General features: G+C 40.8%; 2 protein-coding genes across 7 annotated transcripts in view; both read left to right on the plus strand.

Annotated features, from left to right (window-relative positions):
* Positions 1 to 557: 557 nt before the first annotated feature.
* zgc:163022 (putative ferric-chelate reductase 1) lies at positions 558 to 29,429 on the plus strand. The gene is made up of 15 exons (XM_044177246.1): positions 558 to 848; positions 1,651 to 1,787; positions 2,625 to 2,722; positions 2,872 to 3,046; positions 7,710 to 7,907; positions 8,681 to 8,782; positions 9,754 to 9,898; positions 12,725 to 12,832; positions 14,785 to 14,900; positions 15,654 to 15,740; positions 24,581 to 24,672; positions 27,705 to 27,763; positions 27,920 to 28,063; positions 29,060 to 29,079; positions 29,154 to 29,429. The coding sequence occupies exons 1-15, from the start codon at positions 608 to 610 to the stop codon at positions 29,241 to 29,243; spliced, it is 1,812 nt and encodes a 603-aa protein (XP_044033181.1). The 5' UTR covers positions 558 to 607; the 3' UTR covers positions 29,244 to 29,429.
* Positions 29,430 to 38,820: 9,391 nt separating this feature from the next.
* The window catches only part of abcd3a (ATP-binding cassette, sub-family D (ALD), member 3a), a 50,211-nt gene continuing 34,935 nt past the window's right edge, over positions 38,821 to 54,096 (plus strand). The window contains exons 1-6 of one of the 6 annotated variants that reach the window (XM_044176456.1): positions 38,821 to 39,023; positions 41,768 to 41,804; positions 41,921 to 42,019; positions 44,310 to 44,398; positions 52,234 to 52,303; positions 53,313 to 53,410. In XM_044176456.1, coding sequence (XP_044032391.1) covers positions 38,914 to 39,023; positions 41,768 to 41,804; positions 41,921 to 42,019; positions 44,310 to 44,398; positions 52,234 to 52,303; positions 53,313 to 53,410 — 503 coding nt within the window. In that variant the 5' untranslated portion in view covers positions 38,821 to 38,913. Of the gene's footprint in view, positions 39,024 to 41,767; positions 41,805 to 41,920; positions 42,020 to 44,309; positions 44,399 to 50,958; positions 51,029 to 52,233; positions 52,304 to 53,312; positions 53,411 to 54,096 lie in introns of those variants that run through there. The other 5 variants (XR_006375758.1, XM_044176452.1, XM_044176451.1 and 2 more) reach the window with 5 other exon arrangements.

A 54,096-nucleotide genomic window follows, 5' to 3' on the forward strand; every position in this document is an offset into this window, starting at 1 on the left:
CTAAGCTAGCAGCTAACTTACAGGCTGACAAAATAATATGTATTTTTTAACCCATTACATTATAAACAGGTCATTAAACAAAACCAATCTACATGCACCAGTTCAAACATAACTTTCTTGCTATTACTAAGACAGAAGTTATGTGTAAACATAACAAAAAAAAAACATAACATACATAACATAACAAAAAAAAAATAAAATAAAATAAAATAAAAAATAGGGCAAGGGGTAGCTGTAACACAGCAAGGCATTACAAATCTGCTCTTTAAATGTGAATTTGTGTTGCCATTGTCTTTGTCCTCCTGGGAATAAACTTTACTATTCTAACAAGCAGGAAAAGCCATTGCCTAGTTTCACCAGACAAACATACAGTACACAGCTCTCTCTCACGCAGGAACACACACTCACACACACACACACACACACACACACTCTATTATTATGTCCACGGAACTAGTTGCAATAAACAGAGCAGGTGCACTGTATACCTGCAGCCTCCTCCCAGTGCTCCATATATCCCTCCTCCCTACCTCCCTCCTCTCAGTCATTGTTTCCACACAGACTCCACCTGAACTCCTCACAGCTGAATAGCAGTATTGTATTGCTCATGGTCTCTGTTTCACTGGCTGTATTTATGAGTAGAGTGGATCATTTCATTGCAATGGACCATGTTATGTTGTTGCTGGTGTGTGTTGCTCCTGTGGTTCGGTGCTACAGCTCAGGTCAAGTTATGGACAGCTGTGAAGACATGCGACCCCACCACTCTGGGCTGAGCCCGCAGACGGAACCTGCAGCCTTCATCGTCACTACGGACCACAGCAGCTACAGACTTGGAGAGGAGGTGAAAGGTATGCATCAGGCTTATCTAAACCTGGAATTAGTATAATACAGCTATATTAATTTTTAAGTATATTAATCCTGAAAGGGATAACATTCACAATTTAAAGCACTAGGTGACAAATGTTTGTTAAAAAAACAAATGCGTTCTCTTAAAGGGTCACTCCACCCAAATGACTAAAAAACATATTTTCTCTCTTTCCTCTAGCAGTATCTCTCCATGCAGATAGTTTTACATTTATCTATCCAGGTTCTGAGATATCTTTCTCTGAGATTTTTGCCTCCACCATGATAATCGAGGTAAATTAAATGTATTTCGTGGTGCTCACAACATTAAAAATGGCCCAATCCACAGAACACATTGTTGACAGTTTTCATCGGAACTACATATTTTTAGGAAATAGTCCCAATGAAAACTGGAAACTACAAAGCCAAGCACTTTGTGGTTCCATCGTCTCTGATTCCATCCTGCTGTTTTTCTCTGTTTTATACCATTGTAAATTTAATAACTTTGGTTTCTGCACTGTTGGTAAGACAAAACAAGATTTTTAGATGTCACCTTGGGTACTGCACATTTACTGCATGTTTTGACAATTTGTAGACAAAACATTTTTATTTAAATAAACAATATTATATTTAATTGATTATGAAAACCATTAGAAGCAGCCTTAATCTAAAGGTTTATAGTGTACTGAAAATGAATGAGCATGTGATTTGCTAAATGGTATCCTAACATATGTGTCCTGTAATATCAGTATTGTCAGTAGGGCTTTCCTGGCTGTGAACACTGAGCTGGAATGTTTTTTTTCTCAGTTCAGCTCCAGGCTCCAGCTTCCACACCATTCATTGGTTTCCTGTTAGAGGCTAGAGAAGTGGGGGGGCAGTCTCCTGTGGGCAGCTTCGTCCTGACAACAGGGGCCGCTCAGCTCCTCACCTGCAGCTGGAGACCTGTGAGTTTACTCTCACATGGCAGACTTTAACGTGAACAACATGCAGCTTTACAGCAGGCAACGCAATATAACAAGAGAAAACTCTCGCTTACTACTGGAATATTTAGTAATTTACAACAATTTGGTCTGTTGGGCCTTCTTCAGGTACCTGATGAACGACATCATAAATTATTAAATATTCCAGCGGTAAGTGAGACAGTATGCAGGAAACCAAGTTGTGGTTTCCTCTGATGATGCAGAGACTTTTAAAAAATTTTAATACTATGTCATATCATACTACACCATACACCTGTGCTATTCAATATGAAACTGAAATACTGAGATATTTCAACTGTCAGTGTTTCCCTATCAATGTGTTCTGTATTTTGTCTTTCATAACTGAATGATTTAATTTTATTTAATTTTCATTCTGACATGAACATTCCATGCAACATTAAAATCAAATCACAACACAAAGAAAACAAAGTGAAGAGGTGTATTGCATTTCAGTGTTGTCCTGAGAGCAGCATTGACCTGCCAATACTAAATGCAAAACACTAATTTTTTTATGAGGAGGTGCATTTGAACATTTTCTTTTTTGAGATGGAAATGTGATGATCATGCCAAAATGAAAAACAATCAGGAGCCCAATACACAATCAATGTAGTTACATGTGTAAAAACAGAAGAAAATAGACTTGTAGCGTAAAAATGTCAACAATATGTTGGAAAACCTTCAGATAGAACATATGATGACCTCCTTTTCTCTCTCTTTCTCTCTCTCTCTCTCTCTCTCTCTCTCTCTCTCTCTCTCTCTCTCTCTCTCTCTCTCTCTCTCTGTGTGTATGTGTGCATCCAGAACTCAGCTGTATCCCACAGATCAGAGTCTGTTAAAACCTCCATTCAGGTGACATGGAGATCAGAAGCGACAGCAGACGCGAAACCCATTCAGTTCCAGTAAGATTGAATTAAACTATTTTGTCCTATTCCATTCCATTCTTTTCTATTGCCATGCTCAAGTGGGTCAGAAAAGTGAGCCATTACTTTACATAATCTTTATGTGTTTCTACCGTGATTCATGAAAAGTGGTTCTGGTGTATCTGCAGTGCATCCTTCGTGCAGAATTACAGGACATTCTGGGTTGATGTTACAAGTCCTGCCCTGACCTTCACTAATGACAGTACTGGTGGAACTACAAGTCCCGCCACTACACCAACAACAACCAGTTCCACCACTACACCAACAACGACAATTACAATACATCAACCTGCACCACCTGTTGTAAGTAATAATGATGATTAAGAACAGGGTATGAAACACCTAACTACCAAACCAAGTAGGCTGACTGACCTACCAGCCAGTACAGCTTAAATAATTACACACTACAATCTTCACAGGGTAGAAAACAATTAGATGGAATGTAGTGAAAGTTGAGAAGTTAAGACCTCTCAACTTGGGTTGGATGTGGGAGCAGTGTCCGTTGGATCCCCTGTCCAGTCCCACAGCAATAGCAACCCTTTAAAAGGGTTTAGGCATGGGTGTCTTGTCACATCCAGACCCTTTGGAGGGGTAATATTCATTGTGGGTTGTAATGCATGTATTACATGTATTATGTTAAGATTTGTTTAAATATTTACTTTTTTATCCACCCCTTGGCTCTAGGACCATGAGCCCATCCCCCCAATACTGTAGAAGTCAGACTGGAGGGTGAGGGACCACCCCATCCAGATATAGCAGCCATAATGGGAGTTGGAAGAACTTTGTGTCAAAAAATCCTCTTTTTTTCCATGTAATTTGATACCCTCATTGGGAATCAATCCATCTTGGAATATACTATTAGTTTAATTAACTTCCATAGAAATCTCCAAATATCTCCTGAGCTTTTGCATACTACAAAACTTTATTAGGTCCTGAGGCTAATGAAGGTCTACCATTCCCATCAACACCCTGCAGCTCATCCCATGCTGGTGGCTGAACATCCACTGTGACGCTCTAATGTCTTACTGGGGAGGTATCTGGCAGCTGTCCCAACTCTCTATCCCTTTCATAATCTGCCTGTGCCTTTTCTATCAGGTCTTTTAGCTCTTGCTTTCAAACTGCTGTATTTACTAATCATGACTTTAAAAAATGTATATTGATCTTTAAAGACTGCTATCCTGGATTGTTCTAACAGATTTTCTTTGGAGAGCTGTTAACAATTCCGAATGCCACTGATGCCCTCTTTCTTGCTTCTTGCTAGCCAGGGCTAGGGTAGTGAATCTTAATACTTTTTTGGTGTCCCTAGATATAGCATCGAATATCAAAAACTGTCAAGTGCTTAAAGTTTCTGATTTAAACCAAAGTTTTTCCAGTTTTAGACAATTAAATGTTTTGTTCTCTTTTTGCATATCTATCTAGCTATCTATCTGTATCTATATGTTAAAATATATATATATATATATATATATATATATATATATATATATATATATATATAAAAACTTTGTCCTTCACCCTCCATGGGTGGTCTCATCCTTCGAGCTCAGGTCCTCTACCAGAGGCCTGGGAGCTTGAGGGTTCTGCGCAGTATCTTTGCTGTTCCCAGTACTGCACTCTTCTGGACCGAGATGTCTGGTGTTCTTCCAGGGATCTGCTGTAGCCACTCCTCCAGTTTGGGGTCACTGCCCCGAGTGCTCCGATGACCACGGGCACCACTGTTGCCTTCACCTTCCAGGCCTTCTCCAGCTCTTCTCTGAGCCCTTGGTACTTCTCTAGTTTCTCATGTTCCTTTTTCCTGATGTTGCCATCGCTTGGTATCGCCACGTCAACCACAACGGCTTTCCTCTGCTGTTTGTCAACCACCACGATGTCAGGCTGGTTCGCCATTACCATTCTGTCAGTCTGGATCTGGAGGTCCCACAGAATCTTGGCTCGGTCATTCTCTACCACCTTTGGAGGTGTTTCCCACTTTGACCTCGGGGTTTCCAGTCCATACTCAGTGCAGATGTTCCTGTACACTATGCCAGCTACTTGGTTATGGCGCTCCATGTACGCTTTTCCTGCCAGCATCTTACACCCTGCAGTTATGTGCTGGATTGTCTCAGGGGCCTCTTTGCACAGCCTACACCTTGGGTCTTGTCTGGTGTGGTAGATCTGGGCCTCTATTGCTCTGGTGCTCAGGGCCTGCTCCTGTGCAGCCATGATGAGTGCCTCTGTGCTGTCCTTCCATTCAGCCCGCTCTAGCCATTGGTAGGACTTCTTGATATCAGCCACTTCAGTTATGTTCCGGTGGTACATCCCGTGTAGGGGTTTGTCTTCCCATGATGGTCCTTCCTCCAGCACGTCTTCCTCTGTTCCCCATTGCCTGAGACATTCCCTGAGCACGTCATCTGTTGGGGCCTTATCTTGGATGTACTTGTGGATCTTGGATGTTTCATCCTGGATAGTGGCTCTCACACTCACTAGTCCACGGCCGCCTTCCTTACGGCTAGCGTACAGTCTCAGGGTGCTGGATTTGGGATGGAACCCTCCATGCATGGTGAGGAGCTTTCGTGTCTTAATGTCTGTGGTCTGTATCTCTTCCTTTGGCCACCTTATTATTCCCGCAGGGTATCTGATCACTGGCAGGGCGTAGCTGTTTATTGCCTGGGCCTTGTTCTTGCCATTGAGCTGACTTCTTAGGACTTGCCTTACTCGTTGGAGGTATTTGGCCGTTGCCGTCTTCCTTGTTGCCTCTTCGAGGTTGCCATTTGCCTGTGGTATTCCAAGGTACTTGTAACCATCCTCAATGTCTGCTATTGTTCCTTCTGGGAGTGAGACCCCTTCTGTGTGGACTACCTTCCCTCTCTTTGTCACCATTCGACTGCACTTCTCAATCCCAATGTCAGAGCTGTAGATCCTGGTGGTGTGGATCAGTGAGTCGATGTCCCGCTCGCTCTTAGCGTATAGCTTGATGTCATCCATGTAGAGGAGGTGACTGATGGTGGCCCCGTTCCTGAGAGGGTATCCATAGCCAGTCTTGTTGATTATTTGGCTGAGGGGGTTCAGACCTATACAGAACAGTGTGTGGACAGAGCATCTCCTTGGTATATGCCACATTTGATGGATACTTGTGCAAGTGGCTTGCCATTGGCCTCCAGGGTGGTTTTCCACAGCCTCATCGAGTTTGCAATGAAGTGTCTTAGAGTCCTGTTGATGTTGTACATCTCTAAGCATTCAGTGATCCATGTGTGCGGCATTGAGTCATATGCTTTCTTGTAATCAATCCAGGCAGTGCACAGGTTGGTGTGTCGGGCTCTGCAGTCTTGGGTGACTGTTCTGTCAACCAGGAGTTGGTGTTTGGCTCCCCTGGTTCCTCTGCCAATGCCCTTCTGTGCTTTGCTCATGTATTGATTCATGTGTCGCGATGATGCTTGACATGAGCTTCCATGTTGTGGAGAGACAGGTTATTGGCCGATAGTTGGATGGGACTGTACCCTTTGCGGGATCCTTCAGGATCAGGATTGTGCGCCCTTCGGTAAGCCATTCAGGGTGCGTCCCATCTCTTAGCAGCTGGTTCATGGAGTGCAGTGAGCTTCTTTAGCCAGTAGGTGTGGATCCTGTCAGGGATGCTGTCCAGTTCTTCATACCTGAGACTCTTTCTTGGATGTCTGCCGCTGTGATGGTGACTGGATTCTGTTCAGGGAGGTTGCTGTGGTCCTTTCTCAGGGCGGCCAGCCACTGTGCATCGCTGTTGTACGATGCCTCCCTTTCCCATATACTTTTCCAGTACTGTTCCGTTCCGTGGGTCTGCTCTGCTGTTATTACCCTGCCATTGAGCGTGCACTTTCGCAGGTTGAGTTGCGAACAGCCGGTTTATTGTTCTGGCTTCATTATCTCTCGTGTATCTCTTGGAGCCTTTGATCTTATCTTTCAGGTCAGTCGCTGCCTCGTTCAGCATGATTTCTCTTGGGGCTTCGTACCCAATCTCTGGTTGGGGAGCTGCTGGTTGCTCCCCTCTGACCTGTAGTCCTGGCTCCCCCTTGCCGTAGCATTTGTGTTGTACCTCGTCAATCTCAAGTTGTGATAGCAGTTGCCGCTTGTGGATGTTGGAACACTGAGCTACAGGTTGCTTCACCGTAAGCCTTGATTGTGGGTTTCGAAGTAACTATTCATCCCACATCCTGTGCATGTAACCCCTCTGACTAGGGTTACTGGAGTAGTAGCATTCCAACAGAGCCTTATTATCGCATCTCGCCCATCTCCGTCTTGTTCCAGTAGCCCATTTGTCGTCTCGATGCCCTGGTTCCCCAACACCTGACGCAGACCTTGTTTGGCCGGGCGACGTCTGAGCCGTCATGTCATATATTTCATTGTCACTCATCATCATCATGAGGTAGGCAGCAGCGTGAAGGGTCTTGCCTAAGGACCCACACTGGATGATGGGTCATTGCTCATTGCGCTCCGAGGGGGATTCAAACCCTTGTTCCCCCGTGAATGTCCCGTGACTTACCAATTGAGCTATCCATATATATATATATATATATATATATATATATATATATATCAAGCCCTACTTCCTTTATTGCTTTCTAAACTGCCTCCAGCTTTTCCTTTTTCTTAATACCAAACAAAATGATTACAACCTTATCACCAAAACAGATATGATATGGAATGATTCTGCAAACCACCGTATTACATTCAATGACATTTTTAAATGTCCAATACCAACATTTTTTAGTTATTTCTTTCTACAATATATGTGCATGGAAACTCCAGCATGGTTAAGGTTAGGGAAGACCGTAGTTATGGTTGAAAAAGAAAAAGCATTGATTGCAGGTCTTTGAAAATCAGTTCTGCGAACATTGAGAGTTTTCCAGGGTGCAAGGTGAATGCCTATTGTACTGTCAATCATGAGGACCAGGATTGAATTGTGTTCCTCTGGTTATATTAATATGATTGTACAGCTTTAGTCTTTTTCCTGCAGATAAGTATCTCCAGTGCAGAGTGTGGTGTCACCAAGGTGTGTTTCAGTCAGCCTTCAAACTGTGACCCGATAGTCAGTGCTGACTGTTATTTCATGTCAGCCATGATGTTGTCGCCCAGTGATGCAGCCGTCCGCTATGAGATGACAGGCCCTTCTGATGGTTACATCTCTTTTGGATTCTCAGATGATCAGATGATGGTAATGTGAAAACATAATGCTTATTTCTATGAAATGTTTCATGTCTTGTAACAATTCTAACAATAAGCCTCTTGAAATACTTGGAACCTTAGACTTTGCACAATGAAACCATAATTATACATTGCAACTCTCAGATTATTATACTGTTTTAAACTTTCAGCCATTGTTGATGAATGTTCAGAGTGTGCTGCTGACCACACAAATCCTGACATACTGCCCCCACAGTACTTAATTCCATCTTGTGGATGTGTACTTTCTGAGGACACACAAAACCTCTGAAGGAACACATGATACAAAGGGGTAGCCATCATGCACACGCAAACACATTAAAAGCAAGTATATCATGAGCGTAGCATGGTCAATGAGCTCTGTAAGACTGCAAATGGCTCATTTAGTTATGCCAAGATCCATATTTTTCAACAATGCCCCATTGAAGATCAAGAGTCAGCAGAGTTTACAAACAGCAGGGGTGAAGAATGGTGATGTTGGTTGGTTTGTCAGTGTTTCAGTCTTTCCATCCATAGCCTTTCACACTTTCATCCAAACCAAGATATCTCAAAAGCCAATGTCTAGATTTCAGTTTCTTTGGATTTTCATATCAGTGAGTCATTATTTGTGATTATCTTTACTAATTGACTTTTCTTTTAGTCCCAAATTGTTATTTCAACCAAACACTGCAGGCATGAAAAGAAGGGACTGGTTACTTGACAATGGAAAAAAAGTAACTTCTGGTGGAAGTATATGTTTTTATTCTTACCTCTGTCTTTCCTCAGGGACAGGATGACATTTACATTTGTGGCATAGGCAGCAACGGCCTGATGCAGTTGCAGCATGCCTTTTCAACAGGACAAACAGCTCCACTAGCTCTTCCTCTGGTACTGAAGTTCTTTTGATACCACTGATTTATATCTGGTCATGGTGTGAGGCCAGAATTTTGCTTGTCAGACCATGAAATATTTAAAGCTGGGGTATGTAGTTCTAGAGAAATTCCAATAATTTAGAGTGAATAGTAGAATAGTAATTGTAATTAATGAATTATGTTAATATTAATAAATTAGTAATAATAGGAATGACAGCTATAGGAAAAAATAATGTCAGCATCTGTAACAAAGCCAATTACAACAATTGTAGTAGCAGTTGTCAAGCAGGAACACGGGGGCAGCAGGTGGGCCACAACCACAGATCCAGTCTCTGCAGCTCCGGAGGCAGAAATACCTGCTGAAAGTGACAGAAGGAGAGAGGAGAGAAACGAGAATGCACAAAACTACGGGAGAGAGAAGATGTTGAGTTAGTAACATGCAGTAATGGGATAAAAATGCATACAGAGGGAGAGAAGGAAAGAGGAAAGAGACGCATCATGCAACCTACAGTTGCTGATGTGTAGCTAACAGCCAGAGGTTTCCCAGAGCCAGCAAACCAGCTCCAGGCAGGGATGCTCACAACTCTCCTGCTACTAAAGCAAACATCATAACAACAGCATATCTTGGCAAACTAGAAAGTAAGCTGAATGTCTGTGGGCAAGTCATTTAACGTTACCTGACACACAAATCATGGCTGGAATGGCTGGAATAGTGTTGTGTGGCGCAGTCCGAGCCACTTTGTTTGTTTAGCATTTACAGAGCCAGGGCTGTGTACAAACACCATATCGTTTTCAGCGTGCATACGCACACAGAAAAGATAGCTAGCAGACTGTGAGCAGACATTCGCTTAATTTGACAAAAAGACGTGTATTGGATTAGAATCATATACCCCACCTTTAATGCTCTGTCACTGCTCTTACAATGAGTGAACTGCACATGTAACTTTGTGGATTCAACTTGATGTTGAAATGATTTCTTTCCACCAGGGAAATGTTTCTGATGTAAGAGCATCAAGGCAGGACAGGGTGATCAGCTGTTCCTTCACCTCAATGAACACTTTTTCTACTCAGCGGACCACTGACTTCAACAAAACCTACTTTCTCATGTTTGCCCATGGACCCAGCAGCAATGGTAATGAAGACATTGTGTAATGGTGGAGGAGGAAGCTATTTATCTGTGATCAGGGATGAAGATGTTACTAACTAATAGAACAACGGTGTCCAAACATTACATGCATGGGGCCACATGGAAAAATTTATATAGTCCTGGGCCATGAGTCTTTTAATTTAAGAGATTATCTTAAAAGTAAGACGGTGTAGTCCCTCATTCGTCCAGGAGTGTTCTATTGTAGAAAAGGTTTCAGTCGTAGTCATCTGGACACTGTTTTCAGAATCAAGACGTTTCGGCTCCCATGCCGAAGTCATTCTCAATTGTGAAAAAATTGAGAATGACGTGATGATGATGTGACCAAGGTGTCTATCAGAGTGTATTATCACCTTGGTCACGCCAATCACATGCTAATCAGTTACTTAACAGTGATGAAGCTGATGCAGCCAGAAAACAATAGGCCTGATTACTGATTAATGGGCCATCTTGGAACCATTAGGTAAGTTTCAGGTGAAACTAGCTATTAACAGATACTCAGGCAGATTCCTTCCTGAGGGCAGGACTTATGTAATACAGAGTAGCTTAAATTTCCAGTTCCCGTCCAATTTTTTCACAATTGAGAATGACTTCCTGATGGGAGCCGAAACGTCTTGATTCTGAAAACAGTGTCCAGATGACTATGACTGAAACCTTTTCTACGATTATCTTAAAAGGGCAATATGTAAGATTTGGCCAGAATTTTATTTAAAATATTCAAAAAATGAACTAAGCTTATCAACAGAATGTGAAGAAGTAACAGTTCTGTCGTCATGTCAATGACATCAATGTATTGTGTTGCAGAGATATCTACTGAAATTAGCATGATAACTTGCTAATCTCCTGTGTTATAATACCAGTTGTGCCTCGAGAGGTGATAATCCGATAGTATAACTCAAGTAGTTCCAGCTGGGTGATGTGTGCGAGTGGCGAGTTCTCTATGTTGCACAAGCTCTCTTAGCTTTGTTAGTCTAATAAATAAACTAAATAAACCCACAAAATGCCACGAAAGGAAATAGTCTTACACCTATTTTCCTTATCAAATAGAAAAATACAACCGTGTACCTTCTGAATTCATGTTTCTCTCTTTCACCGAACTAAGACCAGCTTAATTGCCTTGTTAACTCATCGTAAATCACACTTATTCAAACTCGACAGAAACCAAATAAAACTCACCAAAACCATCTCGGTTAGTCTTCCCACTGTTCCAACAATCACCAACTGTGGCTTGATCGAAATAAATCCTGTTCACCGAGTTAGATGTGTCGCAGCCATATCCAGTTCCAGCTGGGGTGCAGTCATGTTCTGCCTCTGTTGGACCACAGCCATGTCCCGCCTCTTCTGGGCCGCAGCCACGTCCTATCCCGGTTGGGCTGCAGCCATGTACTGTTCTGGTTGGGTCGCAGCCATGTCCTGTCCCAGTTGGACTGGAGCCATGTCTTGTCCTGGTTGGGCCGCAGCCACCTCCTGTCCCAGTTGGGCCACAGCCATGTCTTGTCTTGGTTGTGCCGCAACCATGTCCTGCCTCTACTGGATCTCAGCAGCCATGTCCTGTCGCAGCTGGGCCCTTTAATGAGCAAGTTTTAAGCACTTTGTGCTGTACACTTGAATCTGTAGTAAGATGATTTTATCACTATTAAATTTCACTCACCAGTAAATATCACTCCTAATGGGAACAGTGATGCTGGGCCTTGGAATGAAGAATTGCTGTCCGGTCAGTCTTGTAGTTGAGATTCAGTCAGTCATCATGGACCTCGGTTTGCTCTTGTTTAGAGTCATAAGAGAAAATATTTCACATATTTCCTTATTTTCACAGAAATGATGGCTTTGGGAAAGTGGAGATGATTTCCTGCAGAGTTGACAAGTGTGCATTATTACCATTACTGATTTGCCTCTGAAAAAGGCAAAGCTTCACAACAAATGATTTCATGTGTGCATATATTTGCAACACAAGTCCATCTTTTCCTTGCAGGCTATTGCTCATTGTTTTCAGATGGCCAGTGAGAGCAACTAAAAAAGATTTGCCAACCACTCAGGGTTGCTCAGTTCAACAAAAAAAAAGTTAATTTCAGATCTCAGGGAATAGAACTGCTCCAGAAACTAAACCAGTGCACATATGAGTGGTAGATTATTTCAATTTGTGACAGGAAAACCTGAAACTCCTGGTGATTAAGAGCTCTCGATCATATGAGAATAGTTTTCACCATGGTACTCAACACATCACCAAGCTTGGCATCCCTGGCACAGAGTGCTTCCTGATGTATAATACAATCCAATTTCACGGTTTCTCCTCCACTATTATCAGACTTATCTTTTATTGTTAGAGAACAATTGTGATTATGGTTATTAAAAAGTAAACATTAATTGCAGGACTGTGACAGGACGCAAACTCAGGTTTCCTACATGAAAGTCTGAGGCACTACATGCCCATGCACCACCCTGACCTCCACACCCTTTCTTTCCACCTCGCTACATGAAGGATACACTACTTAATGCAGTTGCACAACTTAGTTGTTACTTAAATAGTCACACTTAACTAGCTGGAGCATTTTCTGCAATGGCTGATTTGATCGTCACCGTCTTTGCTGTAGTGTGTATATCATTCCAATTACTGCTTGCTGCTGCAAAGGGTAACAATGTGCATAAAATAAAATGTTTCAGCTCTAACAAGATGAGCAGCAGTTATTAGAACGCTGAGCTAATGATAAGAGGAAAACTTCCACCCATTGTAGTCTCCTAAGTAAACTACTAGCATCATTCCAAAGTTCAACAAGGAACTGGATCATTCAGCTCTGTCTGTTTTATGCTCTACAGGACAAATCCAGTTCCATACTGGTACCTTCATCAGCACTGACAAGGTAGACATTTCCAGACCTCAGCTTGTCAGAAAAGCTGGATGGCCTCATATCATCAAAGCACATGGTGAGATCCTGCCCATAGGGATGTCTACAGTAGCACTAACTGAAACCATAGTGTTCGTTTCAGGTGATGAAGCGAAGTGATGTTTGTGAGTTGGTTTGTCCAACACATTGACAACTGGACTGTGATAACATTTGCTGTGAATAGTCAGGGTCTTTAGAGGATGAGTCTTAATGATTTTGGTGACCCCTGACCTTTCCTTTAGCACTTCCATCCATGGGGACATTGCCAAGACATTTGCCAAGTTAATGGGGACTGACTCGCTTTTGGAACTAGCCTCAAGTGGCCATTCAAGGAACTGCAGTTTTTTTACACTTCTGCGTTGGGTTAATTTTTCAGTTTGCAGCTTGGTCAGTCAGTCAGCCATTTGGTCCACCATTTTGGTCCAGACTGAAATATCAACTACTACTACTACAACTACTGGATGGATTGCCATGAAATTTGTATTCATGTTCCGAACAGGATGAATAATTTTGGTGATTCCCTGACTTTTCCTTTAGCACCTTCATCAGGTCAAAATGTCAAATTGTCCAAAATTTTTCCCATCAGCTTTTATGTGTACTTTGTGTTTGCTTTGCATTGTTAACATTTCCTGATAAACCTCAGCATGTTAACTTGTCATTGTGAGCATATAAGCATGCTAACATTAACATTGAATTCAAGGCACCGTAGTGAGGGAGGGTTTGTTTGATCTGTCTATTGGTTGAGCTTTACAGAGCAGCAGCTTTACAGAGCCTACAGTGAGACTGTAGACTCTTGTAGGCTGTCTGAAGTCAATCCCTAAATACTGTAACAGACACGTAGTTAGTAAGGGAGTGATTTTGGACACAGCTTTACTGTGCTTTAGGTTAGTTTCATAGGCCATGTCTGCACTACTGCAAATAAATTTGAAAATGTATTCAAGTGTTAGACAAGGTTTTGACCACATAGGCATGTTCAGTTTGTTATCCATGCTGAGGCCAAAATAGCAGAAAAACTATTAAATGGCTGGGATACTCTGCACTCTGGATTACTACATGGAGTGCGCAATGGTTCAGGGGCACCCAAAGCTAAAGACTCAGTTTCAAGTGACTGTTGTGAGCATTTTTCATTGGAAAGTCACAGGGCACAGTCCAATGTAGGGATGTTTTGAGCACCTTATTTTGGTCCTGATCCTTTAATGTTCAGTATCTACCGATACTGCTTCTGATTTAATATTTATTATTATTTTTATTATATTTTAGTTATTTTTTCCCAGACACAGTGCATACTTCTACACTCCAGTAAACATATAATAAAATGAGTAAAGCAATATAAATGTTTCACATCAGAATATCTCAAGTTTCCTTTGATCATTTCCCATAATAGTTTGTATAGTGTACTAGTATTATGGGATATTGTAGTAGTTTCACAAATCAGATGTCATAGTATTTTGCATAATATCTGTATAGAAGTGTTTTAGTGTGGATCTGCTGAGGCAGGAAGCTTTAAGAAATATTTATACAGCCTCTCTTCATCTCCAACATGAAAAAACTTCTGAAGCTCAGTACTATATCTGTTTTCATCTAACAGTAGGTATCCTGCAAAATACCCTTGAAAAATGTACAAAATAACCCAGAGCAACAGGGTTGATGTGTTGGGTGCTTTGGTAGGTACAGGTGGGGGTAGAGGGGTTGTCTCATACTCCATCCACGAGTAACATTACATTCTGTATTGGTATTTATTTTTTTCAGTACAGTTAACCTCGTGGGCGAGCATAGCCACAGTGTACAGGTATTGTCACTGTCATATTGTTCTGGTTCTGTTTTGGGATTTGATCGCCGTACTCAGATGCAGCCAATTTATCAGTACTTTTTCTCAAAATGGAATAAAACAACTATACTATTAGTGCTTGAGATTATGAGGTTGGCCCACCAATTGTACACTGAACGTACAAAGAAACCTTGGCAGCATTCCAACAATCAATTGTGTTTCAGGAGCACTGATGCTGATAGCCTGGATGACCACAGGATCACTGGGAATGATGGTTGCCCGATATCTGAAAGGAGTGGCCAAAGGACAGAACATGTGGGGAAAAGATGTCTGGTTTCTGGTGAGACAATTCAAATACAAATACAACAATGTACCACAGAATTACTTTTTTATGTATCCCACATTTGGCAAAGTAACCATGAAAATATTAAATTTAAGTCAGCATCATATGAAGATATACATTCTAAAAGCAAACACACACACTTGAAAAATGTTAAATTTCATATCTTTGTAACTGTGGGGTAGAAGAAAGTCACATTAAAGTGCGCTGCAGTCTAATCTGTTCTCTGTATATCCTGAATTATACTATACCAACACACAAAACCGTCCAAGAATGTTCCACATAGGGAGTTTAAAGGATAATTCAGATGTTAATTTTTGTTATCCATATCATAATTTACCAAAGCTGAAATTATGTCTTTAGATTGATTACTGATGATATTGATTAGAGAAATATTTCAGATACATTATAGATGTGTCCAAATTAGTATCTCAGTAGGAAGCACTGTGCATCACACCCAGCTTTCACCATGGCTGCACACTACCAAAAAAGGAAATAAATACGAAATATTGTCACATTTAAAGGAAATTCACTGAAGCTCAATATCAGAGGTCCAGGATGGGTTTTGTATAGATGACTTTTTATGTCTGAGAATATTGGACTGTTCTGTTAAATGTGTTAGTGTAATACCACAAAGCTTGGTCCAAGCCTGCCTTCGCTTAGGTGCAGTTGATCTTGCACATGTCTCCTGAGCACTGTACAGTATGTGTTTGACTTCTACAGTGTCATGTTGTACTGTTTCTGTTCCTCCAGGTCCATGTTGCAGTGATGAATGTGACGGTAGCTGCCACAATCATCGCATTCATCCTCTCCTTCTCATACGTCAAGGCCTGGTCTGGGGTCAGTACACCAGCACTGCTTGAACTAACTATTCATTTTGCAGCCTCCTGCGGTTTATTGCTGAGGCTTTATTAGGGGTTCAAGCCCCGCAGGGGCTGAAACATTTTATGTTTGTGCCGGTTTTTTATTATTACTATTATTGTTATTTGTTGTCTGCCGCTTCGGCTCAAATTCCTGTGAGTTGGAATGAGCTAGAAACAGGAACCTTGCCTAACAACTGGAAATGATGTGCATGTGCTTCCACAGAAATATGAGGTGCTGTAATTAAGGCCCAAAAATGCAACTTTGAACAGGCCACACTCCTCACACCGTAAGTTCGAATGGCTTGAAATTTTCTCACAAGTCCAGCTCAGTGTCTTTTACAAAAAAGCCTCTTGGACCACTATAGTCCACCTAAATAGATTTTCTGCCATTTAGATTTTTTTTGAAAAACACATTTTTGACATCTCCTCTTAAACCGTTGATCCGATTGCTACCAAACTTTTGGTGGATCATCATTGGATGAAGCGTATGAAATGTTGGATGGTGTAATCCCTCATTCGTCCAGGAGTGTTCCATTGTAGAAAAGGTTTCAGTCGTAGACATCTGGACACTGTTTTCTGAATCAACACGTTTCGGCTCCCATCCGGAAGTCATTCTCTGAGTTCTCAGACCATTTTCACAATTGAGAATGACTTCCGGATAGGAGGCGAAACGTCTTGATTCGGAAAACAGTGTCCAGATGACTACGACTGAAACCTTTTCTACGACTAAAAATTTGTATAAAGCTTGTTGATATTAAGTTTTCAAGAAACTGACCAATGAACTTCAAAAGGGGCACAGCTCAGCACATAAATAGACCAAAGTCCACAACCATTGGGCCAATCATCTATAAATCAGCCATTGTTTGTCAAATCATTGCAAAACTTCCAGGATACGTCCACATAAGAACCATGAAACATACAATATAACATTTACAATAGAAAAGACTTTGAGGATAAAGACTAATTAGTTGGTTTGGTAAAAATGCCCCACTTTTGTTTAAGAGCAGCGCACAGCCACTTCCTTGAGCATTTATATGGAACATTATGGGTCCCATTTGGAACGGGGCTAGGTTGTAATCCAACTCTTGGCCTGTAAAATACCTATGGCGCTGGGTCTGCTAAACCTTAATATAAGGAGCCTCCTGCCGTAATAACAGAATCTGCACCAGATGGTCCTCACTGGCTCTTCAGGCTCACAAACAGTTTGAAATACAGACATAGCGATTGCCACTGATGGATATAGTGCTTTCAGGTGTGAAAGGAAAGATGGTGGAGTAGTCATTTCAATTCAATTAAAATAAAATTTGTCTCAATGTCTCTGAAGTTGTGTCTTCCTCTGTAAGCAATAGTCATGAATACCTTATATTTCACCTCCCCAACCCCCCCGATGGACCTTTTTGCCCTCCCTTTTCTCTATCTTGATGACAAATGGGTAAAAAAAGCCAAATAAAAGCTAAACTAAAATACGGGGTGGGCTTCCACCTTAATACTAGCAACTTTTTGCTGGCCTTAGCCTGCTAATAAGTCTTCTCTGAGATTTGGTAAGACTGATTGATGAGTCATCATTTAAAAGTAAAACATTTGGTGTAGTCGGAATATGAGTTCTAGTAACATCAGATAATACATGTGCAACTCTAGATCAAAAAGATTTCACATCTGGACAATCTCACAACGGCACGATTCACAGGTGATGACTTTTATTAACACGAGTGCACACATACGCAATCTTTCCAGAAGACACAACGTCTCAGACCACACGCCTCTGGTTGCCCAGAGTCTCTGTTGCGGTGGTCTCTGTGGTTAATGTTCAAATACAAAATGCAAACGAAAACTCACAGCCTGGCTGCTCCATGCTGGTGATCGTGTGTGTGCGTCCTCAGATCTAGCATGATACTGCATATAAAGGGAGAGCATCTTTGTTAATTTAGTATTTTTTTTTATCTTCCAAGTTAGTAAATATGTGGACTAAGCTGGGTCATAAGAAAACAGTCAATTAGTAGTGAGTCAAATCACTTCTAATGGTTGAAAAGTAAAAAGAAAATCATTATAAGATTACATGTAAAGTGATATATAACACCCTATTGCAGAGTTACACTATATGGCTCTGATAACCAGATCGGACCCTGGTGTTACTGCAGCTCGGGTGAGGTTACGTCACTGGGCCATTAGCCCCAAGAACAACAGGTAACTGCAGTGCCAGGCCAATAAGGGGAGTCCCATTTTTCAACAGTATATCCTTTCGCAAGTGTCCTCTTTGCAAGTATCCTTTTCACAACTATCCTCTTCACAAGTATCAGTGTTTGTGTCTTAATGGTGTTAAATGTGTAATGTGCCTCACACATGTCGTGCTAGTTCTTCAAAAGTGTGGGATGATGGCTTTGCCACAATACGTCATAGTTTAATGTGATCACTTCCAGTTCCTCTAGACAGGTCAAAGATGAGATGTGTACATTTTCTATCTCTGGATATGTATTTTTTCTTAAAAGTATAAATATATAAAAAAATATATAAAATTAATCTGCTTTTGCTCTTATGTTGATACAGTAATGTATCAACAGTGAACTATTAAAATAATATATATAAATCATGGGATGTTCAGAGCTCTAAAGTGTGAAACTGCCATTCAATATGACTAAAATCCAGTCACACGGTCAAACGATGATGAAACAAATATTATTCTATTGACATAGAGTGATTGACAATGTTGTCTGATTAAGTGGGAATCCTTGTCAAATGTTTTGAAGTTTTTTGTTATTTGTTTTTTTTTCTTCTGGTTCTGGAAGTTCTGGTATATGAACATTAACAAATATGAGACGCTGATAATTAAAGCATAAATATCAGGTATTTTTAGTCATATAAATAGATTTTTTAATTCTTTGGTGCATTTCTGCCAGGCTAATGTTGTATATCTTACTAGTTTTGATTATTGAAAATTTGCAGTAAATTAATTGTTTGATAAATATCATTGCTATGCTAAATTACATTTTCGTGGGGTAAGATTTTCTGAAACATGAAAAATCATTATCTTAACTCAACTATCTTTGACCCAGACATTAAAACTAACAGATTATAAGGATTGCGTACTTTTAGGGTCTATATATCCCTTACTTGTCACAATAGTGATATTGCACGTGTATGTGGGTGCAGGTGTAGTGCAATGCATAGTCATGGACAGAGCCATCTCATCTGCTCGGGTGGCACAGGTAAGTGCATCTAACATTATGATGAGTAGGGTGATCAGTCCATCCTGTTACTGTAGATCTTTACTGCCGTAGGTGTGCTCAGGATAACTTGGAATGGTCATTTTCACCTGGGCTCTTTCCACTTGCTTTCGTGGACATTTACATAGACCCTTTCACCTGGTTCCACCGATTGTTCAGTCTGAGTCTCCAGGTTCGATCTTACAGCTGCAGTTACATATTTGTGCAGCTCAGAATCTAGTACTTCTAGATTTGGCACTGGCCTTTCTGGTCTTTTGTTAGGCATCGCCATTGGTCGCTTTGTGATCATCTCATTCAATTCAATTCAATTCAGTTTTATTTATGTAGCGCTAATTCATAACAGAAGTTATCTCATTGCACTTTCCCTATAGGTTATTTTTATTTTTCTCTATTAATGATGAGTAGTACGCTGTTCTGACATTACGGAGGGCCAGACTAAATGAGATTCTTCCAGGTTGTTGGAACGCCATTTCCTTTCAAGTTTTCGTGATGTTTGCTTTAATTTGCTGGTTTGGGGGTTATACCGTGGAGCTAACCTTCTTTGTTTTATTATCTTCTTTTTTAGAGGGGCGATAGAATCCAGTGTTGTTCGCAGTGAGCCTGCAGCACTATCAACTAGATGGTCAATTTGGGAGGGGCTGTGATTTGCATAGGAATCCTCTGTTATATTGAGACATAACATTGAATTAAATGCAGATGGGATTGTTTCCTTAAATTTAGCTGTATCAGTATCAGATAGACATCTAGAGTAGGAGTTTTTGCCTAATGGTGTGTATTCCAGTAATAGGAGTTCAAAAGTTAGAATTGGCTGTCATGTTTTCCAGGTCGGGTGTGGAAGACTGAGAACAAGGCTTTCGAATGAGTTATAATTTAGTTTAGGTTTTGGGTTGATTAATAGGCTTGAGTCAAAGATGGCTGCAACTCCACCTCCTTGGCCAGTACCTCAAGGAATAGGAGTATTAATATGACTGGGCAGAGTGGATTCATTTAGGCTAACATATACTTCATGACCCAGCCAGGTTTCAGTAAGACAAAATAAGTCAACATGATACTCTGATATTAAATTGTTCACTAGTACAGCTTTAGATGACAGAGATCTGATATCAAGAGTCCACATTTAATTCTCCTATTTTGTTGTGCTATTTCAGCATTTTTGTTTAGGTTTTTATTTATAACTCCTCTTCTGTTAACTTTTGGTTAACACTTCTCTTTTGCTAGACACTTGGCAACAGATTTAGGATTGTCATGAGTGCATGGGAAGGTTTCTATGCACATGGAACACATGGATGCATATCATCACTATGCAGTGGTGCTTCCTTTCTTTTCTTTCAGTCATATCAATAAAATGCATGGATTAAAAAATGTTGATAAATATGCAATATGCAGTAAAATATGGGCAAAACCAGTACTTTGAAATTGCTTTAATCATCTCCCCCTTTGCAGAGTGGCAAATGACATGTGCTGCTCTGCACAATCAGGTAGAGTCAACAAGTCAGTGAGTTTACAATTTGTAACATCAATAGCTTCAGCAGACATGTTCATGACAGAGATAGCGAGATAAGTGGATATTGCAGTAGTTTTAACCACAATGTCGGCTACATTGTTACCTCTAGAGGTAAAATCATAGCCTCACGTGTGAGCCGCACAATTTACAATAGTCATACTAGTTGGCAACTGAATGGCGGACAAAAGGTACTGTAGTTGAGATGCGTGTTTAACTGGTGTGCCATCTGCACGAAGAAAACTTCTTTGGACCCAATGTTAGCAAAGGACTGTGCAGCTCCACAAGCGTAAGCAGAATCAAAATATACAGTTGTGGTTTTTCCAGGAGCGTATTTACAGGACTCAATTAGGGCATAGAGTTCTGCAATTTGAGCAGAGAAATGGCCAGGGAGTTTTTGTGCTAACACAATATCAAATTAATTTGTGGATGGATTCCAGCTGATTACATCTGCACACATAAGATTAGTCTGTGTAGGCTTGTGCAGGTATGAGGAACCATCAACAAACAATGTCAATACAGCATAAGGCAGAGAGTCTGCTTGCAGATCAGGACGTGTACGGCATTTGTCAGCACGCTCTTTGATGCAATTGCGTGACGAGGTCCGTCAGCCGCCAGAGTCCCCAGGCTCAGCTCCGGGCTCCAGCCCGGAGGTCCGTCAGCCGCCCGAATCCCCAGGCTCCGCTCCGGCTCCCAGCCCGGAGGTCCGTCAGCAGCCAGAGTCGCCAGAATCGTCTCCGGTTCCCTGCCAGGAGGTCCGGCCGCCAGAGTCGCCAGCCTCTCCTCCGGCTCCCTGCCCAGAGGTCCGGCCACCAGAGTCGCCAGCCTCCTCTCTGGTCTCCCACCGTCGCCAATCTCCTGGTCGTCAGCCCAAGTCCACTCCGGTACCCAGCCCAGATGTCAGCAGCCAGCCCGAGTCCGCTCCGGTACCCAGCCTGGAGGTCAGCAGCCAGCCAGAGTCCGCTCCGGTACCCAGCCCAGCCCAAGCTACTGGACGGCCGGCTCCACCCGTCTCCAGGCTCCAGTTCGAAGGCCCGACACACCGGACCCCGATCAGCTCCCCGGATTGGCTTGCCCCCTAGGGACAGTCCGCAGTGTCGGGGGAAGGGGGGGTCTTTCGGCCCTCGGGAGCTGGCCATGGAGGGGGGTGTACTGTCACAGTCTGTCATGTTCTCTCCAGCCACGCCCCTTCACTCCGCACTCCTTCACCTGAGTACTAATGCCAATCACCTGTGACTCATTACACACCTGCACCTTATCTGCACTCCACTCCCCTATAAAGCACTACTCCTCACCACAGTCATTATCTGGTCTCGTTCGAAGCAAGGACAGATCTTGGTCTCCTGCATTCTCTGCGTAACGGACTCCTCAACGAACTAACGTCTCACCTGACAGTATCCCGATCCTTGTTCCCTGCTCCTGTGTTCTCCAGCCTCCAGAGTGTGTCTCTTTAGCTCCCGGTTCCGTGTGTCTCCAATCTCCCGAGCGTGTCACTCCTGCTCCAGGTCTCGTGTATCGCCAGTCTCCTGTGTGGGTCGCTCCAGTTCCCGGTCCACTTGGCTTTCCTGTGTGCAACGCAGTTCCCTCCGTACTACTCTACACTCCGTAAAGGGACGGTATCACTTTCCCCTTCTCCTATCCATACTCCTGAAGTATCAATAAACCATATCTGTATCATCAGCGTCTCCGGCCTGTTCTGTCTGTAACACCACCAACCGAAAATGTTAAAAAATGAAACTCTGTAGTCTATATTAACAATATACAGTCATTTACATCAACTAAAGTTTAGTTGATGTAAAGAAATAAATCATCCTCTTATTATAAATCATTAATCCTTTGGTTAATAATAATAAATAAATCGTCCTTTTGCTTTGAACAAAAGTACAGGAACACAAGAAAGGCAGGAATTGATCTGTAGGTCTTGTCTTGACTCTTTTTTTATATAAGTTAGACAACTCTGAGAATAGAAAAAATACATAGAGTTGACTTGAATGAGGTGTGACGTTGTATTTGATCAGAGACAAATTGCTGATACTATGCAGGCTCATTTATGAGCCAATCAAGTTTTACTTGGGTCTTACTGTTATCTCAAAAGCTAATTCCTTCAGACAAATAAAGGTTTTGGATTTCCCCCTCCTCTGTGTAATTTTACAGTTTGTGATACAAAGTCAAATATATCAAACCTCCAGCAAACAATACAGTCAACAAGCCAGCACACAATCAAATCAATTCAATTTTATTTATTCAGCGCCAATCTTAACAGAAGTTATCTCATTGCACTTGTCCTATAGAGCAGGTCTAGACTGTACTTGTTATACTTATTATGGAATTAAAGTCACAGAGAGAAGGAGAGTGTGTCTGTCAGCAATAACCAAAGTGCAAGGTGCACACCAAAGGTGCATTTAAGGGATTGGAAGATCCTCCATGATGGTGGAGGGGGAACGATTTCTGGGTCACGGGAGGAGAGCAGATGCGAGAAAGCATAAGTTAGCATAATGAAAAGCACCCTATGTGTGTATGTGCTCTCTTCCCTGTTGTAGTCTGCACTAATTGGGATATGGTAAATGTACTGTACTTATATAACGCCTTTCTAGTCTTTCTGACTACTCAAAGCGGATAGTGTTTGCAGTTGAGGTACCCAAGACCAGAGAGGGAGATAGGGACAGGGCTGATTATCAGTAAGCAGGGTTGTGTTCAAGGACCACCAGTGTATCATACATATATTGTTTTGGGGCATTTGCTGAAGCAACCAATTTATGTGTGTTATCTCAACAACCCATAATTCATACATCTTCCTGTCTTCCATACACATAATGATACTGAAATTGAATTTGTTTAATCTTGTAAATATCTGGGAATTTGGTCAGACAGCAATCTGACTTTTAAACCTAATGTGGAACAACTGGCACAGAATCTGGAGATAAAAATGGCTTTCCTATATTGGAATCAAGAATTGTACAATCGTCCATCTTGTATGTGCTTCACTATGCAGATATCCTGTACTCTCACTCTCATTCCACCTTAAAACAACTTGATGCATTTTATCATTTAGCTTTGCATGTCATTACAGGAGATAGATACTGTACCATAAGTCTCATCCCACTGGATGAATTTAAACTTTCTGTCGTAAGGGGTGCTGTATAGAGGTATGTGGACCCAAAAGCAGATGACAAGGAAGGAGTCTCAGGGAAAAGTAGCCCGATGACTACCGTGTTTATTGTGGGATGGAATACAGGCAGAGGTGAGCAGACAGGTAATGAGCAGACAAAAAGGCAGATAAGTACTGGCTAGCATTGGTGAAAGTAGGGGAGTGAGTCCAAGGTGGGAACACAGTTCATAGGGGAGCAGGCAAAATCCAAAAAATCCAAACAAGGTCCACGGGAGAACAAAGAATCCAATATAAACTCACAGTCAATGCTCGGCAAGGATAAACACCATGTGTACAACAATGATCCAACACTGAACAAAGAACAGACCGAGACTAAATACCCTAGGGGAGGTGAGAAAACGACACACAGGTGCAAACAATCAAGGGAGGACCAACAATCAAAACTGGAGGGAAAACACAGACAGGAAGTAAAAACACAAGACATACAGGGGAAGAAGAATACTACCAAAATAAACCAGGAAGTGAATATACCAAACCTACCACACTTTTAGTTTTGAACCTTTTAAGAGATGTGTGTGATTGTTTCTGAGGCTGTATCTATGTGCTTGTATGTGACTGGCTGTGTCTTATCTCTGTTCTGTTTATCTTGCTGTACTTTAATCAAATATATTAATAAACGTTACACCCAGCACAATTGATACATTATATTGAATGTAATAAGAATTATTTAATTAAAACAAATAAAAATATTGAATACATTTTTATCAAACTCTTGTATGTAAGTAAAACTGCACTTTGCCAACTTAACTAATGGCATGATATTAAATTGATTGTTTTTCAGATTTTCTGATGTTTGTCTAATGATGCACATAACACTTATTCTTCAAATACAGTTTTTTTAGCCATTTGAAGTAAACGTTGTAAACAGTTCTCAGTGTAACAGGTGCATGTCAGTGACTGTCAGCGGTGCTGTGTGCTGTTTTCAGGGAGCACATCCTGTGTTAGGCTGCCTGGTTATGAGCCTCTCTGTACTCCAGCCCATAATGGCTCTGCTGCGCTGTGAACCACAACATCCACTGTAAGTACCCTGCTGTGTGTGTGTGATTCAACAAGTCCTCAAATCTAAATAACAAAATAGGTCATTTGTTAGTGAAATCCAACACAACATTTGTCAGTGCTCTGCTGACCTGGTGTTCCTATCAGTAGGACGAAGACACATCATTAATTCAAACACGCAGTTAACTGTTTATTTACTCCATTTTATTTCATTACATCAGTTGAAAGTGGCATACCTAATGGAACAATAAATTTAATAAGCAAAATGCAGATAATTAAAAAGCCACCAGCACATTAGAATGAAAGAAAATATAAAATTGGTAAATTTTATGGCAAACAAAACACCATGTTCCATCCAGTTTTATTCCAGCCACTCTGTGTTTGAATTAAGAGCTAATAAATGAATGGTTATTATCAGCTGCCAGTGAATGAACAAACTGGGTAACTTTGTGTAAGGCACAGCTGCAGAGCTCTGTCATCCAGTGGCACTCATTGTTATTTGTGGCCTAGGGGGTCAAGTCAGGTGGTCTGCAGGCTGGGGCTCAGACAGGGGATGGATAACTGTGGCTGGTGGCGACTTCAACATTTCAGTATCATTATTATCATCATTAACAAGAACTTCAATTAAATTTAATTTAATTAATATAATGCCAATTCATAACAGAAGTTATCGCATTGTACTTTTCTTATAGAGCAGGTCTAGACCATACTCTTTATAATATTATTTACAAATCCCACCATGAGCAAGCACTTGGCGACAGTGGGATGGAAAAACTTCCTTTAAGAGGCAGAAACCTCGGGCAGAACCAAACTCAGGGTGGGCAGCTATTGGGAGAGAGAGAGAGAGAGAGAGAGAGAGAGAGAGAGGCACAATACAAATTCCACATTGAATTTTAAAATAATAATAATGTAATGGTAGTGGTAATATTAATAAAATAATAATAACAGGAATGATAGTGATAGGAATAATTATGATAATAATAGTAATACGACTAATAATAATAATTGTAGCAGCGGTCGTCGAGCAGGGGGGCAGCAGGTGGCCACGCAATCAAAAAGCACAACAATATCTGTGATGGGCTGAGCAACAATACTACACAGGGGAGGAAAGGGGCTCTGTTTTCTGTTCTGTCAGTGCTTCGTTCTGTCCATTCTGTTCAAAACACATTAAGCCCACCCCTGCTGCTGCCCTTGCATCAGTCTACCTGGTTGAGACAAAGATGGTGGGCATGGTTGAACAAAGATCACCTTCATGGTTAAAGAAGCCAAAACTGTTGGTAGGAGATGGGTCACAAACTGCTGAGAGAAAACAGTCACACAAACCTAAAAACAAAATTTGTTTGTCAGGAAACATTAATATAGTTCTGTCTTTGACACAAAATCTTAACTCAAGGGGTTATTTCACAGTCTTCATCCGCAATTGGAGGTTTCTGAGTTGTCATGATATTGGTCTGACTATCTCACTTTGAACTCTAACCACCACTTACAAGATAAAAGTGGTGAGGAGCCTCCTCACAGACCACATCTTATCAGTGAGGAAGAGGATAGAAAGAGGAAGGTGCAGCAGGTCCATGAGGCACACCAGACCAACAGGTACAAGGAATGGATGATGAGAATCCCAACTCAAACTTAAGACCAGGACACTGCTAAATCAACAACGACAGCATCCCAGTGGGATCCTTTATGTGGCTGGACTGTGAGACCATAACACCATATTATCCAACTAGAACACTGCGCTCCCAGGTTGCAGGGTTACTTGTGGTTCCTAGAGTCTCCAAAAGTAGAATGGGAGCCAGAGCCTTCAGTTATCAAGCTCCTTTTCTGTGGAATCAGGTCCCAGTTTGGGTTCAGGAGGCAGACACCATCTCCACATTTATGAGTAGGCTAAAGACTTTCCTCTTTGATAAAGCTTATAATTAGGGCTGGCTTGGATGAGTCCTGAACTATCCCTTAGTTATGCTGCTATAGGCCTAGACTGCCGGGAGACTTCACATGATGCGCCTCTTTCCTCTCTCCTTCTCTCCCTCTCCATCTGTATGCATTCTCATCCCATTACTGTATGTTACTAACTCAACATCTTCTCTCTCCCGTAGTTGTGTGCTTTCTCGTTTCTCTCCTCTCTCCTTCTGTCGCTTTCAGCAGGTATTTCTGCCTCCGGAGCTGCAGAGTCTGGATCTGTGGTTGTGGCCCACCTGCTGCCCCCATGTTCCTGCTCGACAACTGCTACTACAGTTGTTATTGGCTCTGTTACTGATGCTGACATTATTCTTCTTATAGCTGTCATTCCTATTACTAATTTATTAATATTAACACTATAATTACTATTCTACTATATAAATAAAAAAATTCTACGTGGTCTTTGCATTGTGCCTCCCTAACCCTATCCCCTTCCCCCAAACCCCTCCCCTCTCTCTCTCTCTTTCTCTCTCTCTCTCTCTTTTAAAACCTAACACGGCAGCAGCGGATGGCCGCCCACCACTGAGTCTGGTTCTGTCCAAGGTTTCTGCCTGTTAAAAGGAAGTTTTTTCTTGCCACTGTCGCCAAATGCTTGCTCGTGGAGAGTACGGTCTAGACCTGCTCTATAGGAAAAGCACAATGAGATAACTTCTGTTAAGAATTGGCGCTATATAAATAAAATTTAATTGAATTGAATTGAGAACATCTAGGCAGAGTCTTCAAGTCACAAGGAGCCAGCACTTACCACAAACCATTCAAAACGGTACACCAAGACAATACAAGACAGGATGCCCCTGAGAGGAAGACTGGAGTGGTGTATGACATCACATGTGAAAGCTGTGGGGAACACTACATCAGTGAAGTTCCATACTTAGGTCACATGATGACACCTGAGAAATTGTCATTAGCTGATAATGACCATAAAATGTTGCTGAAAGCTCTGGGGAAAGCAAGTAGAAAGATGTCAAACTACTGTCTCCTAGGTCAAGAATGTTTCACACTTATAAATATATAACAACCAGTGCTGTTGTTCTTCAAGTGACAACAGTCTTGTTTCAGCAGCTGATCATTTAATATTTTTCCTCTTTTCTTTGACAGGAGATTTCTGTTCAATTGGCCACATGCTTTAAATGGAGTGGCAATAAAAGCTTTATCTGGTAAGCTCTTGTCTTACATTATGCACTTATAAAGGCTCTAAATGTGTTCTGCTTTTTGCATACTCTTTAATAACAAATGTTTAGAAATTATACTACATACATTGTTAACCATTGCTACAAGTCCTGAAAAGGCTGTTTTTATATTACATCACACAGTAGCGGCCATATTAACAGGCTTGAAGTTAACTGACAGCACTCTGGACCAATGGCTGATGAAAGTGATGAGTGGTTCTGTTGGCTGGGAAGCTTTGTTCTACATCTTGTTGGATGTCCATTACAAATGGAAGGTTAAGAGTACAGGTAAATACATGTTCTTATCCTTTTTATTATTATTATTGTAAAGTGACCCTTAATGGGTGCTTATTTGCATATGAGATATAACTTCAGTGGAACTCTGAAACCCTTAAAGTCTGTGTAAAGCAATAATAAATATGTGTACTATAACCTCTGTGACCCTGTTGACCTCTCCAATTTTTTCATTTGAGGAAAATAAAAATAAAAACTCTGTCATTATCTAGTGTCATGTGTCAACCACAACAGGAACGAATGATGTTGATGATTGTCAGGATCTTTGTTAGGTTGTAGGTTGTACTGAACCTGAGAAGAGTATTCGTGCTCAGGGAACCTTTCCTGTTCTATCAGTCGAAACCTTGGAACAGGACCTATCAAGTCACAGCAATTGACTGTATGCAGTTATGTTTTGCAGCCTCTCTTAAAAGATCTGCAATACACAATTGAAAATTAAATTGAATTCAGATAGATAGATAGATAGATAGATAGATAGATAGATAGATAGATAGATAGATAGATAGATAGATAGATAGATAGATAGATAGATAGATAGATAGATAGATAGATAGATAGATAGATAGATCTGTCTCTCTGAGTCTGAATAAGATATTTAAGGGTTAGGGTACGGTTGGATTTTTGTGTTGAGTACGTTTGTTTCACTATCACCCGTGGGGGACAGTCATTGACATAATGCTTTACCTAGCCCCTTACCCTAACCTTAACCATCACAACTAAGTGCCTAACCTTAACCCTTACCCTAACATTAACCTAATTGTAGCCTGCACCCTAAAACCAAGTCTTAACCCTCAAAAAGCAGTCTCTACCCATGGGGACATCAATTTTTGTCCCCACTGTGACACAGTGGGTTAGTGTGCATTCAGGTTAAAGTCCCCACTGGGATATAAGAACATGAAGCACACACACACATATTTAAGGTGGAAAAAATGTTTCACTGTTTAAGTATCCTGCAGCAGCTTTAAATGTTCTCTTTTCTTTGGATTACAGATACTTTGGAATCAAAAATGGTAAGTGAAAAAATGCTACAAGTAAATAAAAAAAACCAATAACATTTGTAATGTAAATTGCATTGTTTTGTCAGATAACAGTTGATGTCCTGCTGATGACTCTGTTCTTCCTGGGAAACTTTACCTTTTTGGTGGCACTGTTGGTTGGAATTGGGATGTCATAAGAAGGGAATGAAGAATGCAAAAAAAACCTACTAAAGCATTTCTATTATATACCAGGAATTTGCCAAATTCTTAGATCGATTTTTTTAAATCTAAAACTGCATTTTTTTAACGAAATCCTTGAACATATTGTTTTAATGTCTAATTTGTATGCCCTGCCTCAAAATAAATAAAATAAAAATTACACATTTTTGTGTTGTAAAGCCAGATTTCTTTTTAAATGAGATGTAAATAGATGTATCCTGTAAACATGATAGTTAACTCACAACTGTAATGCATATGCTTGTAATTACGTAAGTAGACCAAAATGATAATCTCAGAGATGATATGCAACATCTCTCCTATTTTTTAAGTTATAGACTGTGCTGTCATTAACATTTAGTTAGTATACTCACCACTCATTGTCAATTAATTCCCTAGTGACCAGTTGACTCAATTACAAAACTGAGCTGAGGATTCACGTCAAAAGGTTGCGTAAGGACGAAACACACAAAATATTCTGATTTATAACACTGCGCATGCACTTCCCACGCCGATTTCCCTTTATAAATCACAATCAACTCAAAATTTGGCGCAAGTGAGCAGCTACTTGTCCCACCCTTTTAACGCCCATAGTTAGCTATAAATGGTCAGTGAAACGCCCCTAACTAATATTAATCCATACTGACTGCATGAAGACAATTACGGCAAATTCTGACAGAAAAGCAAAAAAAAAAGAAAGAAGAAATTTCATCCAGTGTGAAACTTGAAGTTCTAGTTGTGGAGTTTGAAGCAAGAAAGAAGATTGGTGGACATAGTGTGGGCATTTAATATGCCAAAAAGGCAGTTGCAGCATGTGGCGGACTCAGTGAATTTTGCTGGACCAGAATATCGGACCCTCTCCAAAATTAAAAGAAGTGGTACAACATAAAAGTAGAAGCCAAATGCGCACAGCCTTACACAGACAGAGTGTTTGTGCCAAGGGGAAAAGAGGACACCGGAGCTCGATCCCCTTGATGAGCGACAGGAATAACAGGAGAATCCCTCTTGAGTGAAGTAGGGACGGAGGTGGGGGGGGGACGCAGATATGTAAGATCCATCGGATGACTCAGGTACGTAATTTCCTCTTTTGAAAAGACAGTAAACCAAATGCATTCAAGTTGTATTTAAACATTTATTTACACAAATAAATGAGACATTTTCTATTGTTTTAAGTCGCTGTGTGTTCGGTTGTCGTACAGCTGAGCATGAGTGCGCCCAGCCCCGGCGTCTCCACTGCACCTCATGCGTCTCAACCCTCCAGTGGCCGTGTCCTCACAGATGCAGTCCTACAAAAGCAAACAGACTCCATTGACTCAAGCGAGCACACAGAAGCAGCCTGAGCGCGAGGAGAAGGGCTGAAGCTGGAACGAGGGAAATCTGTGCAAGCAACAATATATCTGAGTGCAAGCAGGGGCTATTTGAGTGCGAGGGCAGGGTTTTGAGGGAAAGCATTACAAAATCTGAACTGAAATCAATAAGGCATGCTCTCAAATTAAAAGAACACGCTCTTGAATAAAGATAGGAAAATAATTCCATAGATCTCCATGAATATGGTGAATATCTTTTGACTATCCGATTTTGAACAGGTTGTTTTATTGCTAAGTAGTCTACTAATAAATGTTTCTTTTTATTTATAATGCATATATAGGCATATTTTCAGACAAGTCAATATAGCCTAGCTTTTGGTATTAAATAGGACAGAATTAATTTAGCAGATTTTCGAATGGAGTTTGGTCTGACATTGTTGACATGTCGTTGCTATGGACACGAAAATAGTCTTCTCTAGTCGCAAACTGGCGTAAACTGGCAGGTTTTAGAATGTTGCAGACAAGATTGTTTTGCGAGTAGTTACAATTTTCAACTTGTCCCGTGGTGAATTTGGTGTAAACTCGCCTTAAACAAACGCCTCCCAAGAAAGCAGCTTTCAAGCCCCTTTTTGCCTATGTTGATGCAAGACTCAAAGGGATCAAAGGTAGTCAGAGACCCTTTGGAGGAATGTCAGACTAATAACTTTTGAACAAGATGGTGTTGCATGTGTCACTAAGCTTGGGCTCAAGATGGGTGATGAAACAGCTGGAAGGAACAACTGTAACAGACCACTAGGAGGACCTTACAATCTACTGTACATTGAGAGAACAGAGAACAACCTGAAACAGAAAGAAGTGATACGCAGACAGTTTCCACTTAAACTTGCCTTTGCTTGTATATTACATAAGGTTCAAGGTATGACAACCACATAAGCTGCAGTCTCACTAAAATCACCACTCTTCACTCACAGAACCACTCTTATCAAAATGGTTCTGTCTTTGGTATTTTGAGAACTTTGCTGAATGTAAACAAGTGTAAAACGAATACCATTGCATACATTGCATTAATTCTCCCTGATTCGCATATAATTGTACATAATCTATAACAATTCACATTGTTTGAATAAGTGTCTAAGTGCTTTGTTGTTGTGTTACATGTTTTTTATACACTGTAATAAATCAACCATTAGTTGTAAGGAGAAACTATTCTTTAATTCAGACTTTTAAATATAAACCTGAATATAAAGACATTTATCATTTAAGAAACTGAAATCAGGTTGCTGTCACTGACACAGAAAATATACAGAGAACAAATTAAGACGGGGGTGTGCTACCTTTTTATTAGAAATGGAATTCAGTACAGGAGGACTGAAATAAAAACAGAACTGGAGTGTGTAGCAATAGAGGTGAGGACCGATTTAAGGGGAAAATCACTTATTAATTTGTATAATCCCTGCATAAATCTAGACGAAAATTATGGATAAGATTAGGGTACCAGTAGTTTGGGTAGGGGACTTTAATGCACATAATGAATTATGGGTGGTAATAAGAGAGACAGAAATGGAAAAGTTTTTTTTTTTTTTTTGGTTTTTTGAAGATTTTATAGATAAGAACAATCTAGTCATATTAAATGTTGGCCGACCAACATGGTTCAAAACAAACCGGGCAATATCATCCTCATAGATATCACACTTCAGTGGATCAGTGGGTAAGAAATAATGGATCAGAGTACAATGGTAAGTGATCCTGTGCCAATAATAAGCAGATATGGTAGATGCTTAACCGAGGAACCAATCAACTTTTCCTCGAGACTTAATTTTAAAAGGGCAAATTGGACAGAATTTGAGAAAAATTTGAATGTGGAAATTTCAATGGAAGAAAATGAGAGAGGGGTAGATAAGTGGAATTGCTCACTAACTAAGGTAATATGGACAGCTGCATCTAGGAATATCCCCAAGAAAAGAAATTGCCCAAAGAAGAACAATGGTCCCATGGTGGAATGAAGAATGTAACTCTGCAGTCCGAGCAAGAAAAAGAGCATATAAAAAGTGAAAAAGGCAGTCACTAGAGAGCTATGCTATTGAATACAAGAGACTTTGAGCTAAAGCTAGACATGTAATAAAAGAAGCAAAGAAAAACAGTTGGAAAGACTATTGTTGTAAATTAGGACCTGAAACACCTGTAAAAAAGATCTGGAATTTAGTTCATAGAATGACAGGAGTATTTCAGCAGTCCACAATTCCTATCCTCCACCTCAATGGTGTAGAGGTTGTAAATAATAAAGAAAAAGCAAATATGTTGGCAAAAGTACTCCAAAAAATTCATAGTTTAAACAATGTTAGTGAGGATAATAGGAGGAGAGGGGAAATATTAGACAAACAGGAAAAAAATACAAATTAATTAGGATAATTCTGGTGCTATCTATGTTTTTCTCATTAGAGGAATTAAAAAGAGCTATAAATCAAGACAAAGATACCACTCCAGGTCGAGATGGATTGGGGTATCAACTATTTAAACACACTGGAGTGCTGGTACTGGAGCTAGCCCTAGCCCAAATAATATGTTGGAAATTGGTTGTCTTCCTAAGAAATAGAAACATGCTGTAATAATCCCAATTTTTAAACCCAGGAAGGAGCCAAGTAACCCTAGTTCTTATAGGCCCATTGCCCTGACCTCTGCATTATGTAAAATAATGGAATGAATGATAAGACAGACTAGTACAGATGCTGGAAAAAAGGAAATACTTTGTGCGATATCAGAGTGGATTTAGGCAGGGGCACTCAACAATGGACTCTGTCCTGAGTTTAGACATCGATATCAAGAAAGCCATAGCAAATAAAGAAGCAGTAGTGGCAGTCTTCCTTGACATTGAAAAAGCATACAACATGCTGTGGAAGGAAGGGTTATTAATTGCATTATATGATGCTGGGATTAGAGGAAGAATGTTTAACTGGATTAAGGAATTTTTATGCAACAGGTCAATGGTTGGAAGTGAGTTATCTGGGGAACTTAAGGTGGAGAACCCCCTGGGGAGTGTTGTTAGCCCTGTCCTCTTTAACTTTAATTTTAATCAATGGAATATTTAGTAGAGTGGGAAAATATATTTTTGCAGACGAAGACGTTCCTCCGTCTGGAAGTGAGGGAGGAATCTCTCATATGTTTTCACTCAAATTCAGAGAGCTCTGGATAAGGTGATCGAGTGGGCCAATGATTGGGGCTTTAAAAAATTCATAGACTTCTTCTTTTCTTTTCGGCTGTTCCCTTTCAGGGGTCGCCACAGCGAATCATGTGCCTCCATCTAACCCTGTCCTCTGCATCCTCTTCACTCACACCAATTAACTTCATGCCCTCTCTCACTACATCCATAAATCTCCTCTTTGGTCTTCCTCTAGACCTCCTGCCTGGCAGCTCCAACCTCAGCATCCTTCTACCAATATATTCACAGTCTCTCCTCTGAACATGTCCAAACCACCTCAATCTGGCCTCTCTGACTTTATCTCCGAAACATCTAACATGAGCTGTCCCTCTGATGTACTCATTCCTGATCCTGTCCATCCTCGTCACTCCCAAAGAGAACCTCAACATCTTAAGCTCTGCTACCTCCAGCTCTGCCTCTTGTCTTTTCTTCAGTGCCACTGTCTCTAAGCTGTACAACATCGCTGGTCTCACCACCGTCTTGAACACCTTTCCCTTTCATTCTTGCTGTTACTCTTTTATCACACAACACACCTGACACTTTTCTCCACCTGTTCCAACCTGCTTGCACTCGCCTCTTCACCTCTTTTCCACAGTCTCCATTGCTCTGCACCGTTGACCCTAAGTACTTAAAGTCCTGCACCTTCTTCACCTCTGCTCCCTGTAACCTCACCGTTCCACCTGGGTCCCTCTCATTGACGCACATGTATTCTGTCTTACTGCGGCTAAGCTTCATTCCTCTGTTTTCCAGAGCAGACCTCCATCTCTCTAGATTTTCCTCCACCTGCTCCCTGCTCTCACTACAAATCACAATGTCATCCGCAAACATCATAGTCCATGGAGATTCCTGTCTAACCTCATCTGTCAGCCTGTCCATCACCAGAGCAAACAAGAAGGGGCTCAGAGCCGATCCTTGATGCAGACCCACCTCCACCTTGAACTCCTCTGTCACACCTACAGCACACCTCACCACGGTCTTACAGTTCTCATACATGTCATGCACCACTCTGACATACTTCTCTGCCACTCCCGACTTCCTCATACAATACCACAGCTCCTCTCTCGGCTCCCTGTCATACGCTTTCTCTAAATCTAGGAAGACACAATGCAACTCCCTATGACCTTCTCTGTACTTCTCCGTCAGCATCCTCAAAGCAAATACTGCACCTGTTGTACTCTTTCTAGGCATGAGACCATATTGCTGCTCACAAATGCTCACCTCTGCCCTTAGCCTAGCTTCCACTACTCTTTCCCACAACTTCATTGTATGGCTCATCAGCTTTATTCCTCTGTAGTTGCCACAGCTCTGCACAGCTCCCTTGTTCTTAAAAAATGGCACCAGTACACTTCTCCTCCATTCCTCGGGCATCCTTTCACTCTCCAAGATCTTGTTAAACAAACTAGTCAGAAACTCTACTGCCACCTCTCCTAGATACTTCCATACCTCCACAGGTATGTCATCAGGACCAACTGCCTTTCCACTCTTCATCCTCTTCAACGTCCTCCTCACTTCACTCTTGCTAATCTTTGCTACTTCCTGCTCCACACCAGTCACTTCTTCTACTCTTCATTCCCTTTCATTTTCCTCATTCATCATCTCTTCAAAGTACTCCTTCCATCTTCCCATCACACTCCTGGCACCTGTCAATACATTTCCATCCTTATCTTTAATCACCCTAACCTGCTGCACATCCTTCCCATCTCTATCTCTTTGTCTGGCCAACCTGTACAAATCCACCTCTCCCTCTTTAGTGTCCAACCTAGCATACAAGTCCTCATATGCTCTTTGTTTGGCCTTTGCCACCTCTACCTTCACCTTACGCTACATCTCCCTGTTCCCTTAACCTACATGTTCATTGAAATCTGCACCAATCACCACTCTCTCACCTCTGGGGATGCTCTGCATCAGTTCATCTAACTCACTCCAGAATTTCTCCTTCTCTTCTAACTCACATCCTACCTGTGGGGCATAACCACTCACAACATTGAACACCACCCCTTCAGTTTCCAGCTTCAGACTCATCAACCTGTCTGATACTCTTTTCACCTCTAGAACATTCCTCACAAACTCCTCTTTCAGGATAACTCCTACTCCGTTTCTCTTCCTATCTGACCCATGGTAGAACAACTTGAACCCTGCTCCTAAGCTTCTAGCCTTGCTACCTTTCCACCTGGTCTCCTGGACACACAGTATGTCCACCTTCCTTCTCTGCATCATGTCAATCAACTCTCTAGCCTTCCCTGTCATAGTCCCAACATTCAAAGTCCCTACTGTCAGTCCTACATTCTTAGCTTTCCTCTTCTCTCTCTGCCTACGAACACACCTTCCTCCTCTCCTTCTTCATCTTTGACCAACAGTAGTCCAACTTCCACCGGTACCCTGTAGGTCAACAGCACCGGTCAGTGGCGGTCGTTGTTAACCTGGGCCCCGACCGATCCGGTATGGAAGTCGTTTTCACGATTTGCATTTTTAATTTGGCATGTGTTTTACGTCGGATGCCCTTCCTGACACAACCCTCTGCATTTATCCAGACTTGGGACTGGCACAAGAAGACACTGGCTTGTGCCCCCTTGTGGTTGCATTCTTTAAAATATTCCTACAAAACAAAATATAATATTTGGATATAAAAAGAAATTGCCAAATCAGAATCTGCAAATGGACTGTACTTATATAGCGCCTTTCTAGTCTTCTGACTACTCAAAACGCTTCACACTACATATCATTCACACACTGATGTGCTCATCAGTTCAAAGAAACTAACTAATCATTCACACACACAACAAAGGCACTGTCCTTGGGAGCAATTTGGTGGTTCAGTGTCTTGCCCATGGACACTTTGACATTTGGGAAGCCGGGATCGAACCACCGACCTTCCGATTGGACGACCCGCTTTACCACTAAGCCACAGCCGGCCCTTATATATGGTAAAACTCTTGAAAAAGTCTAAATCTTTTAATTTCTCGGAATGTGGTTGGATGAAAGGATGACATGGAAAGTACATATAGAGAAAGTCTCATTAAAGTGTGAAAAAATAATAAATGTTCTTAGGTGTGTGGCAGGATCTGACTGGGGGGCTGACTGAGAGTCAATGATGACATATAGAGCAATGATTAGATCAGTTATTGATTATGGATGCATGGCTTATGGATCAGCAGCTTCTACAGTGATTAAAAAACTGGATATTGTACAAGCTAAAGCCCTCAGAGTATGTAGTGGGGCATTTCGCACTTCTTCAATACCTTCCCTGTTGATAGAGATGGGAGAGATGCCCTTGGAAATTAGGCAATATAAACTTGAATTAAAAGACTTCATGAAAATTAAAGAACATGGTGAAACATTTCCAACAAAATGCTTGCTTGATCAACATTGGAAATTTCTGGGAAGAGCAAGACAAGCCAAAACAAACGTTGGAAATAAACTAAAATCTAAAGTGGAGGAAATTGGAATTATTAATATTAATGTATGCCCTCCAATCTGTTGGTCAGTTGTACCATCATGGCTAATCCCAGAGCCTGAAATTGATCTATACATATTGAATAATAACAAGAGAATGAAATTAGGGGATATAGTTAAGGAAATTAGTACTCATCTGCAACAAGAATGGAGATCACATTTACAGATTTATAGTCAAAGGACCAAGAGAGTGGGAAAGTGGCATTTGGGGTAACCATTCCTGAATTAAGAATACAAAAGGGAGACAGAATTTCAGATCACATGTCTGTATTCACAGCAGAGATGCTGGAAATATTATGGGCACTTTGATGGGTAAAGGACAATAAAAGCCAGGCAACTCAGTCATATGTAGTGATTTGGCAGCAGTGTTAACCTCAATGACAGAATCCAAGTCCACACCTGATTTACTGACAGAGATTTATCAAACATTATACAGAATTCACAAAGCTGGTATTTCTGCCTCTGGAGCTGCAGAGTCTGGATCTGTGATTGTGGGCCACCTGCTGCCCCCGTGTTCCTGCTCGACAACTGCTACTACAATTGTTATTATTAGTCTTATTACTATTATTATCATTATCATTCCTATCACTATCATTCCTATTATTATTACTATATTAATATTACCACTACCATTACATTATTATTATTTTAAAATTCTAGGTGGAATTTGCATTGTGCTTCCCCCTCCCCCACCCCTCCTTCTCTCTCTCCGCCTCTCTCTCTCTCTCTCTCTCTCAACCCAACTGGCAGCTGCGGATGGCAGCCCAACTTTGAGTCTGGTTCTGCCTGAGGTTTCTGACTCTTAAAGAAAGTTTTTCCTTGCCACTGTCGCCAAGTGCTTGCTCATGGTGGGATTTGTTGGGTCTCTGTAAATGATATTATAAAGAGTATGGTCTAGACATACTCTATGGGAAAAGTGCAATGAGATAACTTCTGTTATGAATTGGCGCTATATAAATAAATTGAATTGATGTGAGGTGGGTTTAGATGGGTACCAGCACACATGGGTGGAGAGGGAAATGAGGAAGCAGACTACTTAGCAAAGAATGCAGCTCATGTGAATAAAATAGAAATAACCCTACAATACGGACTGTCAGAATACACTTCAATAATAAACTAATCAGTAAAAGAATACATGGGAAAAGGAAAAGAAGGGGAGATTTTACTACACATTACAGGAAACAGTGGAAAAGCAACAAGCAAGTTTGCTTGCAAAAGGAGAGATTCTGCAGTCATAACCAGGTTGAGGCTTGGGCATGGTGGGCTTAGGAGTGGGCTGGCTCTGATTGAAAAACACCCGGATGGTAAATGTGAGAGTGGAGGTTCAAAGACAGTGAGACACACTCCTGTGCAAGAACTACTCACTTCAAAGGAAGAAACTGTTCAGAGCGTTTTCCCTCTAGTACTTTACTCAACCTGGATAACTGGACTAAAATTAAGAAACTGATGAAATACCTGCACAGTAGGGATAATATAATCATTTAAGAAAAAATAAATTATTATCTAAAAGGAATTAATTACAGACTCTAGAGGGCAGCAATACGCGATAGTAGCGTCCTTTCTGTGGAATCTAAAGAAGAAGTAGCCGCATTTTCGCACATGCGCAGAACAAATCCGGTTTCCGGTACGGATCGGGCAGTGACAGAACTGAAGCAAACTCGAGCAAACAATCAAACCGCTCGTTGTGTCGGAAACATGGCGGCTTTCAGTAAATATCTGACAGCGAAAAACTCATCCATAGCAGGCGGTATTTTGCTGGTTTTATACCTGCTGAAACACAGAAGACGGACGCCCAAACAAGATGGGTAAGTGTTCTTTAGAATGTTGAGATTTGTTTTGAAGTGCAGAAAACGCGGCTTTCAGGTGAGTTTGTGACAGCTGTCAGGATGCTAATTAGCAGCTGCTAGCTCCCCATTCTGACAGGTGACAGCGACCTGCTGCTGGGACACTCCTGAATTCACTCCCATTTTTAGTGAACAGGCGGCTTCTTATTCTGCGCAGTTTGGCCGCCTTGCTCACTGATCGGACCAGCTCAAATGCTAACAAACTACGAACAACGACTGTCTTTGTGTTCCAAAAAATATCACCTCAACAGATTGCTGCATGCCCACCCATGAAATAATGGCTAATTTGTGTAACTTTGGCTAACTTGGTAATAACTTAATTGTCATGTTTTTGTGTTAGGCTCTGTCTTTGTGTTGAGCTGTCGATGGTTTTCATAGTTATTTTAATCTCTGACATTGTCCTGTAAAACGATTCTCTTGGAGAGAATAGATACGCCAAACTCCATTTTAAAAATGGCTAACGGTTAGTTGAAGTGTATCTTTCTTACCAGGAAAAAGTCATGTTACCTTAAAGATAGCACTGTTCACAATTATTTCAAGCCACTTTATTTATATTATATTTTTTTGAATTATAAAATATGTAAGCAAGTAAATGCTATAATATACGTTTAAAAGAGGAATTCAAGAGAAGCTTAAAATGACACAGCTGTGACACTGAAACCTGTTATGTAAATACTATTTGTAACTACTGGCAGTATTTCAATGTATACTATGTCCACAACATCATTACAACAAAGTTATTGCAATCATACATGGCAGGGGAAAATAGACAGAGGCACTGAGAAAATTGCCTGTAATCCATAATTGAAGAATTTAACAGAAAAATTGGTAATTATTCCAGTCCATTTAATTTGTATGCTCCTCTTTTTAAATTGTATTAAATACAAGTATACCAACACAGATGTGCTTATGTTCACTATCTGTATTTTTTAGAACGTGCATTTTTTAAATCTTCATGTCCAGGAAATGTTTCTTGAGCTGAAATCTACCAAAGAGCATAAACATATTTAATAATAAGAAATGTATTAATACAACACTGTAACTACTAGACTTGGATAAGTAATGTCACACTTAGGATGTTTGTGAAACTATGAGTGGACATTAGAGAATGAAGCTTCAGACAGTAGCCACTGCTCTGAGATGGATCATGTGCTATAGGTTAGGGCTTCCTCAGAGTAACCCTGTGTTCCTGTATGAAGACTGGAAACATACTGGATATCCCCTCACTACAGTATCATAATGGAAGTCAGTGTTGAAATTTGTGAAATTGAACCATGACCTAATTCATTTCATAACCTAAACGAAATTATACTAGCAGATGTTTTTTTTTTAGCTCTGACCTGTTAAAGGTGCCCTCTGTATTCTTGAAAACAAAAAAAGTTCTGTTTACATTTAGTGTTACTCACCAAAACGCACTGTGTGTATCCTTGAGGTCTAACAAACCTGTTGAATGCATATCCTTCCACATAAAACACTTGCATAGCTTTTCTTCTTAAAACTTTAGAATTTGCAATGTTTGTTATATGTTTACTTGCTTCAGTCATCTTCCTCCCTGTCTTTACCGTGCATTACCACCATCTATAGATCAGTGAAATAGTATGAAACCGGTATGAAGCAGGAGTTTTGTATTGTGTAACCCACGTGCACATGTGCATCCTCATACACATGCATAAGAACAAAACTGGGACCCACAAGTAAAAACATTGCTCATTAGCGCTACTAGTGGTCAAAAGCTGCACAGGGTACCTTTTGAATATGTTGCGCATATGTTCAGTATGAAAGTATCTGGAAAATAGGTTGGTTGTAAACATTTTGCAGAACTGTTGCAGTATGACAGTACAGGGAGAAAACTTTGAATCAGCACTCGGAGATAAGTTGATATAGACTTTTCTTCTTTGACAGAACAACAGCAGTGAAATGCTGTGCACTGCATGTTCTATGCCAAAATGATCTAATGTCATCATGGAAACTGATTTTATCAAAATTAAACTCTACTTGTCTGGCTGGTAAGGCTTGTGGGTCTGTACTGAAATTGTCCACTGACAGACAGCATTAATCTGAAGTTAAACCTGTCTCATTGGCATGATTTTATTGTATAACATTAGGAGTGGATGATATGGATAAAAAACGCTATTACTTAGATCTAATTTTATGTCACGATTTTGATATTGATATTGATTATGATACAGTAAGATTTCTGGAAAGTCAGTAGAGAATTAAAATTGTTCGTGGATAAAATAACCAGACAGGAATGTCTGTTTCTGCTTAATCCAGCAAATTAAATATCAGACAAATCAAGGAACTTCATCACATTGATGCAAAAATCTTGGAAAATCTATTATTACCATTAAGTTAACTGATTTACAACGTTGGCCACAATACTCCAATACAACCAGAGATATTAAAAGAATAGCTACCACATTATAAAATGTTATCATGTTATCCCTGATTGATGACTCCACTGAAAGATGATAAAGTGTGATATTAAGTTATTGCCCAGCCCAATTTACACAATTTAAGTTTGGGATTTTATAGAAATGCTACCAACAATCCAGTTATGTTATTGAAGTGATATGCTACTGCTGATAATCAAAAGGATATTTTACTCACTCTTACATAAAGGAAGGTATGATCTGGTGTATGAACTTCCTCACAGTCTAATGTCTTTAATTTCACAGTATAATCTGTCTGTTCTTTCTTTGAAGTAGAAAAGGAGGCTCAGATCTAGTGGTGAATACTGAGGTATGTCAATCTTTCATGTTTGAGTGTCTGGAGCCTGTAAAGTTTCCATACAATTTGTCATAAATAGTTAGCTGTTGTTGTATCACAGCCCACCTTTGTTATGTCTCTTCATACAGAAAGATGGCAGAAAAGACCGTGCAGCAGTGGACAAGGTTTTCTTCCTCCGAATCCTCCAGATTCTGCGGATCATGGTACCTCGAGTTTTCTGCATGGAGGTATGAACTGCTGTTAGGCTGGTATTGTTTTTATCATGTTGTTTATATTTCCAGCAGTCATCCAGATGTTTGCAGCAGTTCCTCAAATTAAACCCTATCAGTATAGGAAAGTTAGAAAGACTGGAGAGATCTCAGTGGTAGTAAAGTGTTGTGTGTTGTTTCAACATTTTTACACGGAGGCAGCGTTGTAGATGGCAGTGGTCTGGGAGGCCATTAAATACATCGCGACATGTGGATGGAGAATTCTTTTCACTAATACTCGCCTAACCTCTCCGCAAAAAGTTTTTAATTCCTTTTTAAAATTTCTTCGTCGTGTCTCGCTTGAACTGTTGGCTACACTGCCTTCATGATTTCCAGTGGTACTACTCCGTTTTGTCCGTATCTATAAGCTTTCAGAAAACGTACACAAATATGGACGAAATGAACACAGAATACGGACAGAAGGCTCCGTCCGTGTACGTATCTAACGTTGAGCATAAATTAGCCTTAAGGCGATCCGTTAACCTGTGTAGACACCTGGACTGATTAAAATTGAAGCAAATCTGTTCTGTCAGATAGGTGAGACAGACAACTAAAAAATGCAGCTGAAACGCCTCCAATGCAGACACACTGTTAGTTTACACAGCTAAATGCCGTCCATTATTTGCAGTGTTTTGTTTCAAAGTGTGTAATTGCCTTAGTGTATACTATACTATATGTCTGGTACTCTCAGGCTACATTATGAAAAAGATATTTACAAAGTTTGCCTCTTTCTCCCTCTGTACTTTGTTACATGTTGGAGCTGACTATTCGTATATTCATTAGTTGGGTAGGTATTCGGTTTTAAATTTTGGGATTCGGATATTCGCACACACACCTACACCTCTGTCTCTTACTGCACATGGCTTAACACGCACGCCGGCTTGCCCCACCTCTTTCTGTTTCTCTCTCGCTGTATGTGTCTGCTCTGTTGACTTTCTTTGTCAGTAGTCTGTTTTATAAGCCCCTCCCCCAAAAACAAACTACTCACGTTTTGGATTTTTTCACCCGCGATTCCGTTTTCACAACAGCATTCGTGTGGAAGAAGCATGTTGTCAATGACGTAGCCTGTCGAAACGACTGAAACCAGCGTGGTATTGAATTACATCTACACCAACCAGGTGTGTTCACTGTTGTTTTACCTGGTCCGTGCTTGTAAAATATCCACCGTGTCCGTGTAATACCAGAGCACGAGCACGCAGAGCATGTGTGATTTGTCAGTATACCGTATGGGAGGGGTAAAGCGAGGGGAGATTGTCCACTAGTTAATCAATCCCTGATGGCGTTAGTCTCTCGGGTGGATAAAAAAATTAAAGTCATGTTTTTTAATGTTTACTAGATATCAATATTTTTAAAAATGTGATAACAATTTATTGGCCGATATTTGTTTATTAACATAAAAACACATAATATGAACGATAAATATAAACAAGAAAAACTTCAAAAAGTACATTTTAATAGTAAACTTATTTTGAAATTAAATTGGTTTCAAAAATACTGTTCACAGCAAAAAAATATATATAAATAATACTCAATTATGTAAAAATTGAGTCTAACATTTTATCCTTTGGTATTTCAGTACTGCAACTGTTACTTTTGAGCCAACATATGAGCTGATTCAGATACATCTGTGAGCGAATATCGTCCAATAATATCAACCCAGTCGATGTATCGTGCTATTAAAGATACACTGAGGGTCTGATTTTAGTAGCGTAGAATAGCACCGCAAATCACAAAATATTCTCCCAGCTCACTGCTGTTGTTTTTGAGTGTGAACTGTGTTAAGTTTTGTTAGAAGCTTTTAGCAAAAACAGAAAGTCCTTTATAAATCTTGATCATGCATAATGTTTTTGCGTGGACAATCACAGTGTTTTGTCATGTCACACAGTTTGCTTTTAACCTAACAGGGATTACACTTCTCTTAGGATGTCAGGTGATTTTAGAAGTTTTCTTGCATTACTGAATAATGTTATAATTCCATCTGTATGGCATCCGATCTACCAGTGGAGGTCCGTAGGTCCACTTAGAAAAACATTTTAAACATTTTATTTGATGTTGGTAAAAACATGAAATAAGCAGAGCCCTTTGACACAGATACATCAGCTCCATAAACCAAGGTCTCAGCCACATGGCTCCTCTGGTCCATTCAGTCTTATCTGATCATTTCAGTAGATATGAGCAGCAGTCAAGGGCAGGATGATAAAGTACTTTATGATCTGCTGTGTTTTACAGGCTCTCTAACTATTCTCTGTGGTTGTTGTCTTCACCACAGACTGGCTACCTTATCCTTATCGCTGCCATGTTGGTGGCCAGGACCTACTGTGATGTATGGATGATCCAGAACGGCACCATGATCGAAAGGTCAGACTCTGGCTTCATGCTTAAATTACTATTTAAAGTTTAAAATGAAGATTTTCCAGTTCATGACTTTAAAAGTATATTGTGGGTTTTATTTTGTCACCATGTAGCAGCCATGTCAGCCCTATCAGTCGTAAATGTCCACACTTGAATAAATCCACAACTAACTGACATTAGAGTTATATACAGTACAGTGCAGTCTGAGAGTATTAAAAAATGTTTTTGCTCCAGCACATTGGATTTTAAAGACCCAAAAAAAACCCCAAACAAACAGTGGTATATAGCCATGCAAATGTTTTTTGCTCCACCTCTGAAAGTTGTCTCAACCCCAGTACATTGGAGGTGAATAGAATTTTTTTTATGCTACTCAAAGCATTAAAAAAAATTAAAAACGTAACAGTATTTTTTATCATAAACACTGCTCTTGTTCTGCACAATAATCCACAGAGCTCACTGCCATCAGTTTTCATAGCAACAGCACATCTAATGCCATCTGTCAAGTCATTCCAGGCCCATAAAAAACAAGAGCAGCTTCACGAATTTAAGATTTAACCTTGTAACAGGTTACCCACCTGGCCCACGCCAGATGACCTTAGAGATTGAATCATATTGGATAAGCAGGTCAGAGATTCACGGTGGAGCAAGGTCATAGATGAGAAGCAACATTTTGTAATTAATTCTGAAACGCACTGGGAGCCGATGCAAAGATCTAAGAACTGGTGTAATTCAAGGTTAATTTATTTATCATTATACAACACAGGGTTGTACAACAAAATGCAAGCTGCAATCCCTTCATGCTACACATAAAACAACAGAAAACTATTATTCATGGTGGAGTGCAGAGGATGAATTGAGGAATCTCACAGCCTGAGGAAAGAAGCTGCTCTGTAGTATGATGGTACGGCAGCAGATACTTCTGTATCGCTTGCCAGACGGCGGCAGGGTGAACAGGCTGTAGCTGGGGTGGCTATATTCTTTTAGCATCCTTTGGGCTCTGCGCAGGCACCTCACCTCACTGATATCACTGATGCTTGGTAAATGGGTACTAATGATGTTCTGGGCGGTTTTAATCACCTGCTGCAGAGCCCTCCTGCCCTGGGCTGTGTACATCCCATACAAATTTGTAACGTTTCCAGTCAGGATGCATGCTGTTGCTTCTCTGTAAAAGTTAACAATAATTTGGCACAGGAATTTTGCCTTCGTAAGTTTCTGAGTAACAGTGGTCCGATTGATCTACCACCTATCGTTATTGACTTCTACATTGTGGTATAAGGGGCAAGATGTATGATCTGGTTAAATCAATGTATTTGGAAAATAAGTGTGCTGTTAAAATTGGAGACAAACAAACTGAATTCTTCACCCAGAGAAGAGGTGTTCGTCAGGGCTGCAATTTAAGCCCAACTTTATTTAATGTATATATAAATGAACTTGAACTGAATAAATGTGCTGCTCCTGGCCTCTCCCTCCTAGATAGAGAGGTGAAGTCTGTGTTTTATGCTGATGACCTTGTTCTACTGTCTCCTACTTAACAAGGACTACAGCAACAACTGGACATAGTAGAAAAGTATTGTCAGAACTGTGACCTGGCAGTAAATATGAAGAAAACTCATGTCATGATATTTCAAAAATGCCCCAGATGCCAGGAGAACAGTTTACCATAAATAATCATATCATTGAACATAGTATGAGTTATACCTTCAGGGGTCGCCACTGCGAATCATGTGCCTCCATCTAACCCTGTCCTCTGCATCCTCTTCACTCACACCAATTAACTTCATGCCCTCTCTCACTACATCCATAAATCTCCTCTTTGGTCTTCCTCTAGACCTCCTGCCTGGCAGCTCCAACCTCAGCATCCTTCTACCAATATATTCACAGTCTCTCCTCTGAACATGTCCAAACCACCTCAATCTGGCCTCTCTGACTTTATCTCCGAAACATCTAACATGAGCTGTCCCTCTGATGTACTCATTCCTGATCCTGATTCCTGTCCATCCTCGTCACTCCCAAAGAGAACCTCAACATCTTAAGCTCTGCTACCTCCAGCTCTGCCTCTTGTCTTTTCTTCAGTGCCACTGTCTCTAAGCTGTACAACATCGCTGGTCTCACCACCGTCTTGAACACCTTTCCCTTTCATTCTTGCTGTTACTCTTTTATCACACAACACACCTGACACTTTTCTCCACCTGTTCCAACCTGCTTGCACTCGCCTCTTCACCTCTCCATTGCTCTGCACCGTTGACCCTAAGTACTTAAAGTCCTGCACCTTCTTTACCTCTGCTCCCTGTAACCTCACCGTTCCACCTGGGTCCCTCTCATTGACGCACATGTATTCTGTCTTACTGCGCTTCATTCCTCTGTTTTCCAGAGCAGACCTCCATCTCTCTAGATTTTCCTCCACCTGCTCCCTGCTCTCACTACAAATCACAATGTCATCCGCAAACATCATAGTCCATGGAGATTCCTGTCTAACCTCATCTGTCAGCCTGTCCATCACCAGAGCAAACAAGAAGGGGCTCAGAGCCGATCCTTGATGCAGACCCACCTCCACCTTGAACTCCTCTGTCACACATACAGCACACCTCACCACGGTCTTACAGCTCTCATACATGAGACTCTGACATACTTCTCTGCCACTCCCGACTTCCTCATACAATACCACAGCTCCTCTCTCGGCTCCCTGTCATACGCTTTCTCTAAATCTAGGAAGACACAATGCAACTCCCTATGACCTTCTCTGTACTTCTCCGTCAGCATCCTCAAAGCAAATACTGCATCTGTTGTACTCTTTCTAGGCATGAGACCATTGTGCTGCTCACAAATGCTCACCTCTGCCCTTAGCCTAGCTTCCACTACTCTTTCCCACAACTTCATTGTATGGCTCATCAGCTTTATTCCTCTGTAGTTGCCACAGCTCTGCACAGCTCCCTTGTTCTTAAAAAATGGCACCAGTACACTTCTCCTCCATTCCTCGGGCATCCTCTCACTCTCCAAGATCTTGTTAAACAAACTAGTCAGAAACTCTACTGCCACCTCTCCTAGATACTTCCATACCTCCACAGGTATGTCATCAGGACCAACTGCCTTTCCACTCTTCATCCTCTTCAACGTCCTCCTCACTTCACTCTTGCTAATCTTTGCTACTTCCTGCTCCACACCAGTCACTTCTTCTACTCTTCATTCCCTTTCATTTTCCTCATTCATCATCTCTTCAAAGTACTCCTTCCATCTTCCCATCACACTCCTGGCACCTGTCAATACATTTCCATCCTTATCTTTAATCACCCTAACCTGCTGCACATCCTTCCCATCTCTATCTCTTTGTCTGGCCAACCTGTACAAATCCACCTCTCCCTCCCTCTTAAGTGTCCAGCCTAGCATACAAGTCCTCATATGCTCTTTGTTTGGCCTTTGCCACCTCTACCTTCACCTTACGCTGCATCTCCCTGTACTCCTGTCTACTCTCTTCAGTCCTCTCAGCGTCCCACTTCTTCTTAGCTAACCTCTTTCTCTGTATACACTCCTGCACTTCCTCGTTCCACCACCAAGTCTCCTTGTCCGCTTTCCTGTTTCCAGATGACACACCGAGTACCCTCCTACCTGTCTCCCTGATCACATTAGCTGTAGTGGTCCAGTCATCTGGGAGCACTTCCTGACCACCCAGAGTCTGTCTCAGCTCCTCCCTGAAAACTACACGACATTCTTCCTTTTTCAACTTCCACCACTTCGTCCTCTGCTCTGCCTTTGTCCTCTTCATCTTCCTCACCACCAGAGTCATTTTACACACTACCATCCTGTGTTGTCTGTCTACACTCTACCCTACCACTACTTTACAGAATTTCTCTTTCTCTTCTAACTCACATCGTACCTGTGGGGCATAACCACTCACAACATTGAACATCACCCCTTCAATTTCCAGCTTCAGACTCCTTCAGACAACCTGTCTGATACTCTTTTCACCTCTAGAACATTCCTCACAAACTCCTCTTTCAGGATAACTCCTACTCCGTTTCTCTTCCTATCTGACCCATGGTAGAACAACTTGAACCCTGCTCCTAAGCTTCTAGCTTTGCTACCTTTCCACCTGGTCTCCTGGACACACAGTATGTCCACCTTCCTTCTCTGCATCATGTCAATCAACTCTCTAGCCTTCCCTGTCATAGTCCCAACATTCAAAGTTCCTACTGTCAGTCCTACATTCTTAGCTTTACTCTTCTCTCTTTGCCTACGAACACACCTTCCTCCTTTCCTTCTTCATCTTTGACCAACAGTAGTCCAATTTCCACTGGTACCACTATCAGCCTCTGTGCACCACTCTGCAAGATTGTTTGTTTATTTCCTCCCGATATGAACTCTCATTGTTGTTTGTAATCCGGCTGTTGATGGTAGTGTCATCCGCAAACTTTACAGCAGAGTTCTCTCCATGTCGAGGATTGCAGTTGTGGGTGTACAGTGTGAACAGGAGGGGGCTGAGCACATAGCCCTTGGGGGCTCCGGTGTTGAGTGGTGGAGGTGTGACTGCCAATCCGAACTGTCTGTGGTCTGTTCATGAGGAAGTCCAATATCCAGTTGCAGAGTGTAGTACTTGGGCCCAGAGTGCTAAGTTTGCCAATAATTTTATTCAGTGTTGATTACTGAGCTGAAATCAAAAAACAACATTCTGTTGTAGGTATTGTTTTTTTATAATGTGTGAAGACTGAGTGGAGGGCAGTGGAGATGGCATCCTCTGTGGATCTGTTGGATCTGAATGCAAACTGGTGAGGGTCCAAGCTGGCTGGGATGTTGTCTTTGATGTGCTGGAGAACCAGTTTCTCAAAGCACTTCATCAGAATGGCGGTAGGTGCCACAGGGCAGTAGTAGTTTAGACTTGATACTACAGACTTTTTAGGTATAGGGACGATGTCTTGAAGCAGGTGGGAACACTCTCCTGTGACAGTGATATGTTGAAAATGTCAGTAATGACATCGACTAGCTGGTTGGCACATGTTCTTAGTACACGACCAGGGATGTTATCAGGCCCAGCAGCTTTACACATATTCACTCTCAGCAGGATACTTTTCACATCCGCTATTGATACTGACAGTGGCCGATCTTCTGGAGGCGGAGTTGACTTGACAGCTGACTCTTTGTTGACAAGATCAAAGTGATGTGTTAAGCTCATCTGGCAACGTTCCCTCACACATGATGGAGCTCCTGCTTTTGTAGCCTGTGATGGTCTGAATCATTTGCCGCATATCTTTGGTGTTGTTGGTGTCGAGGTCTCTCTACAGTCTCTTCTGATGTCTCCGCTTTGCCTCCTTGATACCAGCTTTCAGTCTCACTCTTGTGGTTGTTGGGATCACTGGGACTCCACAGATTAATGTGTGACTAAACTGAACTTTTGTTATGAAACTGAGCCATTGAACACAGTGTCCCACAATCTTCCAGGTATTCACACCTAGGAATGGACTCCGCCCATGGACCCAGCTTTCAGCTACCATTGGTCAGTGTGACCTATGACCTGTAATGTCATTAAGTCAATAAAAGGGTCAGCGGCCCTTTGTTAGCTCTCTCTTCTCCTGGACTCGTCCACTGCAGCTGCCGACAGCAGCAGCAGCAGAGCTTGCTAGATCCCTGCAACAAGATTAGTTAGCGTGAGCGGCTACGACACAAAGTCTGCCAGCTTACTTGAACAAGCAACAAGAGCAACGAAGTAGTTTAGCGCAGAGCGGCTAACTCTGAGGGGCTAATGAAGAGGTCATTGCAATTGTCCTACCAACAGGAGGTAAATGCATTTAGTTGCTCAGTTTTTCTGCCTAAGCCTTAGACAACAAGCCTCTTGCTCTGGATGTATTTCTAGGATTAAAAAAGGCAGTTTTTGTTATATTGGTAATTTTGCTCTGGAAATAGGAAATATTTATGTGGTAGTAAAGTAGCTCCAATGAAAACTGTTCAAAACAAAAAAATGTGTCACTGTGCTGCTACTTAGGGACTGCACTGTACATTTCACCTGATTTGCTAAACATAGATGGAACCAAAGCCTCAAATTGTGGTTGGCGTATAGTGCTGTCTTTGCCCAGTCGTCTTAATCTACATGGTTCATATTTCAGTAGAGGCCCATGTAGAAAAGTGTACATGATCCACATTCAAATGTGGGCTGTTCTACATGGGCAGAATGGTTTGTCTTTGACGTTATTATAAACTGGATAACTGTTGAACTCAACATCTAAGTCAAAGTAATAAATACCTAAATAAATAAATCTGGAACTGAACATCAAACTATCAATCTAGGTGGGAGGGATTTTTTTTTTTTAGCTATTATTTTCTTTCAGTCAGTAATTCCAACTGAGAAGCCTGATATTATAATTTAAGTGAATTACCCCTTTATGACTGCAACATCAGTTGGAGTTGGAGTACCAATAATCTGACCAGTTCATTGTTCACCCATGTGAATTGGTCTTTGTAGTTAGCATTAAAAAGATCTTATAATTATAAGATTGTAATGAAAATGGGTGGGGTGTTCCATCATGCATTGCTGTTTGAGTCTTTGTAGGAACTGATGACTTTGTTTTGATTCTCCACAGCGGTATTATAAGCAGAGACACCAGTCTATTCAAGAAGCACTTTTATTCCTACATATCAGTCATACCAGGGGTAACAGTCCAACATATTTCATAGCTTTCAACCACTAAAATTGTGGTTTTAACATTTTGCTTTGTAATAGTGTCATGTTGTGCTTTTTCATCATTTATGTCTGAGGTCTACATTTCCTTCCAATAATCCTATTGTTGGCATGCATTAACTGGAAAACATTTTCGCATGGAATTCCATTCAATCTATGTGTTTATGATTTCACTAAAATTTACATTAATTAATTTATATAAGTAACAAGAAAAGTTCTGCTGACACTAAGCCAAATTCATACTTTCCACATCTGAGGGTCTGCTTTGGTCCGCATAATTAAATGTCGTCATATGCCCATTTCCGCGAGGGTCCGCAGCCCAAAATTTGTGACAATGCAGACTGTACGCATACTAATCGCATCGACTGCACATGCTCCAGATAACAAAATGGATGCTTGTTTTGAAGAGAGGTTGTGTGAGGAGATCCGCCGTTACCCGCATTTATATAATTCGTCTTGGAAACAATACATGTAAAAAGAATACAAAATGCTGTCGTGGGGTAGCCATTTTCTTTCCTAATGTGCATGCTTCTTTTGGTTCTGTTGGTCTGAGTTTCTTTGTAATAGAAAAGCTTCTCTTAATCACTTATGAATTCCAGTCTGTTGTGCATTGCGTTTATTTCTATCTGTTAACCTGCTGTTAATGAAACGCTACACTTCTAGAAGATGAGACAACAGATATGATTCTTCTTAAAATACTAGACATTATACCTTTTTAAAAACAGCTCAAATTAAAATAAAGACCTGTCTCTATAATAGCCTGTCTTAAATGAAGGCCTGGTTCTGCCTTTTGTTGTGGATAATGAAGGCCTGGTCCCAGCCACTGTATCAGATTTGACTGTATTTGTAAGGCTTAACATGAAAGAAATTATTTAAGGCACACTTGTGTATGGCTCCACAGCCATCCAACAACGTTTGTCCAAAAAGTCAGTGTGCACCATAAAAATAACATGGAAATACATACATTGAATGGTATGGTTCCACTGTAACTGTTTCATATCAGTAAAATAATTCATACTCTTCAAGTTCAAGCAGAAATTGTTCTTGTTTTTGAGCAGTTTAGCAAAGCTGCACTGGTTCCACAGGAAAAGGAAATTAATTTTATCAAGCATCAGTATTTCTCCCACTGACTGTCTTAGCAATGTTTGCTCATCTTTGTGCATGTTGTGGTTTTCAGTGCAATTATCGGTCGCTCGACAAAAGATTTCAAGACCTTCTTGTTCAGCTTTATCAAATTCATGCCATTTGTAAGTGTATTTTTTGTTCATTTTTGTCACACTCTTAAGTGTGATCTTAATTGTTATATATACTATATATTATTCTGTAACATGTCTGTAATTCAGTGTGAGTTCATACTCCTGCACATAGTTTTGGGCAGTTTCACTTTCTCAAAAGTGTGCAGAGGAGACCTGATATGAAAAGCACTAACATTTCTGTCTTCTAGTTTGTAATTACTAATTCCCTGGTGATACTGGATTATTTTCATTGAATCATTTCATGCATGCATGATCATTCTTTTGAGCTAACATGAGCAGTGAATCGCTCTTATGCAAATGTACCTTTTGTATGCCTCAATGTTAAATGATAAGGCTATTCTATTTTTTTATTGTCAACAAATCCCATGAAAAGACAAAAACCAACAATATGTTAGTCTGTCTCAATACTTTCTGACTTCCCTACCCTGTCTGTGGCACTCAGCTTCAAGTCCATTAGTTCCCACTGAAGACGTAAGTCTTAAAAAATGGCTCATTAATATAGTTTCTTTTTTTTTTTTTTTTAAAAAAGCTTAGTAATTTACGAAAATAGCTGGCCACTGTAGTTTTTAACAAATGTTACTCAAACAGGAGCAATTTGTTGGGGACTATTTTCAGCGGTGGATTAATCCACATTTGGTGTTCTAGTGCAACATTGTGGCTCAATGATGTGTTTTTAATAGTTTTTGGACAACAATGGAGCTCTATGGCACAGAGGAATAAGATCATTCACAATACCTGTTAGTTGGATACGTTCATTTTTGTTTTGTTGACAATAAGAAAAACATTATCTCTAGCCTAATTCTTTAAATTGTGAGTTTGGATTGCTCTTGTAAAATACACTAAATATCCAGCTTTTGCATGTTTTCTTCATTCCCTGTCAGCATGAATACTATAAGCTATAAGCTTTTTAAAACTCTGTCACTTGTACTGCCATACTAAATCAGTGAGCTCATCGTGAGAGATGGATACATGTATGTTATGTGTGACTGGGTCATTCCAGATAGCCTTGGTGAACAACTTCCTGAAGTTGGGTCTAAACGAGCTGAAGCTGAGGTTCCGTGAGAGGCTCACAAAGAACTTGTACGACCAGTACCTGCAGTAAGTACTACAACAGTACTAAAGCTGCTTTCCCGTCATATGGGATCTTCTGATTATCTTAAAGCTTTTACGTCATTTATGAAATGAAACTACCTAACTTTCTCTGGTTCCAGCTTCTCAAATGTGACAGTTTGCTACTTTTATCAGTTTTATGTCATTGAAAATTAAATATCTTTGGTCAGACATTATGAGCAGTTTAAGACATTACCTTGGGCTCTGGGAAATTGTGATGGCCATTTTAAACAATTTTATGACTAAATAATTAATTGTAAAAATAATCAACAGATTAATTGATATCCAAAATAGTTGTTAGTTGCAGCCTTTGACTTACTTTCACTGTGCTCTTCAATTGGTGCCAACTGACAGAAAAGAAGCTCAGGGACATCTAAGAGAAGCCACCAATGCACAACATAAAACATTATGTGTTATACACAAACAGGACATAAAAAAGCAAAACTTCTGCTGATGCGTTTTAAATGTTTCTATCAAAGACACCAGGGATGTATAAGGTTGATATTTTCAGACTTGTGAAGTCATCAATACACCTTGATTGTGCTTTAGATGCACCTTATTAATTTTTTACCCCTGAATTTTGATGACCCTAGTGAAGTAGCATTAGAGGTCATGTCTTAGAGGAAACTCAAAACGGTAGTGTCAGCGACAAATGAAAAATCTGCTAAGTACAT

Source organism: Siniperca chuatsi, linkage group LG19, assembly GCF_020085105.1.
Source record: "Siniperca chuatsi isolate FFG_IHB_CAS linkage group LG19, ASM2008510v1, whole genome shotgun sequence".
NCBI lineage: Eukaryota > Metazoa > Chordata > Actinopteri > Centrarchiformes > Sinipercidae > Siniperca > Siniperca chuatsi.

What these genes read in the sequence shown, in the direction of transcription:
- zgc:163022 (XM_044177246.1), top strand. Translation starts at nt 608, where the DNA reads ATGGTCTCTGTTTCACTGGCTGTATTTATGAGTAGAGTGGATCATTTC. An exon ending in ATCAACCTGCACCACCTGTT is followed by an intron (nt 3,047 to 7,709) that starts GTAAGTAATAAT and finishes TTTTTCCTGCAG; the next exon opens with ATAAGTATCTCCAGTGCAGA. An exon ending in ATGGAAGGTTAAGAGTACAG is followed by an intron (nt 28,064 to 29,059) that starts GTAAATACATGT and finishes TTTGGATTACAG; the next exon opens with ATACTTTGGAATCAAAAATG.